Raw genomic sequence first — 72,089 nt, forward strand, 5'->3', positions numbered from 1 at the left:
AAGAAGAACCATAGCATTATGTGGCTGAATTCTCTTGATGACACTGAACAAGCCAAGTTAATTAACTTGGCTACTGATTTACGCCAGCCAGTAGGCAGAGAATACAGGTATCATACACAACAAGTAGCACAGGAAAGACAACAAAGAATGGTGAAGGTCCATGTGAAGCAGGAGGCTATGAAAGTGAAAATACAGAAGGAGAGTGACCACCTCGCAAAGGAACATCTCGTCTCAACTGCTAAAGAACTTCAAGATTTAATTTATGAGATAGAAGAAAGTGACATTTCTACTTCCAAAAAGAAGGCACAGAAGCTATCTCTTTTAAGACGTCAAGTAAACATACGCAAGAAGGTTCTTGGACAAAAGATAAACATAGTGTTCACTTGATCAGGAAGGCAGCGATCTATAAATGATCTAGAAAAGGAACTAGCAGAAGCTATTGACCAGGACAGCTCAAACAATTCTGAGTATGTCAAACAGCCTAGCACATTGATCGGAAGGCAGATATCCCACAGATTTAAAGTGGGAGAATCTGAATATAAATGGTACAGGGGAATCGTCCTTGAGTATGATTGTATGGCTAAAATGCACCTTGTTGAATATGATGATGATGAGGAACCGTCCCTTTTTGATCTAAACATAGACTTACTCAGTGGTGATTTAGAAATATTGGACTAATAGCTACAAGGGATTTGTCTTTTTAACAGTATACTTGTCTTTTACTATAGAGTAAACTTAGTTATATCTTGACTATTTGTCTTTTAACTGTATTTATTTTCAGTAAAGGTTATACGTTATTAATTACTAATGAATGATTAAAAACTGTTCTGTACTCCAATAGAGTTTTGCAGTGAATTGCAGTCTTTATACCCTGGCTGATTGATTGCATTCATACCAGAGCTGTATGTATGTGCTATGAGTATAGGGCTGAATGTGCCAGCCCTAAACTATGATGGAGTCATCTAAATGGTAGATATTTGGATAATCTTAAACATTACATTTAAGGCTGCATAAGTTTAATTCATAGATTAGCATTATAATGTACTTATTTCAGCAAGATGATTTATATTTGAGTACTTGACAAAAGTTCCGTTATTCTATGCATTGTATGACGTGCAGAATCGATTTCTTTACACGTCGCTTCAACTTCCTTCTTAAGTTCATTGACTTCTCCTCGTAACTGCTGTATCTGTTCTGTGCAATGCTTTACTTCCAACTTCAAGGAATTGAATTCGTGCTTTGAGAAAGTATACTGTGCCTTACAACCTGAAAAGTAATACATTATTTTGTGCTATGTAAAAACTATGCGATACCTGTCTCAGCCATGTAGATAGTTAAACAATGCTGGAAATCAGAGCTATGTGTACATGTTAAAAATAATATAAAAACATGATTGGCAGATCCCTGTTTCCTCTACACTTGTTTGTTAACATGATTCATGATTTATTATGAGCAAGCTCATATATTATGTACACCACATGCATTGAATAGCACTACACAAGTTAGCATATAAGCTACCTGACTAACATACCCCAATTACTAATTATGGGCAAGTGAAATGGTCATTTCATTTTAGTTCCAACTACTGTAATTTCTGCCTGTTACACAGTTTTCCATATGGAGAACAGTATACAAAGTGCAACCTAGCTTATTTCAACTGTAAGAGGCATGAAAAATTAAGGACGCATTATTAACGTGTTTTGATTAAGGTGTTGCTTGTGAATCAACACCTTTGCGCTAGAGCAGAAAATAGATGAGACACAAATAAAGATGAAAAGGGTCCATACAATTTTGCTTGTTTAAGGTAACAGTTAGTCAATCAGTCAGTAAACACCCCCAATTCTATATAAAAAGTTAAAGGAAGCATTTCATGTCACTTCGAAGGAATGTGTGGTGTGGGCTTATAGTACTCAACCATTGCTGCCAAGCTACAATTACAGGGGTGGATCTAGGATTTTGCTAAGAGGGACAAACTGGTAAAAGTCACTACACAGTGTGTAAAGCACACACTGTGAAATGCGAAGCATGAGCCTTAGGGGGTCCAGGAAATTTGCTTATTGAGATTGAATTTGGTAGCAATTTTGACTGCAAAGTAACATTGCAAGTTGTAAATGTCATGCAGACTGTTTCACTCAGACTTTACTCTGAAATCAATAGCTCATGACAAATATGTGCTAGCTAGTAGGCACAAACACTTAGCCTTGGCAATGCTGGCTAAAGTATCTGAAAACAATTAATCACAGTGGAACCTCAGTTATCCGAACCCCTGGGGACCACCTAGTGTTCAGATAACTGAAAAGTCCATAACTCTGAAGTTATGTGCAAAATCACCTTAAAACAATGTATTTAACATTTTTGCAAACAATAAAATTTTTATGAATTTTTCGACTACTCTAATAGAACACTCACTACTCTAATAGAACGATCATTCTCGGCATTCGGCTAATCGAGAATTCGGATAACTGGGGTTCCACTGTACACCTTTCTGTTGTGTCTCTAGCAGAAGTTTATAAATAGCTTTTTCAATATGAAGTAGCGTGACACAATGATTGCGAGACACTTCAGGTAATTTATTGTCCCATTAGTTATTGATGAAGTCAGAAACTCTGTCTAGAATAAGATTTATATAGTTGTAATGTAACACTCTCAGCTCCTCTGCATTTGAGTATAGCTATTGAACTATGACTGCGTATGTGACTGCTTCATTAGACTATCTCGATCTTTAAAAGTGGAAAATCTAAGTCATTTCAGGCTTTGAAATAAAGTAGAGGTCCCTCCCGTTCCTTGTGCTATTATTTGTTTATAAATGTATTTGGATATATTGTGTATAATGTACACCTGTTTGGATGCTGTTCAATGTGTCTATGGAATAATAAGCAGCACTATCTGAATGGGGCCTCATCCTAAATCCGTTCCTGTATTATGTAACAAAGAAACTAGTATATTATAAGGATGTAAATCAGAGGAATGACAACCACTTGTGTAATCACCAGACTTTTAAATGAAGTGGTTAGCAATATATCCTTAAAGCACCATCGATACACAATATTGCCTATAGCTAGACTTGAGCCAATTATGACGCTTTTGAGCAATCAAGCCTATACACAAAATTATGCTTGATTATGCTCGAGAGGTGACTTTTTGATAAGAATGCATCAGCACTTTTAGAGTCAAGTGACTGCTCTATTAGAGTATTTGAAACAAAAAATCGACTCTTGACTGAAATTCTACCGGGAGATCCATCGTGGTATCCACTTTACCAATAGTGCTTGTCCCTTTAACCTACTAGAAACGCCTTGTTTAACTTCTGACTTCGATTTTGACATGATTGGAGTTCAGGAGTGTCATTGTTTAATTACCATACCACGCACACAACACTTGTTAACAAAATACCCTTTAAGCACTGTTGGACATACACAAAATAGACTGTGTACACAACTCATACATCCATGACAACTATATTCTACCACAACTCACCAAGATTGCTTGAGACACATGGACACGATTAGGCGCTGGCGCTTCATAATACTTTTCATGCGCTCTCTACGATTCCATCTCGACAGTAAACGAAGACAGTTATGTTTCACTATTGTCGTGGTAGTTTTACAGTGATATTTCTACGTTGGCGAGGTAACAATCACGGTGAAAATCATGTCATTTTTGGTAAATTGAGGCTCACCCAGATGGTTAACAAGTTTCAAAGTTAAACATACTTCGTATGTGAGTTCTTTGTTGATAGATGGTTACTACTGTGGTGTGAGGAAGTTTTGGCTATCATTCGTTTAGTCTCCGTGGACGAAAACCCGATTTTGGAGCAAGAAAACTTGTGTAAATGATGCAGCAGCGGGAAACCTGCTTCGCCAATCAAACTATCAATCTTTTTAGGTGAAGATTTACTCACAGAGGAAGGTTTAACTCCAGTATTAGAAGAAAAGATGAAGGCTACCGAGAGATATCGCTCGTAGTCTCGTGATTTGCAGATATTTCGATCGATTTGTACCCCAAGAAGGCAACAGAATTAGCCGCTACTGCAGCTGTATTCAAGTGAGAGTTAGTCGAACATGTAACAGCAGGTAGCATATAATTTTGAAGATGTTGATTTTTTACATTGGTAACCCTACATGGCCATTCAATGGCACCAATCTCCCACTCGTGGCTTTGACAGGGTCGGGAGAAAGCTGCCACAGAAACCAGACTTGCCAGTCCTGAAGGAAGTACAGTGTGGAATATGATAGTGTATTACGCCAGCAATCCATTTCTGGTAAAAACGTAAGTTTGATTTTGTGTGTGTGGAAGCCTTGTTATGTGAAATCCGGTCACATATATCCTTGCATAATTATATATCAGGTCAAAGCGTGAATATTGGTCGTGCCTTCAATAAAGGCTGGCCTATACTGTCACGTCGAGCAGAGCTTACCATTAGACTTCACATTTTAGCCTGCTTGCGGGTCACATGCTTCCGATCACCGGACGTTGTTTCAAACCGCAACCATCGTATTGTCTGAAGACTTTTATCATTTCAGACACAAACTTCTCCACCGTTTTCTCTACTACCACACGGTTCTTAGTGCCTCCGCAGCCATTGTTAGCAGTATCTTCACTGAATCTACTTTGTCTGGACAATTGTCTGGATAAATAGAAACTTATTCAGACATTCCATGTATTGTCTGGATAATGTCCGGTTGTCGAACGTTATTTCGAGCACTGTAAGGCCAGTGGCCACATACTGCAGGACCATACTGGTACAATATTCCCTTAACAAAGGGAACAGCTAAACAGACAGTCAACATATCACTGCAATAGTTGCTGCTTCTGAGTACCTGCCAAAAGCTATGCCAATAGTTTTAGCAATGTGCTTCATGTTTTTAGCAGCCATTATGCCTCAAGTAATGAATAATCCTATCTGTACATTATGATGAAACCTGTAGTATACAAATATAGCTGTTACAGCAGCTATAACCGGCTGCCCCCCCCCCCCCCCTTCCCTGTCAGCGGCACGCTACACAAACAGGTAAGAGGTGTACAAGTGACCAAGCAACCCTGTACAACGTGAACCTATCAAGACTGGGATAACAATCCTGAATTTGCAGATATCTACCTATATAGTAGCGGCACTTCTGAAGTTCAGTTCAGAAGTAATTCTTTGGCATCCATATGTTGCGGAAAAAAGGGTTGATATGGAAAATCAATGCCTCAATATGGTTTCGTTGGATAAAGAAGACAAGTAGCCTGATTCAAGATAAAGGAAAAGAGAAGGGTCAGAGGGCCTACACTCATCAGAACCCCAAAAGGCACAGCCTTGCATCCATAATCAGGCAGAAATTTTGGGTGTTGGGATTTGGTATGTGATTTTCTGTAACTGTTTTATTGTATGCACTTAAACTGTTCTCTACGATAAAAAATGCTTGCACTTAGTTTTCCACACACTACTATGTACATTTGATTCTCTTTCAGCAACCTCTGTAGCAGTGTATCCTAGGAAAATATACACAGTGAATTATTGTAGTTGTATCAGTGTATCCAGACTTAATCGGCAATCAGGAAGCATGTATGTGAGACAACACAATACGTGGGCAACACAATACAAAGAGTCTTGCTTTATGTAGACAATAAGTACAAATAATTATATTGACTATGTACTAGATATCATCTGTCATATTTTCATCTGAATCAACTAGTGCATGCAACTTCTGGATGTTTGTTTGTTATTCTCGCATCCAGATTGAACAATGGTAGTCTTCAAACAATCATCAAATGGTTTACTAATATATTTGCCCATTATTTTGCTGATTTCTTTAACTATCCACCAAGAATTTAAGGGGGATAGTCTCAGAGCTTTAATGGAAGCCCATTGATTTCCCTCTGGATAACAAAGAAGAAATGACTAGCCAGTTTTTTATTTAGCGGGTCACACATAACTTGTATAAAAACATTAGACAATCCTGTACAGTTTCTAGAAAGTGCATTAATTGGAATCCCACACGCACAACAGGTGACCAGAAAAAATAGGGCACAATAAGAGCCAACATTTATAAATACCATAACTGAAATACGTGCTTACTTGCTAATCGTTCATCGCTGAATACTTCACTTAGTGTATAAGATAAACTTCGATGGAAGCTTTTTCATTCTTATTGGTCTTTGGAATTCCAACGGTGCTTTAATGACATTAGCAAATTCCTTCGGATCTTTGCTAATCTCAATATCCATCTCCATTACAGTAGGCCACATGGTGGTGAACAAAAACTACGAAATGTGGTTTCACTGTAATGCAATTTCCGTAGAAGATGATACCAAAGTGGCGATGCCCTATTTTATTAAAGCAGCTAGTATACCATGGAGAGGAAAATACCAATGGTATTACTATGATATTTCTACAGCAATTCCACAAAGTACACTATCTAGATGGCGTCGACATAGTAAGTGAATGAATATGCATATCTGTTAGTGTAGTCCCTTTTCCTGTGCACTGCCTCATCTGTTTTTTCTCAGTTATGTATTCCGTATTCTATTATGATTTATTCTGTATTCTTTTATTGCTCTCTGGTTATTCTTGCACATTACAAAGCTCAGAAATTTTGTAAAAATGTCAGCTCACTTGTTTAAGTGACATAACTAAATCTTAATTAAGTTTTGCAGTTGGTAAGAAGGATGTAGAAGCTTATAACTTAAGCATGATTTCTATGGTGATGTGCTGCTAACAAAAATAATGGTTTGATTAAGTACTATGGTCTAAACATGTAGTAAAATAGAAGATTCATTGATAATGGAACAATTAAAACATGGAATAATTAGCAAAGCAAATAATGCCTCGTTCACACGAGCACGCTTACCTGGTTCGGCTTGGATCGGTTCGTTAAAAATTGGCGTGTGAACAGGGGAAATACCAAACCGTTCCAAACCAAACTAGCCTGGCTACACAAACCAGGCTACTCGCTTTCGCACGGTTCGGTTTGGTTCGTTCAGTGCTGTATGAACAGCGAACCGTGCCACAGAGGGTTCAAGACACCAGCTGTTTCACACGTGCGCGAGTATTCTTCTTTGTTAATGCACTTTGATTTAGCGACTGCCACTGCTGATGGCATACTGGAGCAAAGAGGAGACCTTCAAGCTGATTAGCATATGGAGCGAAGAAAACATACAGGCCCAGTTAGAAGGATGCAAAAGAAACCGTCAAGTTTATACCAAAATATCGCGTGAGCTATCTGCAGCTGGCTACAATCGCACTTATGAACAGTGCCGGGAGAAATTAAAGAAACTTAAGGCAGAACACAAGAAAATCAGTGACAAGAGAAAGCAGACAGGGGAGGGAAGGTATCCTGAATGGGATTACTTCAATTCCATGGACACTGTGCTAGGGCACAAGCCATCTACACAGCCTGCTGTAGTGGTTGACACTCTAGAGGATTCTCAAGTGCAGGATACTCAAGATGACGAGCAGACGCAACCAGAAATGGGAGCCACTCCTACTAATCTGGATAGTTCCGACAACACTGTTCCCAGTCCAACCAGCACCGATGTCACTGATGCTAGTGGTGATGTAGCAACCACTTCTCAGGAGCAAACAAAAGGGAGTGATGGAACGGCGATTGAGAAAGCAACAAGCAGAAAACGAAAGAAGGGAAAGGTAGATAAGGCAGGAGAAATGATGGATAAATTTATTGGAATGCAAGAAAAGAGTGATAAGATGTTTATGGAGCTTGAGATTAAGAGAGCCAGGCTGGAAGAGAAACAGATAGAGATGGATGCGCAATTGAGAAGGGAGGAGAGAGTTTCAGCTCCAAATGATGAACATGTTGACTCGCAACAGTCGTGGTATGTTGCCACCTGTTGCTCCATCATACCCCATGTATTCTACTTATGGGTATGATGGCTATGATCCAGATGCCACTCAAGATGGCTTGTAGGTGAACATACCAAACAGTAGTGATGACTTTGTTAGGTATCATGATTCATAATATTTGTACATGCACATGTTGGTGAGTGTTGACAACAAATATATATGTGTATGTGCAACGCTAGTTACTTTGGAAATAACTAACTAGCGCATTTCTTATGATATGTGGTGACCCAGCTGAGGTGTCTCTGGTTGTCGCAGTTGGAGGTTGGTCATACTCACCTTCGCTAACGTGGAGCCAAGCATCATTGAAGTGCTCATGGTGAACCTCACATATATTGTGGAGTACACATGTCGCAGCAATTACGTGGGGAATATTATCCGTGTTCATGTCATTCCTCTTTAGTACACGGCGCCATCGTGCTTTGAGGCGTCCAAATGCATTTTCAACCACTATTCTGGCTCTGCATATCCTGTAATTATAGTTCCGCTGGTGTGCAGTCAAGTGAGAATTGTGTGCAAATGGTTTCATTAGCCATGACTTCATAGGATATGCAGAATCCCCTATCATGTACAGTGGAACATTCACTCCAGAAATAAGTACTGATTTATTTGGAATTAAGTTTTCATGTGTAATTTTTTGGTATAAATTAGAATGTGCAAAAACTCTAGCATCATGGACGCTTCCAGGCCAGCCTATGCAGATATCCCGAAAGCGATAGTTAGCATCAACAAGTCCCTGAACAATCATTGAATACCAGCCTTTCCGGTTATAATAGTCAGTGTGTTGTTCACTTGGAGCACAAATTGGGATGTGGCATCCATCAACAGTGCCAAAGCATTGTGGTACTCCCCATTTAGTTTTAAAATCATCCACCACATGATCCAAGTCATCACCAGATGGGAACTTTATGTACTCCTTCATAAGCACCTTCACAATAGCTCTGCATGTTTCGTGTACAATTTCACAAACAGTTGATCGACCAATGCCAAACAAAAGAGCTATGGTACGATATTCTATTGGAGTAGCCAGACACCACAGACAGACCGCCACTCTCCTTTGTACTGTCAGTGATCTCCGCATAACTGTGTCACTTCTCTCCAACTCTGTTGATAAGCGGTCACAAATATAAAGAAATGTTTCTTTACACATTCTGAAATTTTGTAGCCAGTCTTGGTGAGTAAAAGATCTCATTACCACATTATTCCACCATGTGTCAGACCTAGCCATATTATGTATGTAAATTTATATAATTATATATTGTGAACAGTGTTGGTGTACAATCTCTTTGAAACAAAATTACACACTGGGCACACATACAGAAAATAATTATTACTTCTTCACACATATCATCAAAAATCAAGTTTCAAGTTGGTGACATTGCATTACTGTAGTACCTTGTAGGAACAACCCAGTACCGTCATTCCACTGGTGGTGAAGACTGCAGGGTGATAGCGAGTGCTATTAGAGCACTGCGTTTCTTCGCTCGCTTGCGAAGAGCATCGATTCGTCTTCACGCTTCTTGAAGACGACGACGCCTTGTTTTCATTGCCTGTCGTCTTGCAGACAATGTTCTGAGCCAACACAGGAACGGGTCCATTGTAACGTGATGCACAATGATTTTTGCAAATGTTTTATAATACGCGCTTATAATTTCCAAACCGAACTGAACTATAGTAAGTCGTGTGAACCTGGCGCTTTTTGGGACCATTCCGAGCCGAGTCGAACCAAACCAAGTAAGCGTGCTCGTGTAAACACAGTGTAAAATTGCTTACAGCAGTTAACAACACATAGCTAGCTACTGTTAGCTAATGACGTTACAAGCTCTACTTCTGACGTTACCAGTAGATAGTGCGTATAAGTGATTACCTCTAATCTCTTGATCTGATTGTTAACACAGAAGGTACATATCTTGAGTGATGCAAACATGATCTCCAAGTGGATTAACTTCGCTGCCCATGTAAGGCCAAAAAATAATAATGGCTTTTCCGACACTTAAATGTCTGCCTTTAATGACACATTTTAATATCACATAGTTGAAAATTAAACACTCTATGACAGTTTACAGTTTCAGGTAATCATCATAAAAGATCAGAAATATTACAAAACTTATTGGGATAACATCTAGATGCTAAAATAAAGATGTGCCTTGTCATTACCCTCAGTTGTCCATAACAACCTAAACCCAACATTTTTAATAGTATTAAAAAACTGTCTTAGGGAATTTTTATGTATTCTCCATTTGTACCAGTGGGTTAACTGATTAATTTTCGAGTGTTGATAAGGTGCAACCTTGTGTATTACAAATGGATTGTTGCTTTCATATGATCGTGTAATGATCTTGAATGGCAGCCTACAAGTATTGGGAACTACGTATGCTAAGTGGGCGGAAGAACTTTGGCACCGTAGCTTTAATTACAAAATCGAAGAGGCTGCAGCCACCCTAGACGACAACTTTATTCCGCCATACAAACCGGATGTGGAGGATTGCCATCTTTTCCAGGGAGTTTAATGTCCCATGCAATTGCACTCTGCTGGACATTAAGACGATTTTACGAACCAAGAGCTACAGAATTAGGCCCAACTGGGGATATTTCTTTCTAAAGGGTCATTCCGTGTCAAATCAACACAGAATTTGGGGTCACCTCTCGGATTTTGACGAAACTTGGTGTGATCATAGTACCTGTCGTGCTTACCACCTGTAAAAAAATTTAGCCCCATACACTGCATAGTTTCTGAATTATAACCACAAATATTTTGAATATTTCATAAAGAATCAATCTGCTTTGAGTTACAAAATTGGCTATAACCCTTTACTACATTAATATTTTCAAGCAAATTTTTCACAAATGAAAGAATATTGACCGATCTTTAAAATTATCAAACAATTATGGGATATCTAATTAATTAAGGTTAAGTGGTGCTTTGTTTAATACTTTAATATTCAATATTTCAAAAAATGCTGCTTAAAATTCTTTGAATTTTTTCTGAGATAACAATTAGGTCATGGTCCATGTTTGATGAAATTTTGGTTGTGGGACCATGAGGGACTCAAGAGTTATAATTAAATATGTTGGGGTATGTAGTGGAATTTTGTAGCCTATAACTGCTGTATGGAGACTTATACCACCAATACTCAGATCTAACAAGACCACAGATTTGTTTTTATGCAGTGGAGGTATCTAGGTAAAGTATGACCTTTAATAGTGACCACCTGTATAGAAAGACCATACATTGAGTACTTACGTATGTTTTAGAATAATTCTCTAATGCAGTATATTTCTTGTTTGAGTCCTAGGGCCAACGTTAATATGAGTCATTTTGTTATGCTATGTCAAATTACAAAGCTTCCATAATACTGTATATTATTTACAAAATATTGTGCTGATTAAGCAAAAAGTACGTACAATGTATTTTCTTAGGTTAAAATTATTCTCTGTAACTTCTCCGAAGCAGTTTTGCTTTCCTTTTGTGTGATTGTGTAAACTCTGCCTGTGGTTGTCCTAGGATCAACTATAGTCAGAACATCACTGGTAGTTACCCGAAGAATGTCTGGTATGCAAGGATACCTGAAAGAGTGTGCTGGCCCATTAGGGTGAAGAAAACTTACTTTAACTTCTAGGTCTTCTGTGTCAGTCTCAAGCACACAAGCCAACCACCATTTCTGATCATAGACACAAGTAACAAACCCTCGTATTTGATCTAAAGATAAGACAGCATCACCTGCAGTCACTTTCTGAACTTTAAATTCAGTTGATGTGGAATATTGCCTTGTTTCAACCGTGTCTGTGGACTGTGGAATAAATGAATGCATTTTTCGTTTGCCAGGAATTGTTCGAGTTTGCTCAAATCTTTGTCGTAGAGCAACCAGTTCTGTTTCATACTCTTCTGTTGTGCAATATCCAAAGAAAGTTGCCTTTATGTTTTCAGAAGCCCAGTCATATAATTGACAAGGTGTCATTATCTGCTGGTCATAGGGTCTTTGCAAACTAGCTTTTGCTGCCAGTCTTTTCACTGTTCCACCAACTCCATCACAAGCACCTTTACCATGTGATGTTGCAAAAAAGTGCCACTCAGCTGGTATTCCAAAATCTATTTCATGATGGCATAAATTAATAAAATTCTTGCGGTTTTTGTATTGAGCGGCTGCACCGTCAGAAAAGTAGGTCACCTTTTTGAGAGAAGAGGGAAGTTTTTCCATCAAAAATGTAATAAAGCTTTTCTGAAAGAGGTGGAATGCTACAGTGTCATGGTGCATACAATCAGATATGACTACATAGCTGAGATGGCATAATTTGTCTGAATTAGTATAGTATACGACAAATGGATGAACAGTAGCTTGAGCATTGTTCCAATGGAACCCTTGAGCTGCATCCTGAAGAACAAAAGCATAGTTTTCAGCAAAATCAACAGTGACAAGCACTTCTCCAGTTTTCATACAAGATTTACAATCTTTATAGAATACAGCCTGCTGTGTTGCAATAAATGAATGAGAGAGTAATAGATTAAGCTTTTCACAAAATGATTCCACAAAATCATCAGATGAATTGCAAATCGATTCAAGGGTAGACCTGTCAACTGATACCCACTGCTTGTATACAATCTCATCAATCATGTTTTCTTCTAGGAGTATCTGGAGATGGTTCTTAAGCTTGCTGATACCAGGACAATACTGGCAGCAACCCAAGTAGCATCTAGGTAATGCCGGGTTACATATGATTTGGGCCAAGCAACTGTGATATGTATCCAACAGTATCTCACTATCTTTAGAGAGACCACGTAAACTTGCACCATTTATCATTAACTTCACATTTTGATGAATAGTGCAAACACAAACAGAGTGTGTCCCACTTGCTCCAGCCAGAACACAGTGTTTGGGCCTAAGTTCTGCAAATTTAGAGAAACCTACTTTTTCAGTAGGGAAGTTGTCTTTGAAGAGTCGGTATAATTCTTTTAGATTGCTCAAAATTAAGCGCTTTTGTTCTTGAACTCTTTGTTCGCCTTGCTTCACAGAAACAAAATCCTTTTTGCCAGGCATTAATCTACTAATTTCATCACTTTCGTAAAACTGGAAAACCTGTAATGCAGTTTGGTGGTCAATGTGGTGGCCTAACTTAGGATTGGGGGTAGCCAGAATTCCTGATTCTTTAACAAGGTGTTTTGCTTTTCTGGCCATGTAATATGTAGCTCCAAATTCAGTGTGGATCTGCTGAATAGTCCAACTCTTTGGAAGTACCGTAAGAATTTGCATCTTTTTGCTTCGCTGGTTGGTTGAGTGAAACTCATCCTTCAACTGACCAATTATTTTACTTTCATCATCAGAGTATCTAACCTCTCTGTCCTTAAATACCGTTCTTTTAATAGAAGCACTGATCTTTTGAAGCTTATGCTTTGGATATTTTTGCTGGCTAAGTTTTTCCTTTACAATGGGAGTTTCTCCAATCTCTTCTAAACACTGATTGATGGATGAAAGTTCTAGTGGCTCTGGCAAGTCACATTCAGGTTCAGTGGAATCATAATCAGAGACCTGATATTCTAATTGTGTACTAGGATAAGGTACCTTGTAAAGCTGCTTTCTACAGTTATCACAGATCATTAATCCAACTGAAATTGATGGAATTTTTTCACACATCCATTTTGTCACACATCTCAGATTATCTTTTTAGTTGACCAGCCATGATCATCTTTTTGAAAAGGATTGCAGCACTGTTTCTTCCACGGCATGGTACAATTGCACTAGCAGCATATACTTTAAACTATGCTATATGCTACTACTGTATACCAAGTAGTTTCACGAAGTCTACCTCAGTGACAAGTCTTGAGAAACAAGCACTTACTCTACTCTATCACACAGTAAAACTGATAAAACACTCAACATGGACTTGTTTAAGTAGATAACAACAGCCAATATTTTTATTGTAAAAACTTTACACTAGTATATAAAAGATTCTGGAGACACAGCAAGGTGTTTCCTTATGTTTGTGCTGTACAAACATCAACATAAACACTGGGATGACTCATCCCAGTGTTTATGTTGATGTGTATTTTGGGTGGTGCAAACTTAAGTACTGTTTACAAAGTGCTTGCCATTTGATACCTTTCATGAACCCTTGAAGTAATGTACCAAAGGCTCATGAAATTATAACTTACTACATGTTGTGTTGCAATAGACCAAAGTGTCCTGCTATGGGATATGACAAATGCCTGGAAATGATGAAGTGGTCACATGCTTTTGTTATTGACCATAAGCATTCCACCATATTTCCATTTTAAGCACGTATGAATAATGTGTAATACCACAAAGAAACATAGTACAGACAGACAGAGTTGGGGTCGTTACACTAAAAATGTAACTAGTTACATATTACTCGTTACTTTTACGCGATGTAGTGCGCTACAGTTACATATTACTTACTGAAAAAAGTAACGAGTTACATATTACTGGCTACTCTACTCTGACGGCTGTAACTAGTAATAATATTACATATTACATTTGTTCATTACAAACTATAAAGTAAGTCCAACCTTCTTAATATAAGCTACCAGCCTACAACTACAAGTGACATGAGCGAGTTCATCTACAAATACATACTTTGTTGTTGTATCTTGGCCTCAAGGGCACTCCCCATACACTATCATTCTTTGTCCATGTCTATAACGTTATCTCCAGTCTTGTCTGGACCCAAACTGCAATAAATCATGTGCCTGGATACAATGCACCTTAAAAGGAAGTAATGCGTACATTCGTTACAATATCCGGATGTAATATCCGTTACATGTTACTCGCTACTTTGTCATGTAACGAGTTATATTACTCGTTACTGTAAAAGTAATATTATTACATAACACGTTACATTTGTAACGCGTTACCCCCAACTCTGAGTACAGACCATGTTTAACACGGTATTTAGATAGCTTCATTAAACTTGCTCAAGTAAACAGTGTAAAATAACTGCAACATGGTCTTTCTATACAGGTGGTCACTATTACAGGTCATACTTTACCTAGATACCTCCACTGCATAAAAACAAATCTGTGGTCTTGTTAGATCCGAGTATTGGTGGTATAGGTCTCCATACAGCAGTTATAGGCTACAAAATTCCACTACATACCCCAACATATTTAATTATAACTCTTGAGTCCCTCATGGTCCCACAGCCAAAATTTTATCAAACATGGACCGTGACCTAATTGTTATCTCAGAAAAAATTCAAAGAATTTTAAGCAGCATTTTTTGAAATATTGAATATTAAAGTATTAAACAAAGCACCACTTAACCTTAATTAATTAGATATCCCATAATTGTTTGATAATTTTAAAGATCGGTCAATATTCTTTCATTTGTGAAAAATTTGCTTAAAAATATTAATGTAGTAAACGGTTATAGCCAATTTTGTAACTCAAAGCAGATTGATTTTTTATGAAATATGCAAAATATTTGTGGTCATAATTCAGAAACTATGCAGGTATGGGGCTAAAATTTTGTACAGGTGGTAAGCATCACAGGTACTATGATCACACCAAGTTTCGTCAAAATCCGAGAGGTGACCCCAAATTCCGTGTTGATTTGACACGGAATGACCCTAAATTGGTTCCCAGAAATAAATGCAGTTGTCAAAGATGAAGTGATCTACGATGATGTAACTGTTCCAACCTAAGTAATGGTATATATAGATTATAATAGCTAGCTTGTTATATCCGCACGTATGCAATAATTATAAAAGTGATTGTCTCAATCAGTTATAGCTGTAACTATTATCAATTACAATAGATAGGCAGCACAGCTGGTTTGGATACAAAGTCACACAAAGTATAGTGACTAAGGTATGCAGTACATATAGCTACATTATCAGACCTCTCAACCGGGAAGCAGACCTGGTCGTGAGAAAGCCAGCCACCCATACCCCATGCAGCTGTGAAGTCTACTATCTTTGTGATGGGGCTCATGCACATACATTTGTTTTAACAAACAAAAACACAACTAGCTAGCTATGTGGGTGCAATACAGTAGACCCTTAGTTATCCGACCCTTATTTATCCGTATCCTTGTTTATCCGAAATCGGAATTGACTGCTGAATTAGAGTATTTTGCGTATAGGTGTACGTTTTATTAGAGTATTTCTATAGAGCTCTGTATATAAATGTATGGGATTCAGTTATCCGAACAATTCACTTGTCTGAACACTTTTATCATTGCCTGAGAACAAAGGGGTTTGGATAACCGAGGGTCCACTGTACTGCTGTTTACTGCAGCTTATATATCTCTATGCTACAGTGTAGCCTACTAGCTATATGACAAGAACTGCTCCATCATTGAATCACATGATATCAGTCTTTCAACTCAGTTGATGTAGTACTGGTTCACCAGTGATTCATATTTGAAATCACCTCCCATTTCTTGAGTAATCAGTATCCAGCAGTGGATTTAGTGTTCAGTACAGAAAACTACAGATTTTTTGCACAAGTACACCTCACAACAACTGAAATTTAGCAATAAATATTTGTATTAACATAACTGGTAAGATTTCACCTTATTCTTCACCTTCCATGTGTGCTGAGTCTTTTCTCAAAGGATTTCACCTTCAAATAATACTCAGTTCATTGCATTTGACAGCATAGTGACTTGTGAATACAGAAAACCACCAAAATTTCCAGCTCAGAATAAGAGGCGCCCCACTTTTCTAATTAACTGATCACATGATACCTGCTACAAAGATGTTTTGGGACTTAAAATCAAGTAGATTTAGTGCGCCTTAGGAAATTTTATTGAAAATCATGAGAAACTGTGAGAATAGTAAGCGGTTGTGATATGAAGGCTGAAATCGTGTGTCTCTCAACCAAATCGTGATAGTTGAGAGGTCTGTATTATGAATACACATATATGCAATAGTACACAATTGGTTTCATTGGACATCTTATTTAAAAAAATGGGACCCTGTCATTATATAATTTTGAGCTCATCAAGTTCCTTTGCTGGGATAGGATGGTACTCCTTGGTACCTAGAATGGTGCACGCTGCCATAATGTCTTTCCAAAAAATATGCTTCTTGTGCAAGCTTTCTTGCAATTTTATCTTCTTTCAATAACAAGCAAGGGTATTTTGCTTTAACATCATCAGGATGAATCAATTTCTCTTTGTTGATGGGAGGTAGAACACCTTTGGACTGTGACAGATGACAGTTCAAAAGTGGTCTGGCCATGCAAGACTACACAAGAATTATTGGCTGATTTGCATTTATAATTCTAATTGATAAGGGCTGTGCGTCTTAAATAATCGTCATATAGGTGTCCATTATTTAAGACACATAGTATTTACTGTCACATCTGTACATGTGAATACAAAGACTATTGCATTCTGCAGCAGTATATACACTGTATTCTGCCTTATGATTTGTACTCAGTACAGGGAGCAGCTTGGCATCTAACTACAGTGTATCTTTGAGAGTATTTCCTGACACACTGTCAGTACTGCACACCGTCAATGTGCCACATACCACCATTGGTTTCCTGGATTTATTAAGGCATGTTTATTGCATGTTCACTACTTGACTGGTTTAAGATTGCAAGGTTTACAGGAAAGTTCAAGCATAATAGCATGTAAAGTAGGTGCTTAATTTGAAAGCACATGGAATACTGTTAATTTAATAATCCTGAACTAGTTGTGTGCTAGTATTTTTCAACTGTAAAAATATAAAATCCAATCAATCCACCAAGATGGAGTTTCTGTAAGTATACAGAAATGGTTGGTCAAATGCCAGTTTCCACAGAACGTAAAAGTCCAGTAGTAGCATCTTTAAAGACCCTATTTTCGCAGGTATGGTCACAAATTTACATACTTTTCAACATTTATATATCCTGTACTAGCACTGCATGCCTCTGCAAGTTATGGTTAGTGTGGTGCTCGCTCAAGCTCGCCCCAATGAAAAAAGCTGACTGTATTGAAATTGATACTCATATCACTCTTGCATATCTATATTGGACTATCAAAGCAAATTTTTTGATCTCACCTTTCCTTTATTTTCATTAAGAATTCTTTTTTAATTTCATCTATCTAAAAAATAATGGTTGTGTGTGGCCAGGCAGCATTAGATGGTGCAACGCCTGCCTGGCTTTCTCGGTCTGATGGCCAAATACAAATCTAACTCTGCTTATTTCTTTATATTTGAGTGTATTATCTGGCCATATACCAAAAACAAGGTATTTAGCTCAGTTAGTGTGTAGGTTTTGAGTAGCTGAGCGATGTACAAATTAGAATGTTTGATGTTAGGTGTTGACGGCCTCAAGTAGCTGACCTGAATAGTCTTTTGGTCAATTTTGTGATCATTAAGCTCCAGGCTTTTGGTAGCTGATTCTGCCTTAACAAATTCAACAAAAGCATATCCTAAACTAAATCAATGGTCTTATCACAGATTATCTTGCAACTGTTCACTTGGCCGTAATTAGAGAACATTAATTCCAGGTTAAAAAGCCTGAGCTCATGAAAGGTAACAAATCAGACTATAGTATAATTGAAGTAGTGAAAATGAGCCTGTTCTCCTTGCGAGGGCCAGGATATGAAACATATTCTGCTGTCCATAAGCTTACCAAGAGCCACACCTACTGACTGATCATTACCTGCTTCACTCGATGCGCTATAGTGAAGTGCTCAAAATGTAACTCTTGGCATGTCTTGATTTTATTAATCCAGGTCAAATCTGGTTCGTGGGTCATAGTAGTGTCTGAGTTTCAGTGCTAATACAGGCACACAATGGCCATACATTGCTTTGTCCATGTACATAGACATGATAAATCTCAGAAACTAGTGGGATAAAGAATTGTAAATTTAAACAAGGGATCAAAGAAGTGAATGTCAAAATGTGACCGGATCTGCGAAAACCCAACATAATGGCGCATTTTTCAAAATCCCTTATTGAATATTTACACTCTACTTAGCAAGTGTATGCTTGGCCAAGTTTCAGCCTTGTATGCCAAAAACTTTTGGAGTTACAGCCCTACAAATTAGCAGTAACAGAAAGATTGATTTGTACAGCAAGTATTGGCAAAATATATTACAGGTGCTTACAAAAATGACTGTAATTTACAAACACAATGCAGTACAGAGTTGCAACTTGCACCATCGTATTCACCATGAATATGGGAGTCCAATACATGGTAGGTTTTTTTCTCCTACTATCTTTCTTCACTACAAACAGAGACGAAATCAGTGAAGAAAAATCAATCACGTATGATCGCTTTGACGTGACGTTAACAAACGCCCAGAACTCAAGCATCCTTTAGGGCTACTGCTTCCAAACAAAGATCTTCAAACTCCCCTTGAGTAGGCGAATAAGATGATATTCATGTTTTTATCATTACACCCATTCTTCACTATGAACATAAGGGTTTAAAAATTTTATGGTTTTTTTTTTCTTTTACGTAAATACTTTACCCATTGCAATCAATAGCCTATACTGAAAATTTAGGCTTGCGCCATTATGTCGGGTTTTTGCAGATCCAGTCACAAATAGAAGTCTTAAATTCAATGTGCACAAATCAAGCTGCTTGACTTGTTGCATTGAGCTGTATTGTGAATTAACATCCCTATTTACACAGTTTTATTCAAACCACACCTTTGATTCCTATTCTACTAGTAGGGTAGCTTAGCTGGTGGAAGTGGACACTCTGGACAAAAGCATCAATATTTTTTTACATACTACCCAGGTCGATAGCTTTCAGTTTTCGATAGGAACCAATTCATCCAATCACCTTGAGGCGGTTGCTAAAGCATTTTAAGATGGCTGCCATAGTTAGTATAGTGGATTTGTTAATATTTGGCATCAAATTATAGGGCTTACTTTGTGAAACAGTTTGCTTTTTATTTGAAGTCAATATCTTGTTCCATTGCAAAGTTGTGATCATTTATATAAACCATCAAATCACTCCCGCCCCACGCATTTAATTACAAATGCTAATAGGTTTGCTTTTGATGCCTAATACCATGTATAATAATCGAAACCTAAACAATTATCTGTTACCATATAAAACTACCCAAAATGGGGCTAAAAAAGAAACAATTTCAATAGTCTTGTAATCCTTCACGTATCATTATTATATAATATTGCACAAGTTATAAGCTCTTTATTCATTATAATTACGATAGCTAATGGTACATTTTCATAACGAAAAAATAGAACATTAGGAATTACGGAATGGGGGGTTGCGCATTTATTAGACAGTTTTTGTTGGAGTGCTATTACTTGTCACGGAGTGATTTAAAGCGATGGAGCTATGAGAGGAGGACATTCCTGGTGCTTCATTGCGTGGTTGGGAGCCTAACGAATTGAAAATCCCAGAATTGAAGCGTTGGTTGGGTGTAGAGACGCTCCATTGAAATGCAAGAAGGCGGATTTAGTAGCCAGGTTTATAATCTATTATACCTACCTTATTACGAAGTAGTTAGCAATTGATTACCTTGTTGTTTACCTTGTTATGAAGTAGTGTGCGATCGTTTTTCATGTTGCTACTTAATTCTGCAGTCAAACAATATATGTTGTGTATATATGTGTGTGTGTCCATATATACTTGTCCATATATTTTATAGGGTGAAAGCATATATACAGTATGGTTGGGCAGACACCCTAGTGGATCCGGACAATGTTTCTGCTACTAGTGATGAAAGCTATGGAGCACCAGATACTAGTGATTGAGTCGACATCAAACAATTTTATACTTCACCAGACACTGTTCCCAATTTTACCAATGCACAGATTGTCAGTTACTTTGTAACACGGCAAGTTTGTGATACACGCCTTTGTGGTGATTTTAAGGCTATCAACAAATCAGCTATGAATCTTTTCCGTTGTGGCCACCTTCAGCAAGTGGAAGTATTCAACACCCATGATACATTGTGGCTGCGAGCATACTGTCTTCCAGAGATGAAGAAAGATATAACCTATAAGGTTGAATTGTCTATTTTGAATGGTAAATGGGAAATTTCTGGTGCTATATGTAGATGTCCAGCTGGGAAAGGACCTGCTGCTACATGTAAACATATTGGTGCCCTTTGTTATTTGTTTCAAAGCTTCTGTGAAAATGGGACAATGCCAGAATTTTTTACATGTACTCAACGTCTACAAGAATATGCTAGGCCAGTAACTGATCTGAAGGAGCACAAAATTAAAATAAATGCAGTCAATTTAAATCGGCGAGAGAGCCCTCGTACTCCTTCTAATTTTGATCCAAGACCTCTGCATTTACATTCTGCCAGTACCAAAGCCCTTGATATCCATAGAGCAAATTTGCTCAGTTTCAACCAGCCTTCAGCATTTAATAGTATACTTGTTCCTTGCCCCGAGAGAGCTCTACGTGATCATTCCTATAGCAGAAAGCCAGAGGGAGACACTCCTGATTCTGCAACAGAAGCTGCACAGCAACCTCCTACACCAGCAATTTGCCTTCTCAGTGCCAGTGAAATGAGAGAGAGATGTGTCGTTGTGAAAGAAGGGCTGCAAGTTAGCAGTAGTGTAAGACAGCAGATTGAAGAGGCTACCCGTTTGCAGTCACAATGCTATCTATGGTAAGAAGTAAGACAGAAAAGAACTACAGGATATAAGTGTGGACAGATTTTGAGGCAGAAGACAAGAACCCCTGCACTACTGAAGTCAGTGTTGTACAGTAAGCCACTTATTCCCCTTCCTGTACCAATAAAATGGGGACAAGAACATGAAGCTGTGGCACGTGAAGCATACGTAAAAACTATGCAACTAAGTGGCCATACACCACAATAGCAGTAAAGCTGGCAGGTTTTATTATTCACCCACGAGAGGGATGGTTTGGTTCATCTTCAGATGGAGTTGTTATTGACAGTGTAGACAGTACTTACAAGGGACTCCTTGAAGTCAAATGCCCGTATACGAAGAGGGATGTATCTCCAACAAAAGCATGCAAAGATCCTAACTTCTACTGTTACATAGCTGATGATGGGAAATTCACTTTGAAAAGGTGTCACCATTTCAAAGTGAATTACTCAGTACAGTACTACATTCTCAGGTTTCATTCTCAGGTTTCAGTACTACATTCTACATTCTTTGCTCAGTACTACATTCTTCATCACTTACAATCTCTTCATCACTACGTGATTCACTCTCGAGCTCATCGCTTTCTTGGGGATTTTCGCTTAACTGGCACAGTTTTTGACGTAGGAAGTATCGGGAGATTAAGTGTTGGGAATTCATCCTTTCGTAGCCATCGTCCTACCGAGTTCACGAAGTGGTCACTACAAACCCTGGTGTTTCTGTTGAGTGGTAGGTTTTTCCGACCTATCTTGTGTATCCATACCTTCATCAACTTCTTTCTTTTCAATGGGAGTCGGTGATACGACATACCAGGCTTCTTCACGGAATCGTTACTGCAGCCTGGAACACAACAAGAATGAACCATTGTAAAAATTATTTCTAATACACGCGCAACCCCCCATTCCGTAATTCCTAATGTTCTATTTTTTCATTATGAAAATGTGCCATTAAGTATATATCAGAAAACAGTTGATTATACCTGTACTAGTTAGAAAACAGTATGCAATGAATCAAAATCCAATAAATACATATAATCAAGAATGATAATTTACTAAATTTTACTGTATATAAAAACCTTGGTAGTCTACCAAGTGTCATCACTCTCAGTATTAGGCTCAATCTAAGCAGTGACAGTTATAGAGCTCTGTGCACCTCCAACCAGCTTTCTGCATGAACACCTGCCATTTGGTTACTGAAATTTAAAAAATGACAGAATGCTATTAACAGAATTATGAATTTTTTGCATGTTCAGATCACTGTGATCAGCTGGCAAGAATGTTCTATGACTAGCTACATGATAAAGATACTTGAAACTGTATAAAAAAACATAAAGCAAGATCCAATGTGTTGCTTGTTTGACCTCTTTCATAATTCTTTACTCTGGCAACAGATAAGCATCCCTGAAATATATTCATAAAATGATGTCAATTGTGTGTGAAGCAGTTGATTTGATCATTTAATGACTGTAGAGGACAGCTGCCGGTAATGCAACTAATTGTATTAAGGTTTCCAGCCTTGTCTGCTTGTCTCCATCATGATCACTTCTTACCACTGAATTGTAATTGAATGCCTGTAATTTGCTGTACCGCCATGCTGGAAAATTTCAGCGAGTACTTGACAATTTCCGCCTTGTTTAAATTATTGATCACTTAATACTTCTGGAAGAAGGGTCCATATAAGGAAGTAGTGTTGCAAGCTCTCAGATTGGAGTTTTGATCCACTGATATCATAGGTATCGCCTGTACCTTTTGTAGCTCTAGTATCACTGATATCATAGGTGTGTGAGGTTCCCCAGGGCAGGGCTGGAGGAAGCAATTTCACTTTGGTCAGGCAGAGTGGCAGCAAGAGGTGAACATAAGGTTGCACTGTGTTCGCATGCAGGCTTCTAGGGGGTCTGGGGGCATTGCCCCCCCCCCCCCCAGGAAATTAAAAAAAAAGGCCCTCTGAGGTTGAATCTGGTGCAAAATTGAGCTACCGTCAGTCCAAAAATTGATGAACACTTTTATCTGTTGTGCATGCTCTTTTTAATAATTGTCATGCTATTTACAGATTATGAAATGCAGTTAAATGATCATGGATTTCTTTTGTAACCATGCATCTACTTTATCATCTGTGCTGTGCAGGCGCAAAGCTGTATGAAGTTGCTTTCTGAATCATTCTTACTTCCCCTTAACGCCAATCCCTGGCGAGCTAGAAACTTTAAACTTTCCAATATCTGTATGAACATCTTCCTGTTATTCTTCTTTTCTTCTTGATGGCCCTGGTCACACATCTCACCAATATCACCTTGTAGCTGTGAAGGCAACAACACGAGATTCAACAGCCTCTCGATTAGGGCTGAGCGATACTGCCATTTTAGTATCACGATCGATACTAAAGACACTATTCACGATACTGAATAGTTCACGATACTTACAAATAAGTCAATCATAGCTGGTGCTACATAGCATATTGCTCAGCATTCCTGCAGGAAGTCCTTATAGGTGATCACAAACTAGCCACTATCATCATTGTTTACAGTAACAGTTATTGTAACACATGCTTTGAGGTTGTTATGGTGTTCACCAGAGCCAATTATAACGGTCGGACATCGGCCAAATTACCGCCAAGTTGGAAGGATGGCCGCCTGAAAACAATACTAGCAGACAAAAGGGCCGGCCAAAATAAATCAGTACTAAATTAGCTAATTCACTGGGTGTTTACCAGACCGGTTGGAGCTATTTATAACTAGAACTCTTCAGCTCTGCGGAAACGGTAGTTAAAACGAAAAACGTGTTAACTTGAATGTGGCATCTCTCAGTGGCATCAGTTTCCCCGTTTCATTACACGCTTGTTTGAGTTAAACACCACACTCGCTCAACCAGTCTATAACTGGCACGTGTCTTGTTAGAAAAAAAAACATGGCGACAGAAAGTGGAGCGGACTCTTCATGTAGTACAAGTAGTTTAAGTACCAGTGGTGGTAGGAGTAGTAGTAAGAAGGAAAGACGACAAGTTACAAGAGCCACTTTTGAGAAGTGGCAGCGTGAGTTTGAAAAGGAACATCAGTCTATGTCATGGTTGCGTTGTGAAGTTGAAAAGACGGACAAGAACATTGTCAGCAAGTTATTTTGTCTTGTATGCCAGAAATATGAAGATAGGATTCAATCTGTGAAACATTTTTTGGCTGCATGGATTACAGGATCAGCGAATCAGAAGACAAGCAATATAATAGACCACGCGAAAAGTGAGCAACACAAACAAGCTATGTCACGTTTGAGAACTGACCAGGCACGAGCTAGTATTGAATCCATCACCAGCTATTCTACAATCACTCGCTGTCTTTCTGTCATTGATGAACAAACAAAGTTAAAACTTAATAGGAAATTTGAGCTTTGTTATGTGATGGCAAGAGAGAGTATACCGTTTATGAAATATCCATCATTACACCAACTGGAAATTCATCATGGAGTGGAATTAGGCACTGCGTATAGCACTGCAGATTCAGCAAAGACCTTTACTGATTACATAGCTGAAAGTCAGCGACAGGCATTTATCGAATATTTTGGGAAGCACAACCACTTCTTTAGCTTTCTGATAGATGGGTCTGTGGATGCAGGTAATGTGGAGGATGAACTAGTAGTAATCCAGTATTGTAAAAAAGATGATGTGTGTGAAGAAATAAGATCGGTAACTCGTTATTTTGCTGTATGTAATCCAACACAAGGTGATGCAGATGGACTATTAAATTGTTTAGGAGTGACATTAGGTCGCCTTGGAATTGAAGACATCCAAGACAAGAGCAATGTGCTTGGAGTTCGTGAGTTACCAATTCTGATTGGTGGTACAACTGATGGGGCTTCTGTCAACATTGGCCAGCATAATGGCTTGAGAGCCAAGTTAATTGCTGCCTTACCATGGCTTTTCTGGTCATGGTGTTTTTCTCATAGACTTGAGCTGGCTTGCAAAGACTCTTTTGTTAGTCCATTGTATGAAAGTGTTTCAGATATGCTATTGAGATTGTATGTCCTTTACAAAAAGTCTCCCAAAAAGTCACGGGAATTGAGTACTATTGTTGATGATATCAAAGTAATCTTTGATTTGTCTGTGAGTGGAGACCTTCCAATAAGATCATCCGGTACCCGATGGATTGATCACAAGCGTAAAGCTATGCAGCGTGTGTTAGACAGATTCGGTGTATATATTACTCATTTAGAGAAGCTTAGTGAAGACGTCACACTGAGGAGTGAAGACAGAGCTCGTCTAAAGGGATATCTCAAGTTGTGGAGACATTCCAAGATCTTGATAGGTTGTGCCATGTTTATAGAAGCTGTACGTCCAGCTGCCGTGCTTAGCTTAAGTTTACAGGAGTTGAACACTGACATAGTTCTTTGTATTGAATACACCTTAAAATCTTTAAGGTCTTTAACTACTTTACAAACACAGGACCCATTGCAATGGCCCACTGTGAAGCTTGCTAGAGAGAGGATTAAAACTGTTGGCAATAAAAGTGAATACCAAGGTGCAACACTGAAGTGTTACAATGTTTCTACTCTAGAATTTTGTAAACAAAATGTTCTGGCTGATCTCAAAAGATTAATTACCAAAACAAAAGAGCGACTCATGTGGTCAGACCCTGGATTACTCCGATCTATTTTAGCATTTATTGACACAAAAAAATGGATTTACAAAGACGATGGTGTTGGTGGGGATTATACAATGTTTGAGGTCAGAGAATCAGTGGAATGTATAGTAACAAAATTCCGAGATCCACTTGAGGCAAAAGAAGCCTCTCTCTCTTCAGTTCAAGATGAGGTGGAAGAGATAATTGAGTACTCCCGAAAATTCTTGCCTATCAGCACCAGCAGCTATAGAGAAATATGGTACAAACTACACACATGTCATGATTCTAACAGGTGGCCAACCTTACTTTTACTAAGTGAGTTGGTATTCAGTCTACCTTTCAGCAATAGCCGTGTAGAGCAAATATTCTCATCCCTAGGATCCATTAAAACAAAATGCAGAACAAATCTTTCCACTACCACACTTCATAACTTACTTGAAATTTTCATTGAAGGCCCGCCTCTGTCAAAATTTTCACCTGATTCAGCTGTAAACCTGTGGTGGAAAGAATGTAATACCAGTCAAAGGGTTCATCAGAAACCTCGTAAACCTTATAGACTGAGAAAAAAAGTAGCAACAGAAACAGATGATGATGAAAGCAGTAGCTCAGAAGATGAACTTACTCTCATGCAGTGGGACAAGTGGTTTAAACCTGTGAACAGTGATGATGAATTTGGTGATCAGATGACTTAATGTGAAATACTTATATTTACTCACTTTGAGATTTACACTGTACCATTACTTAAGTTTATTGTTATTTTACCTGTAAGTTTTCAGTTTTCATCATTATGACCACAGTTCTATAGCAAGGTTAACTATGTAAATATGTTTAGCATGCATGGTCTATGAGAGAAGCTGAGCCCCTCAAATAATCACCAGTTATGTCACGAGTGTATCACATGATTAAATATCATTCCAAATGTGAAATACACACATCAATTGATCATGTATTGGAAGGATTGTGTTTAGTGTATGTCTTTCCTGAAAGACTCCAGTTTAATTTTTTTGCAGAAAAAGTGCCACCAGGTTCAATCTCATAGCAAATATTTTCCTGGGGGGGCATGCCCCCAGACCCAGCATGCTCTAAATGCGCTTCGCGCACTGTGTGTATACCCACAAGTAGCTATGCTCTGCCCCTCATTTTTTCATACCTTCCACCACTAGCCAATGTCAGGCAAAGTTTTACTTTACCTGACATTTTATCAGCCATAAGAAAAAATTATAATTGTCTGATCTGGTGTTCACACCTCTCTGCAGGGGAAACCAGATGGGTGGACTTAATCATTTACAAGCATTCTTAGCCTAGTACTGCATAACAAATGGATTTTTAATGACAGTAATGTACAGGCATGGTATCGCGATAGTTAATAACAAAATATCGCGATATCGATACTTTCAAAATATCGTGATATATCGCTAAAACGGTAGTATCGCTCAGCCCTACTCTCGATGAGTGACACTGAGTTGGTGTTTTTCAAATGCAGTTGTGGCCTCCTTCCAGTAAGTGTATCCAGTGGAAAAGAAAGCTGGCTCACGTTTCCGGCTAGCTAAAAACTTCATCTCATGCTCAGCTTGCATACATAAGTAACAAAATGCGGCATCCTTGTCAACATCATAATGAAGCCACTTGTAGGTCTGGCACCACTCTGCTCGAAATGATCGTTTCTGTCCATTCTTACCAAACGTGCGTTTCAGAAATTTAAACAGTCGTGACAGATGAAATTGGCTGCACAGACTGAGAGGTTCTTGCCTAGAAGTAGCTGAAGACGAGGCTGAAGATGAACTCATCTTAGACCTGGACGTCACCACAACGGTTCACGTGGCATCATTCAAATTGGATCATCATGTCTTGTAGATCCACAGCTGGAAGATCGGATGTAGAGTCATCAGGTTCAGGACCACCATCATGTCTGGAGTATGCCCGTCTTGAGGCTGCACTGTTGTCATTTGAGGACTTTGCTCTCTTCCGCTGCAGTCTAGCATTTTCAGTAGCCTTTCTATGACGATCAGCTTCTGCTGCCTTTGCAGCTGTTAATGAATAGGTTTTGAGTGATCTTCTCCCATGCTATAGGACCCCACATTGGTCCATCATTGTTTCGCAAGCCAGCACCAGCACAGCGACCTGTCCATGACCCTCTTTGACTGCGATTAATTTGTTTCCCACCATCAAACTTTGCACATATGTGCTTCCAGGACTCTGCTAAGTTGGTTGTAAAGTTTCCTACATAAAGATCTCATAAAGCATGCAGAGCTATGTAAGTTATACTTACCAATCAACTGAGGAGCTTTTTCAGCTAGTCTAGCAACCACTCGTTGTATATCACAAATCATTGCTTCATCTAAGGTGGTTAGTGGTTTGTCAGAAATGTGTCTTACTTCATCTAAATCTTTATCATTTGTACAGTCATACCAGTCCTCCTGAAGTTGTGACATGATGCTGTCTACTTCACCTGGATCATCATTTGCATCAGGTAAGCTGTGAAATGCCATTTCTCTCAATGATTGTATGTTGGTATATTTCAGTGATGGTGTGCTACTGTGAGGTAGTGATGGTGTGCTACTGTGAGGTAGTGATGGTGTGCTACTGTGAGGCAGTGATGGTGTGCTACTGTGAGGAAGTGATGACATGTTAGATGAAGATGGGTGACTATTTTGTTTGACTTTACGAAAATCTGTACTGCATTTTGTGTGGTAGCCAAAACAGTGAAGTGGACCATTGATGAGGTCTTTCCGTAATTTGACAACTGCCATTCGTTTATCATTCTCCTGGCTTCTCATGACAATGGCACATCGTGCAGCTCGGGCAAGTCTCTTTCTCATTGCCTCGGTTAGTTTTCCTCTCCCTTTATAGGTGGGGTTTTCCTGTACTATTTTCTCAAGATGTGTTTGATAACATTTGACTGAATGGTTTGCACACTCTATCTTCGTAATGGCATACCCTCATGGTATGTTAGATATTAGAGTGGGGTATACTGAACTATCTCCATCTCCTATAAAGGATATGTACCTCACACCATGTTGTTGTTCACATATTCTGAATCCTTCCAAGATGATATTGGCTTCCATTTCTGATGATGAGCCACTCCACTTCATGAAACATTGGTGTTCTGGAGGAGGAGTGCAGTTGAGGTTATTTGCTCTACTACAAATGTAACAAAATTTATTTCGAACACCTATGAATAGAATTTTGCCTGTTTGTTTCCAATGATTATACCAACCCCTGATTTGGCGTTGTAAGTGTGTCTATGTGTGCGTTTGCACCATCCGCCATCTACTATTACTGTTATTGCAGGCACACCTTGATGGTAACTGTTGTTGGCTATGGCTAGAGCTCTCTCTTCTTCACCTGCTATCTTCATGGATTCCTGCAACAGTTCCCACCACCAGCTGCCAATACGCTGTTCAGCAGAAATAAATGCTGCCTTGGTCATTGTTGATATGCCCATCACTGACATTGAGTCTGATAAAGGCGCATATCCATTACCAGTGACCATTTGACCCCACACAGCTGCTAAATTGCATGTCCAATATTGACCTCCACTTGTACCAGTTGTTTTGGTAGATGTAGGAAACTTAAACTGTTTATTGCATCCTGTACAAATGCTAACAAGTGTAGATGCTAATCCAGCCTTGTTTGTTTCTCCAGTTAGAACTATTCTTTTTTCTTCAGGGATTGTGCAGGGGGACTGACAGGTGGCAGCATGCTCACTGATAGTAGTAAGGTGGTGTTTCAAGTTTCCCAAGTTGATGATTCTATTGCTATTCAGGTTCAAGCTGGTGAGTACCTTATGTTTTTTGGTGTACTTGCTCTTTTTGAAGTTTTTAGATTTCTTGGAAATCTCCCATTGCACCTGTGAGAGCCTTTGATGGTCCTATTGCTTGCCATGCTATGATAATCTAATCAAAAACAGCCAAGCTGTAAAAAAAGGTGCGGCCCCCATAAAGGCCATGGTGAAAAAAGATGTGAAATCCAAGGTGGCGGCCAAGAAATGGCTGTGATGGTAGGTTAATGGTTACATTTTAATAACAACAATTCAGGTGAATTTGGTGCCAAGACCAAGCGGCACAAAATTCACCTGAATTGCTGTTATTAAAATGTAACCATTAACCTACCATCACAGCCATTTCTTGGCCGCCACCTTGGATTTCACATCTTTTTTCACTATGGCCTTTATGGGGGCCGCACCTTTTTTTACAGCTTGGCTGTTTTTGATTAGATATCACTTCTTTTTGTATTTGTATACTGCAAAGCCGGCCTATGGCTGGCTTTGGGGCTTTTTTAACCCATGTGTTTGTTTTTTTTTTACCACAGGAAGAAGAAAAGAACTTAAAGAAGAATTTTAGTACTTCAATTATTTTTGATTTTATTAGTAATTATACAAATTATATACATATATTTATTACATGTTCATTATTCCCCACAGGATTTTTTTTGCAGCTGATCTCTCTACTGGATGACTTGAAATGTAGCTGAACTATATACAGGATGGTTTCTTTGTAGCTGAACTCTCTGTAACAGGTGATTTGTTTGCAGCTAAACTCTCTACATGGTGGTGTCTTTATAGCCGAACTCTCTACATGATGGTTTCTTTGTAGCTGAACTCTCTATAAGGTGACTTCGTCTAGCTGAACTCTCTACAGGGTGATTTTTTTGTAGCTGAACTCTCTGCAGGGTGATTTGTTTGCAGCTGAACTCTCTACATGATGGTTTCTTTGTAGCTGAACTCTCTACAAGGTGACTTCGTCCAGTTGATCTCTCTACGGGGTGATTTGTTTCTAGCTGAACTCTCTACAGGTGAATTGTTTGCAGCTAAACTCTCTACATGGTGGTTTCTTTGTAGCTGAACTCTCTACAAGGTAACTTCTTCTCTACAGGGTGATTTGTTGTAGTTGAATTCTCTACAAGGTGGTTTGTATGAGGCTGAACTCTCTACATGGCGGTTTCTTTGTAGCTGAACTCTCTACAGAGTGATTTGTTTGCAGCTGAACTCTCTACATGATGGTTTCTTTGTAACTGAACACTCTACAAGGCGACTTCTTCTAGCTAATCTTTCTACAGGGTGAATTGTTGTAGCTGAACTATCTACAAGGTAACTTCTTCTAGCTGATCTCTATACAGGGTGATTTGTTTGTAGTTGAATTCTGTACAGGTGGTTTCTTTGTAGATGAACTCTGTACATGATGGTTTCTTTGTAGCTGAACTCTCTACAAGGTGACTTCGTCCAGTTGATCTCTCTACGGGGTGATTTGTTTCTAGCTGAACTCTCTACAGGTGAATTGTTTGCAGCTAAACTCTCTATATGGTGGTTTCTTTGTAGCTGAACTCTCTACAAGGTAACTTCTTCTCTACAGGGTGATTTGTTGTAGTTGAATTCTCTACAAGGTGGTTTGTATGAGGCTGAACTCTCTACATGGCGGTTTCTTTGTAGCTGAACTCTCTACAGAGTGATTTGTTTGCAGCTGAACTCTCTACATGATGGTTTCTTTGTAACTGAACACTCTACAAGGCGACTTCTTCTAGCTAATCTTTCTACAGGGTGAATTCTGTACAGGTGGTTTCTTTGTAGATGAACTCTGTACATGATGGTTTCTTTGTAGCTAAACTCTTTACAAGGTGACTTCTTCTAGCTGAACTCTCTACGGGGTAATTTCTTTGTAGCTGAACTCTCTATATGATGGTTTCTTTGTAAATGAACGCTCTACAAGGTGAATTCTTCTACCTGATCTCTCTACAGGGTGATTTGTTTGTAACTGAACTCTGTACAAGTGCGTTTTTGTGGGTGATCTCACTGCAGGTTGATTTGTTTGTAGCTGAACTCACTAAAGGGTGATTTTGCTTGTAGCTGAACTCCTTGCATTGTATCTAGTTTCAAGCTGATCTCTCTACAGGGTGATTTGTTTGTAGCTGATCTCTCTACAAGTTGATTTGTGTGTAGCTGATCTCTCTGCAGGTTGATTAATTTGCAGCCGATCTCTCTACAAGGTAATTTGTTTGTAGCTGAACTGTCTATAAAGTGATTTATTTGTAGCTGATCTCTCTGCAGGTTGATTTGTTTTAGCTGAACTCTCTACAGGGTGATTTACTTGTAGCTGAACTCCTTACATTGTGACTAGTTTCTAGCCGATCTCTCTACAGGGTGATTTGTTTGTAGCTGATCTCTCTACAAGTTGATTTGTGTGTAGCTGATCTTTCTACTGGTTGATTTGTTTGTAGCCGATCTCTCTACAGGGTAATTTGTTTGTAGCTGAACTCTGTACAAGGTGCTTTTTTGTAGGTGATCTCGCTGCAGGTTGATTTGTTTGTAGCTGAACTCACTAAAGGGTGATTTGCTTGTAGCTGAACTCCTTACATTGTGTCCAGTTTTTAGCTGATCTCTCTACAGAGTGATTTGTTTGTAGCTGAACTCTCTATAAGGTGATTTATGTGTAGCTGAACTCCTTACATTGTGTGTAGTTTCTAGTTGATCTCTCTACAGGGTGATTTGTTTGTAATTGATCTCTCTACAAGTTGATTTGTGTGTAGCTGATCTCTCTGCAGGTTGATTTGTTTGTAACCGATCTCTCTATAGGGTAATTTGTTTGTAGCTGAACTCTCTATAAGGTGATTTGTTTGTAGTTGATCTCTCTGCAGGTTGATTTGTTTTAGCTGAACTCTCTACAGGCTGATTTGTTTGTAGCCGATCTCTCTACAGGGTAATTTGTTTGTAGCTGAACTCTCTACAAGTTGATTTGTGTGTAGCTGATCTCTCTGCAGGTTGATTTGTTTGTAGCCGATCTCTCTACAGGGCAATTTGTTTGTAGCTGATCTCTCTACAGGGTGATTTTTTTGTAGCTGACCTCTCTTCAGGGTGATTTGTTTCTAGCTGATCTATCTACAGGGTGATTTTTTGTAGCTGACCTCTCTTCAGGGTGATTTGTTTCTAGCTGATTGGCTGAACTCCTTACTTTGTGTCTAGTTTGTAGCTGATCTCTCTACAGGGTGATTTGTTTGTAGCTGAACTCCTTACATTGTGTGTAGTTTCTAGCTGATCTCTCTACAGGGTGATTTGTTTGTAGCTGATCTCTCTACAAGTTGATTTGTGTGTATATAGCTGATCTCTCTGCAGGTTGATTTGTTTGTAGCTGATCTCTCTGCAGGTTGATTTGTTTTAGCTGAACTCTCTACAGGGTGTTTGCTTGTAGCTGAACTCCTTACATTGTGTCTAGTTTCTAGCTGATGTCTCTACAGGGTGATTTTTTGTAGCTGAACTCTCTTCAGGGTGATTTGTTTCTAGCTGATCTCTCTACAGGTAGATTTGTGTTGATTTGTTCATTGCTGATCGCTCTAAAGGTAATTGATTTGTTGCAGTTGAACACCCTGCAAAGTGTTTTGTTTGTAGCTGATTACTCTAAAGGGTAATTTGTTTGTAGCTGAACTCTCTCCACAGTGACTTGTGTGTAGCTGAATTCTGCGTAACTGAATTCTCTAGAGAGTGACTTAATTGTAGCTGAATTCTCTACACAGTGCATGACTTGTTTATAGCTGAACTTTCTTCAGTGTGACGTTCTGAATCTCTATAGTGGTGTATTTGCTTAACTCTCCACATGGTGACTGTCTTCTTGCTGAACTGTCTATAAGATTAACTGTTTGCAGCTGAACTCCCTACACAATAACTTGTGATGTAATAAAATTCTATAATGGAGTAAATAAATTAGCCAAATGCTCTATTAGGGTGACTGTTCTATTAGAGTATCTCGAATTTGCTACACGGAGTTGGCTTTCGAATCATAACTCAGTGGTTTGTAATCCGATTCTTCTGTACTACTGCAAGGACTTTCTATGAAGATTATTCCAGCTATACACCGATTTTCAGCTTATTGCTCTAAGCGGTTTGCCTAGTAGGCGTGAAAACTAATACTTTTTTATTCATAAAAATCGATCGCGTAATTGTGACACAGGTTGGGTTTTGTGTCATATCTCCGTGGTCTTTATCTCGATTCCTTTCAAACCACCAAAAGGCACTCCTACAATGGTTACTCCATCTACATACCAATTTTCAACTCATTCCATGAAGCGGTTTACCCTGTAGGCGTGACAACAAATCGATCTTGTTTTACGCGAATAATCGGTCATAACTCCTGAACCATTCATCGGATTTGTACCAAATTTGATGCTAGGATTCGCCTTTGGACTCCCTTTCTGTGTGTCAAATTTCAAGGCGATCGGAGTACGCGTTTGCTTGTTATAGCAATTTTTGCAAGTGTGCGAAAAGACGAAGAAGTAGAAAAAAAAAACGAAGAAAAAAAAACGAAACTTTGGCAGCTCGTATCTCGGAAATGGCTGGAGCGATTTCCTTCAAATTTGGAATGTAGACTCCCTTGGCTGGCGGGCAACTGTGTAGCAAATTTGGTTCCAATCAGATAAGTGATCACCGAGATACAAAGGTGTGAATATTACGTTTTCGTTCTTCCTGTCAATATACTCACGGTGTGGCGCGCTGGCTTCTTGGGCCGCACGACACACTACCGTGTGTCTTGATTATATACACAACATTGTTTTATTTGTTTGTAACACTTCATTCAATACATTACCTGTTTTTGTGTAGAAAGTTGTTGCTGACAAATTGGACTAATTACCTGTCGCGTAGCACCAGCTGGTTGCTAATTTATAATGCACCGCGGAATGCTGTGCGCATGTCAGAGATAGTGTACCCTACGGATATAATGGCGAAGCTTTAGTGATGGATTCGACCTCTAAAATGCGCCGCATTTTTTCTGAACAGTTGCCTATTTCTAGTTCACCTTGTTAGTTGTGGCGTGTAGAATAATAAAATTTTCAGGTCCTGTGGAAGCATTTTTCTTGAAATTCTTTCCCTGGACGCCGCTATTCTTGATAGAAGTTGGTTTATGGTGTCCGTTTAGGGTGTTTTGTTACAAACAATCGTTCGTAATGCGTAAACAAACAAAAACGCTTCCACAGGATCTAGATATTTTTATTGTTAATCTATTGATTCAAAAATTAGTAAAGTACACAAATCAGTTAGTCTCAATTTTGGCGGCGGAGTTTCCATCTTCTCTCGTCTCCACTGCTTTATCCTCCAAGTTATGTGCCTTTGTTTGTCCCTAAATAAAATGTAGTAATGAAGTTTATAGTAATGCACTAGTTGTTTACTCCTAATACTAAGTGGCTTAGATGTACAAAGCACATTTACTTTTTATTTCGCCCACGCATTAACCCTTTGTTACCTAAAAGCCATTAAAGTGGCACGCATACCCCGTTACCTGAATTATTTTTACTGAAATTTTGTATATTACACAGGTGTGAACTCACCACTGTAACTCTTTAACTAAGGATCCTCCGTGACTGAAAAGCGGCCTGAATACTGTCCATTAACTGCTCTACAAGGTGAGGTGTTGTTTAAATAATAATTGTAACATCATCGCTATTTTTTTTTAGAATACGCGTGCATCTTTTGTTCGCGATGGCCACAACTTCGTCATGGAAACAGTCGGCACTGCCAAATTTGGAAGAAATACTGTATATCTAAAAAAAAACGATCTCTAGCAAAGGCATCAGTAATCACTAAATTTTCCCCATAAATACGTTCTTGGGACCAATAATCACGAACCCGGGGTAGCCTAACTATTCCCATCATGATCCATACCCCTAAGAAGGCCTTTAGTTCATCTACAGTTAGAGGCCACCTCCATTTAGAACCCTTTTGAGAGGCATACAAGTTGGTCTCATCTACAATGTGCCTAAAAAGATCGTCATCAAAACTCTGCCCAAAAAAATCCATTGCTGTAGCTGTTGGTGTCAGGGGTGTTGTAGGACCCACAGGCTCAACAAATGGACCCCCCCTGAGAGGAATAGAGGCACTAGCAGTTGTAGTAGAAGGTGGAGGAATGGGACAAGTTAAATTTGACAAATCAATAGAAACACCTAACCTATTTGGTACTCTGCTTAAATTAGAAATGTTAATAGAGATTTCTAGGGAGCCACTTTCACTAGAAGTGCTGTTGCTACTGCCCCCTCCACTCACGCCTGCAATCTCATTCCCTCCAGTACTTTCGGTCAGTGCAGAAACATCTTCTTCAGCCTAAAAGGAATACATTATCAACAAGACAAACTGTTCAGTGACATACCAGTATTCTCCCAGTACCACTCTCCAACACTCGACCACTTCCAGTCGAGCGTTCTTCTTGTACCTATAAATACAATTACAGTGAATAGTTGACAATGGAAGAAAGTGTGACATACATCATCATCAGTAGCTTTCACAGTCTCCTGATCATCCACTTCAGTGAGGCTACCTTTGGGTGGTGGAATCTGTCCAATGTTGTTGTCGTCATCATCCAATGGTGGAGGTTCCCAGTCTTGGAGACCTAACCAGTACTAAAAATAGCTGCCATATAAATATTCCCTTGCCAAAGAAGTACAAATAACCTTAGAGGAAACTAATACAACCATTGTTATGGGTAAATAGCATTTGCATTGTGAATTATAAAAAAAGAACAAAAAGAAATCATTGTTTATAAGCACAAAGGCGAAAGAATACCTGATACTCCTCAATATAGTCTAGAAAACCTTCTAGGCCTTCGTGTTCTTCTTCACCACCGTCGTAATCGTCACTAGCCTCACGCTTTTCATCTCGTTCGGCTTCTTCATCCGAATCATTCCAGTCACTATCGTCGTCCAGCATAGCAGCGACTTCTTTCGCTCGTAACTTCGCCATACTTCGTCCAGTTTTCACGCTTTAAAGACGATTAGAATCGTGAAACCATGGCGAGCAGCTGGGCAGTAAGAGTTCATCAATCGGATATTCTCCGTAGACGTTATGCCTCTTTAAACGCGCATGTATATTTGCGCCACTAAAATGGCTTTTAGGTAACAGCGGTTTTACGCATTACGTATTTAATTGGGATAACAAAGGGTTAATCACTATCCCGTAACCTTAAGCTGTTTGTTTATGGTTTGTGGCTGCAAGCTTTACCTCAAGCCAAAACAGTGATGTTTGAACACCAGCCTACTTGTACTTGTCAGCTATATATGAATGTGCAAAATGTATTTAAAAAAACCATGTTATCCAGTGTTACCTTTGACTTGTGGGATGCATGAAGTTTCATAAAACACTGTTGTACTGGACTTGTTGTACTGGACTAGAAACAGTGTGTTACATTAATTTTTGACATGGTTACATTACTTTAGGCATGACTACATTACTTTTGGCATACACTGGGTACCAGTACATTTTAATGTTTTGACAGGACAAAATGTGTGTTGTACTGGCAGTTTGACAGTACACTCAAGGAAATTACTGGGAGCCCTGCTGTTGGAACAGTTACTTTATAAAAGTAACTAGTTACATATTACCCCCATAAAATGAAGTAACTATAATAATGTTACAGATTATATTACTTTGCGTCCACAGCCTTAAGCTGTCACGTGTGAAACTACCACCTTATCACGTGACATGATTGCATTGTTGGACAATGTGCAAATCTTGGTTATAAGTAATAAGCTAGTGAATAAGCTTCATTCAGTAGGCCTCGTTACTTCGTTGTGGCTAGGTGTTACTCAGAGGATAACTAATGAGATTAGTAACTTCGTTATTTGTAGTGATAATTGCTCAGTACAATTTGTATGAGCTCACATGAGTGTATCATACCTCCACTGAATAGTGATGTCTCCAACTGCCCATGTACTCAATCATGCAATTGCAAGAACATCATATAATCGGGCAAGTGGGTGGTAATATTTACCAGGCCATTGCAAGTGTACAGTACTTCGTGTACGAATAACAGGTAATAAGTGCAATTGGTTTGGTTGGAGTTAAAAGGAAAAACTTAACAGTGCCACGTAAAGCAATTTATTAGAAGGAAAAAAAAATGGTGATTCTAATTTCTGTTGAGAGCTATGCCTTAAACAGAGTTGTGAGCAGTGATACTGTACCTTTTTAGTTATGCTAAAATGTAGAATCTTTAAATCATCTCTTTGTATTTTTCCAGACAGTAATATTGCCTGTTGTTCAGCAAAGTTGCTGACAGGTGCCCATGGCCTGGATCACTTGTAATGGTGTAACGTTGTGGAGAAGTTTTCTACTGTTACCATGCATGTGAAGGTTTAACTCATTCTCAAAGTAGCTTTTTACATTTCGTACATGTAGGTGATGTTGGCCTACAGTATTCCAAGAAGACACATGTAGGTGAGTTTGTAAAAATGCCTCCCACCAAAGTGATAATTGTATGTTCTCTTTCTCTCTTAGAATGGTGATCTTCATTTCTCAAAAGGCCTGCAGCATCAATTATTATGGTGGCATTAAGAGAAAAGGTAGAGCCACATACAACGAAAAATGTTTTGCACTTCTCATCTTTATCTAACTCACTAGATATGGGACTTATATTAAAAAGGAATAAGTCATGTACCACATGAGGTAGGTTCTCTATGCGGATATAGCTTGTATAGGGCTAACGTATGTATATGTTAAAACATAGCCGCGAGTGCTATATGAAAAATAAAGTACGAGGCGCGCGGCCGAGATGCTAATAAAGCACGAGGTGAAGCCGAGTACTTTATTAGCATTGAGGCCAAGCGCCGAGTACTTTATTTTTGATATAGCACGAGCAAGGCTATGCTTACAAGAATTGCACGAAACTATTAGCAGCCTGAACGCACACAAACTAGTTTAACAAAGTAACTCGCACGTATTTCACCATAGTTTGGCATAGTAGACGTTCATCGCGTCTTTTGGCAGGTTTTGCTCGCAACCCACAATCGATTCTATTGTGAGTCACATGGTGAAGTATTTCCGTGATATCTCCAGGACTTGTCCGTTTACATTAACAAATATAACAGCAATGTTACTTTCTCCCACCCATCATCGAAGCATTTAGGTATGTCTATAAAAGCAATCCAGTGGTAGAACTCGTATTGGCTGGGGTGATTGATCACTCAGCGCGGCAAGGCTGTCAGCCTTCACTGGCTTGGGTGATTTGATTTTCAATCAAAACTTGAGAGTGAGCATCATAGTGCTGAGCATCATAGTGCTGAACACTCAGACGATTTCTTGATATGAGAATGCATGTGCAAAGAGTAGGGTCATACCATTTGCAGAATACCATAGTCCATGTGACATTGCTATACAGTAGACTGGACTACTAAACTGGCGCAATTTTGGTTTTTACACTTGCTGTGGTTAGATTTGATCATTACATGTACATTGTAAGTCTTGTTGGCTAACGGTCATCGAGAATACTTTACCACACTCTTACCTATGTAGTGTATTTTCTGTGTTGACATCTACTTTCTCATCCATGTGGACAGCAACTGGAAGTATTGTGGCTTAGGCACTTACATTTGCAGCCATAACGTCCGTTGGCATTAGCTTACAGTGTTGTTATTTGGCTTAAAATATTCACCATGGATCAGCCAATCACACAACGCATGGTTTTAGCCCTGCAGGTTAATGTGGTTTTTCCAAGACCCATGCTTGTGTGAACAAGGCAGCTTTTGCCAAGATGTCACAAAATTTGAAGTTTAGGCAACGTTAATATTATGTGTGTGTGCACGAGTGCGTGCACGTGTAATCACTTTATACACCATCTGGTGTTTTTGAAACATTGAATCACAGAATTATGACTTCTTATGTTATATTGCTATAGGTCAATGATGATTCTAGCAGTAAATTAGAAGAATATCTTCAGGAAGAATGAAGCAGTTTAACTAAGGGTGCTGAAATGTTCAGCTACAATGGAGTTTTAACCATGTAGTCACTTGTACATACAACTGTTTACTTTTAAAACTTAGCATACACTGCATATTAAGTAAATAATTTATCACATATAACACACAAACTGTAGTACTGGGGTTGCAAAATCAAACCGAAGATACAGTAACTGACTGGAGCTCAGCCTGAGTATTGGTATGATTACAACTTGTGTACACTGTATGCATTATTCCTGTGTGATTACTAAATATGCTGTAATCAGCTTGCCAACACAGTGACACAGCTAGGGAATATCTATTATTTCAGCTGAAATATCTGGACCCTCTTTGAATGCATGTATGCAAATGGTGTTAACAATGGATTTTGTAGGGGGATAAAATATTCCAGAAGGGTCCAAATATATCATTACACCATCAGATGTGTTGATGTGCACGTGTTGATACCACTGAATAGCTTGGTTGACTTCATACCAATAGATATCATCCATAACTCGGTTTACTTGATATGCCATCAGATTTCTTGGTTGATTTAATACCATTAGCCTGGATGCCGTTGAATGATTTAGTTGACTTGATGCTGACCATCAGGTGTCTTGATATACTTGGTTGCCTCAAAGCCATTAGATAAATTGATACATGTGTTGATGCTTCATATGCCTAGTTGATACCTGTAGATCTCTTTGAAATGTCACATGACATGGCTGACTTGATGTATGCTACTTGACACTACAGTTTGTACATACTACATGTATATACACTCAATAGTCTTGCATAATTATAAGGCGTCTTAATACCATTGTACCATCACATGTATGACTTGGCTGACTTGCATTGACTCCAGCAGATGGATTGGGTGTTTGCATGGTACTATCACATGACTTAATTGACTTGATGCCATCAGATGTCTTGATGCCATTAAGGTGGCGCTAAAGTAATAACGCGCATTCTTGACAACAATCTGCTGTGTCTCAACATGGTCTCAATTTAAGACATATTGAAAGCTAGTACTTAATTTTGCATACAAATAAACTATGCATACAGGAATCTATCATTCGTAGAGAGTATAAAGCGTAGAACTGCTCTCAAACCAAGAAATCGGTGGTACTTAGTGGACCACAGAAGACGCGTTATCTCTCAATAACCTCAAGTTTTAGCTCCAATACTTCACATGATGAAAGCATACTATTACAAGAATCATCCTACGTATCAATAAGTGGAAGCGATTTACAAGTCGAAATATATGGCGTTTAAAAGCAGATGATAGCCTTGTTTCACTGTTCGCACCAAGCGAAGAAGCCATAGAATGGACATATGATATACCGATACGTAGAATTATTCAGACACTATTGCTTACCATTCATACGAGGTTTCGTGGTTGTTCAACCCGTGTCTACAGAGAAAAGATAATGTTTGTAACAGGCTGTAAGGTGAGTCGAAACAAATAATAATTATTAGTAGCGCTTGTTTTCACGTTGTCAAGGTTGTCAATTTGTTGTAAAGGTGAGTTACATTCCACCTGAAATGTGTAACAGCAGCTGCTTGTTGTTTTTGCTAACAACTCACCTGTTATTCGTGGCTGTTTTTGTGCTTGGTAAGTTTATTATGGTTCTGCACCGAATTAGCCCCGCCTGATTTACCACAAATTGCGTAGTATATGATATGTTACGTCATATGTATTTGCTATGGCTTCTTGTGCGCGTCATTGCTTTATCGCCACCTTAATGTCATAAGATGATCAGATATCTTTATACTGTATCTACTGTACCTTCACATGTATAAAATGACTATAGCTATAATTAGATGAGTAATCAGTGTTTTTTGATCACATCAGATGTTTTGATACCATAGATGACTAGGTTGACTTGATGACATTAAATGTGACGTGTACGTGTTGATTCCATTGAATAAATTGGTTGATATATATAATATAATGTCATCAGATATCTTGATGTACATGTGTTGATACCATAGTATTATATTGAATAACTCTGTTGACTTGGTGCCAACAGATAATAAAATCTTGATGATATCAGATGTACATTATTTGTTTATGCATGCCATTGAATAACTTTAATTGGTTGACTTAATGCCATCAGATATGAGACTGGAACAGGGCACGTAAACACAAACTACATCAACTAGTCATACCTCAGTACTGGAATAGAATATTTGTGACCGGAGCTGCTTAAAAAGGTGTCTCATAACCTTTACAAATTTCCAAGTTTGACAAGTCATAACTCATCATGTGTTTAACCTACTGTATTATCTTAAAATTACATCCAGAAATAGTGCTCCATTAGGAGTGTACTGTAGCTGGTACATACTCACAAGTCACATTATGGATTTCCAAGTACTTGCAATTAGAAAGGCTATAAGACCCTTTCTCGCAGATCTAGTTTCATTTACATTTTGTAACATACTGTATACTATGTGACCAGGTCTGCAAAAATAGGGCATGTGGGCAAAACTCACTCTTTCACACAATGGGTCATATCTCAGTATTGGAATGCCCCTTGCATTTTAATGCTGATTAAATGAGAAATAAGTGTTGAAAAGTTCATGGCCATATTGTAGCGTAATGATATCAAAAGTTATGAGCCATGAAAGGTCGACAAATTAGGCTAATTTTATGTGCGCACATGCCCTATTTTCGCACGCCCAGTCATATTATAATTTTATCATAAAGCCAATTAAATATTTAATATACAGAGTAGTCTGAAAATTGCATGGCCATAGCATGATGGTTACAAAAAGGTATAAACTTGAAAATTTGAAAAGTTGGCAGATTTTATGTGCCCACATACACAAGTGCCCTGTTTATGCAGATACCTTGATGTGCATGTGTTGATGCTATCGAATAACTTGGTCGATTTGATGCCAACAGATATCTTGATGACATCAGACAGGGGTTGATATAAGGAGGGTGTCAGTAGTGAGTCTTAATGGAAGGAGTAAATTTCAGGTTTATATGTTAAGTCATAGTCTCCTAAGTTTAGAGAATTGGATGTGTGTGGAAAACCCCTTTTGCAAATCCGGTCACAATTTGGCCTGATACCACCAGCTGCAGCTGTCTTGGTGTACTTGTATACAATCCAACATACATAGATTTCTGTAACTATCATATTGTTATTATACCTTCAGATGTAACTACAGTATCAGAAATCCAGTTACTGATCATAAGGTATAGTTTGTTTACATTTATGCCCTCCTCTGAAGGGTATTAGCAATTGTTAGGTCAGTACAATTGATGCATGAAATCTTTTTTTTTTGTGTAAAGACAAGAAAGCCACCTGCTACAAAAAAAAAGTCAAAAATGGGGAAAAATTGACACAAGGGGATGGAGTACTACTAGAATAAGAGTAGTTCAAGTGGGGACAAAATAGCTCAACCACCCTTAGCAGACCTACGTACGCTGTAGCTCACAAAGCTTTAATTATGTTTTGTTGTACAGTATTACGTTATTGTCTTTATGGTTTTGTTTTATAAGTTAACTACTTAATCTTCCTGTGCTGCTGTGCATGATGTAGCTATGTTGTAAGGGGAGCCCACACATTTCCAGGCATCGCCTTTGACTTTTGATAATCTAATTAAACTTCAGAACTGACTATAGCCATTACCATTAATAACATCCATTGGCTGCAAGAGCTTAGAAGGATGGCTCTTTATTATAATCTGCAAGACACTGGGTTTTTCTATTGAAATATGATGTTTGTGTGGTCACTTTTTAATGCCCGAACACTTGCTCGAGCTTGTTCTGTGTTGTGTGTTGAAAACAACAGTACGGTCACTGTTTGAACAGGCTGTTCATATTGCCGTCTCCTGCTCATATAGAAGTTTTAATTCTGGTGCTTCCCCTGATCTCCTAAGTTATCAGAACTTTGTATAATGCATGCATTTTTGCTACAGGTTTAGCTAGCTACAGGTATATAGCTCCTGCACTGATCAATCAGTGTATAGTATGCCTTGTATAGTATGCCTGAGTCTAAGCCCCCGTTTGTAAGTCTGGTTAGCCGCAAGCACCAGGTGTTGGAGCGGCCGCCCCTTCAAATAAAGAGGAAGTGTACCATTTATGCGAAGGGGAGGCCGCCCAAGACTAGTGTGTAAACTGTCACCTCGGTAACGTGGATGTTGTGCAAGTCTGAAGATCTGTCATCATGACCGAAACGGGGAATGCTCTTAGTAAGAAAGGTAGAATGTAAATGTGTGTTTGTTATTTTTATTGTACTTTGAGGGATGCATTGCCACCATGGCCATCCGAGTAGAGCACTCAAGCATGTGAGCATGTACTCCTGGTAGAAAATAGCGGTTTTGCCACAGCTTTAATGTCTAAATCTATGGTAATAATAATGGAAGTGGGACTGATTCTGCTATATGTAGCGCGGAAATAAAGCCAAACCAAATTGATTCAGCAAACTCTGGCTGATGCGGGCTGGCGGTCATTACTTATTCATTATGGCCGAAACCTTGAGCAAAAACACTAAAACAAACCCCCTAATACAATAATTGTGAATATTTGAAAATCCATGAGATGAGAAAAGCCATGCAATAAACATTTTCTGGGACTTGCACTAAAGCATGCAGGTGGAAATGGGAATCTTGGAATCAACTTAGTTTAGCTTTACTAATGCATGCTCTCATGCCATGCAAATGTTAGATTTCTCATGCTGTGCAAATGTTAAGAGGATTGATGCTAATTTGCATAACTATATGTTTTGGTTTGTTTCACCTACAGATGACTATGTTCTAGTTAGATTTGTAGACTGCGGAAGGACATCTGTGTGCCCAGCACATATGATAATGGAATCAGACAATGTTCCATATGATGGGCCATGTACCATACTTTGGCCAGAGGATGGGGTGGAATATCCTAGTATTCTGATTTTTGCTGGTAAGTAGGTTTTTTTTCACCAGGGAGTCCACATACATTATGTTATTCACATTTGAGAAATAGAGTCCTTTGTTTTATCAACACCTAATAAACATAAATGTATTGATATGATCAAAAGATAGGTTGGCTTCATTTCCTGTATGCTTTTATTTAAACTTAGTGTGTTATATGTTTGTCCCACCATGAGTAGGGATAGGTTATCTTTACTGAGAGGAGAGTAAAGTAAAGGCTGAGGTGCTGATAACCTAACAGTGTGTAGTTTCTATCCTCTAGCCACCTTTAAAACATTTCTGACAGGATCATAATTATGAACTATGAAATTATAAACAACCTAGAAAATTGGCAAAAGGATTTTGACAGTTTAAAACATTGTTAGCTAAGCTTATTTCGCTTGCAAAACTTGGTAACCGCAAACCTTTACACCCTCCCTTTTGTGTGTGGTTTATTTCAATTTTTGTTGTGCTAAGTAGTACCCAGTGTATGCGTACATAAGAGTGATGTCGACCTGGGCTTTAACTTGTGTTCATCCAAATCCCCTACATTGTTATAATCATATAAGTGGCGAGTTGTAATAGTACATACGTATATGTGCCATGCCACTACCCTGTTTATGCACAAGTTGGCTTAATTAGTATCATTATACATGTGCATAATTCTTATAGAATTATTTGGTAGAGAAGGCACCAAGGATACCTTTCTATACTAATTGCATGAATTTTCAATAGGGAACTAATAACTAATGAAATAACCTTGGGACGTGTCACACTCATGATCACATTCAAGCAGTTATGACTAGTGGAAGAAACTGTAGCAGCCAATATGCCTAATAAAAGTGGTAAATAATGCAATCAAAAATCAAAAAAACACCAGTCCAGTTTAGTATTCCAGTACAATGTTTGTACTGTACCTTCCCATTAGACACTCTCCCCCCACAAATATTATGAACTCTTAATACATAATTCACTGCCTCTTGCAGGTTGAGGATTGTAGTAATAGTGATGAGAGTCGTGAATTTGAGGAAGAAGAAAATGAAGAAGTATGAATTGCATAATCCATGATTGCATTGTGTGTAATGTACAATTTACAACTTTAGGTTGTTAAAAAACCCATCCATGTGATCATAAATGATCAGCCACCAAGACGTGATGCAAAAATCATTCACCAGTTTCCAAATGAGGTGTGTGATGGTCCGATTAATATTATAGTATCAAATCAATAGCTGACATTATTGCCATAGCTGAATTTGTCTTAACACTTAAACTAAGAATACTGTAGAACTATAAGTAATTTCACAAAACTATAGGAATTATGTCTTACTGCATATAGATTTTATTGAAGCAAACATGTGTATAATTACAGCAAGAAAAGCAACTATGAAACACTGAATCAAGCAAGCATCATCATGACCTCATGGGCTATTTTACTGATCACTTACACTGTGATTGCTGTCTTTGTATCAGCCAAACTTCCAGCCCTTGTCTACAAAATTAGGGCATACCTGTTGTTTTAGCCATTATTTATGCTACATGAAGAGGTATATATGGTTACTTGTGCTAGTGGTTAGGTATGCATAAAATCCAGTTAACAGGATGATGATCTTTGAGTAGTTGTGTTTTTTAAAACTTGTCTTGTAAGCAGCCTTTGAGTATAGAAACAAAAACTCTAGTACTTACATGCATACTGGTCCAAGTGTAAAAAAACAGCCTTCAGCCATATCATAGTGGCCACGTTTTTACTTTGTGACCCCATAAAATTAACAACTCATGTGTTATGTCTTCTTGATTACTGGGACATAAACAACAACCCATACTATCACTCAGTGTTGCATTTACAGCTTGGTAAGTGCTTGCTTCCCTCACAATAAATTGATCCCTAGTGTATATTTTGGAGGCTCATACAGTGTATAATTGGTGACGTTACAGTCCCACTTTCTGAGCTTGTAGCTGTGAGTGGAGGATACTTGACCCCTTCAATTGCAATCTGAATTCAGTGTGTAGCTTTTAGGGTCTGCTTCCTTGAACTAAAGTGTGTTGTGTAAGTTATAAAATTCCAATGGCTTTCCCACTGTTTCATGTTAATTTGTTAATTTAATAGCTACAAGTACTAAAATATAACAGATCTGTATGACTGTACTAACACAAGTTGTCTTTAATATTTGGACCAGAAAGACACTAACTGGCCACAATATTTTCTAAATCTTCAATCAACGTGAGGTATTTTCCTTGGTTGTAAATACTGGTGACAACACAGAGTGACTACAAAAGAGGTTACTAATGTGTTGCATTCATTTCAAATGTTAATATCTCTGTAGTCTCTGTACAAAACTTACAAACCAATAATTTGCATACCAATGCAATTGGCCACATACAGTATCAATCCAAATATACTTTTGTTACAGTAGAGTAATTGTAAACCCAGTACATAAATGTAATCGGAATCTATTCAAAGCTTCGTATCAGAAAGACAAAAAAATAATGTTTATGCACTGTAGATAAATAATTTCAAGCTATTAATATGTTTACTTTCTTTTACATTCCATGAGCTTTTGATCTTGTAACTTTTAATCCAAAACAAATAACATTGTCTGTTTTAGTCTTTTATCCATGCATGATGTTGACCTATTATTGAATGTCCTTACAGCAAGAAGATTTGAAGGCTACAATTGTGGCAAAGCTCAAAGAGCAGGTAAAGAACAGTGATTTGTTCATGGTATGTATTTCACTACAATACATTGCAGAAAACTTGGATGGCGGGGCAATTTAAAGACGTTTCAACCCAAATGGCAAAGCAACTGCACACCATCATGGTTTCAGGTGTGGCTAAAGCATTGGTACCATCAGGTGCTACAAATGCTACACCTGGAAGCCATGTGAATTCCACACATTTGTATCAAAATGTGACAGATTGTAAGTGTCTCTTCCTAGGTAGCTAAAGCATTTTCAGTTGTTTTGTATTTACTGCAGCCTTTGACATCGCCACTAGTATTGCAGCCACTGCTACAGCCCCTGATGATGTTATCACTGCCCCTGGCAGTGTTATCACAGTCACTACTACTACAGCCAGTGACAGTGTTGTTAACACAAGCGTAACGAATGCGGAAGCAACCAACAATGATGAAGTGAGATATACTATATTATAGCGGTTACATGTAATCATTGAATCAATTCTAGCACGATACTGAAATTGAGAGAACAGAACGTATTCAAGACATCGAATACCTTGGTGCAGATGAAATGCTCACAATATTCATTAAACTCAAAACAGATGGTCGCTCGGTAGGTCGCATTAAAACTATTTGATGAAGACACTCTCATTAATTCCAATGTTAACGGATCAACTGTTGACGGAGAAAAAAAGCTGGCCTTAGATCCACTAAGGGTGGCATTTATAAAGCAAAAATGTTTCAGTACCACAGCACAGATGGAGACAGAAAGGACAAATGGGTAAGATACGTGCGGGCTATCAATGATCGATCCCGACAACTCAAGAGACAAAGAAAAGTGAAAGAAACATTATCCCAACAGAAAGCAAGCACTGCCAACACATAAAGCAAGTAACAATATAGGGGTGTACTTTTGGCAATAATTAATAATTAACATTGTAAATAGATACTGTTGTATTATATTGTTTCAATTAATAGCCACTTGCCTCTCCATTTACTGCGACAATCTTGGGGACCACCTTCTTCAGGTGCTATATGTATTTTCGACATACATCAGGTGTCAAAGTGTTCCGAAACATTTGTATGCCATTCTTTAATTCAGTAATGTTCTTTGGTTTGTAAGATTGACGCAAATACTGTTTAAGTGATCCCCAGATCAGCTCTATTGGGTTGAGGTCTGGGGATTCAGGTGGTGTAGGCCACCATTTTACATGATTTCTGGAGAAAAACTTCTCAATATGACCACTGGCATGTTTAGGGTCATTATCGTGATATAGACGATGACCATCAGGAAATTTATCTCTAATAAATGGCAATAGGCCAGCTTCAAGAATCTGGCTAAGTCTCTCAGCATTCATGATGCCTGTGAACATAATAATTTTTGTGGCACCGCGACAAGAAATGCCACCCCAAATATGTAGCTTAACAGGAAGTTTAGCTCTTGGCTTCAGCTTCCTTGGTTGTTTATGTTTTCGAAAACATAACTTTGCATGTGTCTCTAGTTGAATGTTACTTTCATCAGTGAAAATAACATTCTGGAAATCTTCTCTGCGGCGCAATTCTTGCTGGCACCACAGCATTCTCTTTTTCTTGTTAAGCTACAGAGTTTAAAGAAAAAGCTATAATAAAAATGTACTATAATAGCTATATCTTTAGCATTTTTGGTATAATGGGGTTACAGGTTAACTATATGAACAGCTCTGTTAAAAACACATGTGATATAAAAAAACAAGAAACTTACTTGGCGAATAATCTGGCAATAGTGGGGCCTGGTACATACCCATCCCATGTCCTTCCGGGTTCGTTTTATTGTGGAGAGTGATATTCCACGTAGACGTAAGTCTGGCCACGATGATAGTAACCGGTCCCGAAGTTTCGGAGCAGTAAGTTCGTCATCCTTTTTCAGGGCTTCTTCGATAAATCTTTTCATTTCATCCGTGTTTACCTCTTGATTACTTGATTTTGATCCCAGTTGCAAACGGTTCTACAGGACTATTGGCTGTGATACCCCTTGATGCGGTGCATGATGTAGCTGATAATGAAGTCATGGATCAGAGTTGTGATGGGACCCGCCGATTATGCTCATAATTTTACCTATTATGCTATGCTGTACTGCTCAAAAATTTACCTATTATGCTTAAATTTATGCTCATTACTTACCCATTATGTTCAAATTATGCCCATAATAATTTCCAATTTATGGATAAATAATAAGTGGCTGAAGCACAAACTTGTCAAAATGCATATCACAGAAAAGATCAATATACTCTAATAGAACAGTCAGCTATATGATTGTTATAATTATTAGAGTTACTGACTGTTCTATTAGAGTATATCGATCTTTCTGTGATAGCTATTTTCATAAGCAAGAATTCATACTATAACACAAATATTCTACCTATTATGCTAGCATTATGCTCAATTCTTTCAGACACCTATTATGCTCATAATTATGCCTGCATAATCGGCGGGTCCCTAATTATACATCGATCTGCCACTTATAAATAGTATTATTAATTTCGTACCTACTACAGAATAGTTTTTTTTTGTAGCCAGTTACACATATCAAACTGACACTGGGATACGCACCTGTGCGGCACTCGGGTGCTAAGAGTCAACACTGACAAATCCAGGTGAAGGAGGCTGCATGTAGAGTACAAGACTCACAGGTAAAGGTGTGCATACCTGATGTCCCATCGTGATCACCCACTTTGTGAGACATGGCAATTGCATACCCAGTTTACGATACACCATGTGCCCATATTTGAATCAGATCTTTTACACTACTTCCTCAGTTGACACCATGCAGGTATAGCACACACACACACACCATATGCATGCACACACCTTACTTGTTATTAAAACAAAATGCTATCTAGTTTAATTGTTATTGCAAAATTAACAGGTTCAACAGGGTACATGTGTTAGTAGTGCAGGCTATACTGGGAACACATCTTACAGCACAGGCTATACTCGGAACGGTGTGTTAGTACAGGTTATACTGGGGATATGTGTTAGTACAGGCTAATGAGGCTATACTGGAGATATGTGAAGGGTGCATGAGTTGCTACCTATTATAATTGTCAGAGTCAGTGGGTGGGATTAAGTAGGAACTTTGTTTAACTGAAAATACGGTAACTGTTTAACTGAGCATTCTCTCTATAATAACCAGCTATATATTTATAGTGCCTGTAGCTAGCTAATTATTAATGATCCATGTAGTGATGGTGTGGTAATACAGCTATGTTCGTATGTCATTTGTTTTAGGCGAACAGTGGTGGAAATTTTCTAAAAAAACAGCCCGTTAGCTTAATTGTTACCACAACACAATAATTAATGACAGTATTCAAAAAAACAGAAATGACAAAAAAAATCACAAAAAAAACAGCCCGTTAGTTTCACAGTATTCTTGCTGGTTGCTGCAATGTAGAATCCAGGAAGACAGTTTTTCTCCACTAAAAACGAGATTAAAAAAGCTCAGTAAATGTGTGTGGTTGTCTGGGTGTTGTCTGGGTGTTTGTGTGTGTGTGTGTGTGTGTGTGTGTGTGTGTGTGTGTGTGTGTGTGTGTGTGTGTGTGTGTGTGTGTGTGTGTGTGTGTGCATACAAGCATGCGTGCACACGCATGTGTAGTGTGTGCATGTACAAACAGTGCATAGGAACTCTATAGTATTAAGGTCATTCTAATAGTCAATTAGCCACTTGAGATAATCATGGGTAATCAAGTGAATGCAAATTATTGTGAGCATGACAGAACTTAACAGTGGATGCAGGTTAGTGCTATAGCCCATATAAAGCCCCACATACTAGAATTGGTCAATGGTTCATTTCAGGTGGTTGAGGTATTATAGAGTAAATATCATTACAATGATCACCCAAAAGATGCTGGTAGCCTGTGGAATTCTCTGGTGAGTGGTACATAACAGTTATACAATGTGCACTTATGCTCTGCCTTTTATAACTAACTCCCCTTTGGCCTGTGGCCCTCAGGCTTGTGCGTTTATATCAGGCATGTCCATAGTATAACTACCACTATGAACAGACCTCTCAACTTGGAACTGAAGTTAACCTTGAGACACCCCAAGTGCGTGGCCTCATGCAACAGTGGGGTTCACACGCACACACATTTTATTACTAAAGATTGTCAACAAGCATGAACTAGCTAAACTGCATGCATACTGCTGTTGTTTGCAGCTTATTTCTATGCTCTATGGTGTTAATTTTCACATAGAATCTAAGCAATCTGGAATTCCAAGCACGGTGTAGCATCACGTGAATCATAAGTCTGCTTATTCAGCTTTATGCCTATCTTTGTGATGATTGTAGGTATCACTAATCCTTTCACTAGGTGCGAATCTGGTCTCTGCTCTGGCACATGATATATTTCCTACCGTTTACCTTAGTAACCAGTTTATTATTGCTAGAAAAACTTATACAAAAACGAGAAGTCACCTTACCATGCTGTAATACAGCCTTGGGTTACAGGTTGGCTCCAGTCTTTTATAGGTTTGAGCACCATAAATTTTAAATATTTATCACGTGAGTACCATTTCTTATATTGAGTTGACGAAAAGTTTTCGATTGTGGGTTTGAATTTTATTTTTAGGCAAAAACCTTGAGAATTCTTGAGATCTGGAGCGTGACCTTGAGAAATTAGCACCTAACCGTGAGACCTTGAGAAGAGGCCCAAAAACTTGAGTCTCACGGTGAAACCGTGAGAGTTGAGAGGTCTGCTATGAACCAATCAGTCACATGTATTACTCTGGAGGCAGGGCAAGTACATGTACTTACATCAGTAATCATAAGTAAGAGGCATGTAGTGTCATTCCATCCAACACTTTATCATAATTCCATCCTGAGGCGTCACATAAATAAAAATACTGTAGGAGCTATGTAGTACTGTACCTTCAGATTTCAGGTGCCCTACCAGACTCCTGTTGTGCTTGGACTGTGCTGGTTCTTAAAACAACAACAAATAAACAAAAGAAAAAACAATCATACATACATAATTGGAAGGGTTTAAGGTAGACATTTTTGGACTTGACTATACCTAACTAATGCTGTCAAGCTGCCATAATATGTGGCAGATAAGGAGGCTATACTGGGGACAGCAGTGTGGTTGTACAGGTTATATTGGAGACATGTGATAGTACAGGCTATACTGGGGACAGCTAGCCCAATACAAAATGTTACAATCTCACCAAACAAAATGCATTGTTCACATAACCATCATACTTCTTTGCATTGTCTCAATATGTTGAAGGAATGGGTTTTGACCAATTCTGGTGAGTAGTTTTGGAACTATAGCGCAAGACAGTAGGAAAATAAGGAAATGATTTGTACAGTAACTATACCGAAGGTACTGCCACATAGTGTCCCAGTAAGAACAGAGAGGATGTACCTAGGATCCCTGAATGACCAGGTAGCCCGGTACACCACTGTCTGGAATACTTAGTATCCTGGGATACTTGGTATGTACCTAGGATCCCTGAATGACCAGGTAGCCCTGTACACCACTGTCTTGTATAGTTAGTATCCTGGGATACTCAGTATGTACCTAGGATCCCTGAATGACCAGGTAGCCCGGTACACCACTGTCTTGAATACTTAGTATCCTGGGATACTCGGTATGTACCTAGGATCCCTAATCCATAAAATAAACAAACTGCATCAAAAAAATTTAAGCAAGGAATTGGGGTGGCAATGCCACTCTTTTTGAGTCGACTCAAAATAAAGGATGAGGTGATGATCACTGAGTCGAAAATAATTTACGTAATTGTACTAGAAATGTTTTAAAAATCAAAATGGATCACTGAAAAAGCAAGAGATTGCTGGAATGGTATTGCAAACCACAAATCTCTATCTGGCCATAAAGTTTCTTTGCATTTCCTCAACTGCACTATTTTTTTGTTTAACATGAGTGTCATGCCAGTGACAGAGATTACCCAAGTGATGCACTTTATGAATTAAATACAATATAATAAAATTAGGTTGCAAGTCTAACAGCTGCCACAATTTCAATTAACTTTATTGTAGATTATCTTACAGGTAAGCATGTCTACTCATTCTTAGATGTTTTCTTGAGTCTCCTATTGTGAAGATCAGAGATGTATAGAATGAAAAATAGAAAATGCTGCTTGTTCATGTAGCGGGTAATTCTGCCATATCTTGACAACCACGAAAATGTTTGTTCGCAAATTTCTGTGTCGACCTGCAGAAATAACAATAGCATACATCGTGAAGACTTGTAATGCTTTCATAGATATACTGTACCTCTTCTAGTTCTTTTACATCATAAGGGTTACAGTTAGAATGACACCATGAATCCGTGTGTCCCTTGAAATGTAACTTGTCTATCACTATGTTTAGTGAAGCTAACTTGCTAGCAGCCAGTGTCATCTGAGATCTAGTGCTGTTTCTTGCATAACGCCTCAAGTGGCAACCGTCATCATAGCACCGAATTTCTAAACAGCATAATGTTATCCATGCTGATTATTGAAATATGTGCTTATGTGTTTGGGTTCACTAGGTTGTGTTCATACAATATTATATGCACAAGTATGTATGAATATCAAATGTGTTAATTGTACTCAACTACTTCTCTATATTTCAGACTCAGTATTGGATTTAACTGACCAAACAGATGATAGCGAGATTCCGATTGAAAAAACAATAGAAACTGCTGCTTTTTGCCTCCTACTGCCAGGTGCCATGTTAGACTTAAGTTCACTGCTTGCAGCCAAGAGGTTTCGATACAAACATGGGAAAAAGGAGCACTCCTTGCAATGAAGCTGCTCCAGAGGGAGAACTTAGGAGAATTAATAGCAAAGAAAGCAAGTAGGGGAACTTCTACAGTAAGTGACAAGAGTATGAGCATGTTTAATATCCAAAGTGTGTTGTCAGAGTTAATACTGTACTACAGCATCAGCATAACTTTTAACGGAAGTGTGTCGTAATTTGTGTATGTACATGTACGTAGCTACTAAAATTACTATATAATTAATTTTACAGGTGTACAAGTTTAAACAACTACCAATGCCAGCTGACTCAGAATTGGAAGAACTTTCTACCAAATTATCTAAATTTAGCATATCACTTCAAGAATACGCACAGTCGTTTCAAGAAAGAAGCCATCAAAGTTCAAGGTGAATGTTACACAATAATCTAAAAGTGCCAGGTGTATCATATCTGCAGTACTATTGTACGGTATCTTAGGGATCATGGAGATTCATCTTATCCCTCCCTTGTGCCTTTTCCTTTTGCTGGTAGTATAAGGTGTTGATGGTACAATAGCACTCTCAAGGCTTCTCAATCATGTAATAAATTATCCTTATTTCTGTACTGACTGTATTGCAGTTTGCAGAGGAGCTTTTCATGATCTCCTTCATTAGGGGCACCCACTCAGACTAAACAGCACCATTCTTTTGAAGCGGTATGGGTTTAGGATTCATAATTAGCTCTGTTACAAAAAGCAGTAAACAAAAACTTGTAAACTTTAAAATCAATTTGGGATTAGATGTATACTAGTACCTTATTAAGGAAACCTTGGGGGGGATTTGGCGAATTGACAGCTAAATTGCATTTGGCAAATTAAGCTTTGGCAAATTTAACAGCTATAGAATGATAATCTCAAGTACTATGAGCTAATTGGCGGGTAAAACTTTGGCGATTTTGTAGCAATTCACCAAAGTTCCCTCTATACAGTATATTGAAGGTGTAGATGATCATCTTTGTTTATTTACTTCTTAGATCGATGTACGTACCATAATCTAAAAATTACATATTTTGCTTATACATACTTGTACATATTACCAAGAGTAGATACTACTCTTAATATTACGTATAAGACCAAGTAAATTCTTGAAGAAAATAAAATTTGATGCCCAGAAAAAATTATACCGTTTAGTTTGAAACTTTTAAGGGACAACTGAGGATATCTGCATCTCAAAGCTTTTATATTATAGACGTAAATTACAAACATACATGTCATGTATTTCCCAAGTTTTTCAAGTTTCTATTGATATATAACATCTCCCCATCACTTATAGTCCTTGATCTTACAATACTGGCAGTGCTATGAGGATAAATTGATTGAGATTATGTATACCTTTGCAGGATTGATCCTCCATGCCCTTCTGCTGATCTCTCCCCAAAAAGACCACGCATCGAAGATGATGAATAAGCATACTATAATCACTGCACCTGTTGCTGTATGCACCCTTTTAGATATTCTGAATATGAATGTAAACCTAATTAGTATACTTTATATTAGTCACTAACTACATAAGAGCATAGTGATCCTAGCTGTACATAGCTAGGATCGCCATGCTCTTGTGTAGTAGACCTGGTCATTCAGGGATCCTAGGTACATACTGAGTATCCCAGGATACTGAGTATTCAAGACAGTGGTGTACCGGGCTACCTGGTCATACATACCGAGTATCCCAGGATACTAAGTATTCAAGACAGTGGTATACAGGGCTACCTGGTCATTCAGGCATCCTAGGTACATACCGAGTATCCCAGGATACTGAGTATTCAAGACAGTGGTGTACCAGGCTACCTGGTCGTACATACCGAGTATCCCAGGATGCTAAGTATTCAAGACAGTGGTGTACAGGGCTACCTGGTCATTCAGGCATCCTAGGTACATACCGAGTATCCCAGGATACTAAGTATTCAAGACAGTGGTGTACCTGGTCATACATACCGAGTATCCCAGGATACTAAGTACTCAAGACAGTGGTGTACAGGGCTACCTGGTCATTCAGGCATCCTAGGTACATACCGAGTATCCCAGGATACTAAGTATTCAAGACAGTGGTGTACCGGTTTACCTGGTCATTCAGGGATCCTAGGTACATACTGAGTATCCCAGGATACTAAGTATTCCAGACAGTAGTGTACCGGGCTACCTGATCATTCAGGCATCCTAGGTACATACCGAGTATCCCAGGATACTAAGTATTCCAGACAGTGGTGTACCGGGCTACCTGGTCATTCAGGGATCCTAGGTACATACTGAGTATCCCAGGATACTAAGCATTCCACACAGTGGTGTACCGGGCTACCTGGTCATTCAGGGATCCTAGGTACATACTGAGTATCCCAGGATACTAAGTATTCAAGACAGTGGTGTACCGGGCTACCTGGTCATTCAGGGATGCTAGGTACATACTGAGTATCCCAGGATACTTCAGGGATCCTAGGTACATACTGAGGATACTTGCAAGTTTATAAATGACTAGGGTTCCCAGAGTCCTAGGTATCCCAAGAGCATACAGGATAATCTGTGTTGGAATAGGATGTCCTAAGATACATAGGATTATGTGTGTCAGTACTGGACAGGCATGCCGAAGTATACTACAGGGCAGCCATGAATTCCATTTATATTCAACTACAGCAATGAAATTTTCTTAAATAAAAATGACTACTGTTCACCAGTGATTGGCAAAAAACAACAACAACAACAAAAAACAATGTATAGTTTTAGCCTGTTTGCAGCCATCCAAATGGTTTCAGGGCAATAGTGAGAAGAATGCCCATGTTCTACAGGCCTATGTTTTGGTATGTATGCAAGAAATTGTTTTTGAAACCACTGTGCAAAAAGTTCACGGGTAATCCAACCCTTGGCTGAGAGCCCATAAAGCGTTCCCGGAACTTCCTCAGTTATCAAACCTTCATTAATGGTTTTCCTTTGGAATATTACAAAAGGTGGCATTGTTACTCCAGCGGCACTAACTCAAACTAAAACAGTGATTTGCTGCTTACTGTTACTAGTAATGCTACTGGGATTACTGCCAACACTAGCAATAACTCTTCGATTGGTAGCTCCTAGTGGCATACCAGTTTCATCACAGTTATATATTTGTGTAGGTTTTTGCAATACTCCATTTGCTGTAAGTGTGTCTAGGAGCATTCTGAAATATCGATCCAAGACATTAGAATCAGTTGCCATAGCTCTGGCAACTGATAAAGGCACTGCTGTACGAAGCCCAACGTTTCTATGACGCTGACTAAACCTTTGCCACCATCCTCTGGTCACTGTTTTCTTGATTTCCTTAGAATCAAGAATGTTCTGGACCAAAGTCAGAGCTTGCTCTAAGGTGTGGCCATATCCTATATCAGCACACTGTATCAAAAAACTGGCAAGCTCTTCTTCTTCCAGCATGGTTAAGTATGGCTTAGGTCCACGTGAGTCCCCACTTGTTTTACCTGACACTTGATCGTGCAAAGTTGAACGAGCCACCCCATAGATTTTCACAGCAGATCGAAAGCTTGCTCCTCTCTCTATAGCCTCCATGGCTTCTTGCATTTCTGGATTACTGGTTTTACTGTGTTTCACAGATGCTTTGATGGTAGTGTTTCTTGTTGTAAAAGATGCATCACAGATAGTCCTCTGTGCCAGTGAAACTTCGTTCATGTCTACAGTGAAAGATTCGTTAATAGCACTATATTAATATTTAGCCGAAAGACAAGGTTATTTTAGCTTATACATACATAGGTCAATGAAACTGGATTAGCAGGTTAGTGTCATTGGTTGCATGCATTGTATACACCCACATGAAATTTTCATTATTTGGCATTAGATCAAGATACATATCCTAAAAGAGCAATTGGTTATTTTCTAATAGAGAAATCAGCTATACTAGTAGCACCATCAAAGAAATACCATTACTCAAGGTTTGCATAACTTCGTCAAAGGCAACAGCCAACAAGTTGTCAAAGAAGTTTGTTTTATCAATACTTGTGAAGAGTTATTCATATAACCTGTTCGTTTTAGTATAGTAACAAGATTCTTGACAGGTCCCTGCAATAAGTATATGGCATTCCTATTTGGGATGTTCCACAATACTACTTGGCAAATAGATTTCTGTTGATTGCATTACAAGATGAGTCACTAAGAGAATAGCAAATAGCTAGCTGGGATAATACGGTACTTGGTGTATATATATTATATACTTAAAGCTGAGAATCACAAAACTTAGATCCACCACATTTGCAATGGAAACTTAAGAGCTCACTTGAGATTGCATATGTACAGTTCTATCATCAAATAATAACCAGTTGTGTCAATCTCTTTCAGATGATTTGCAGAGAAGTCTGAAGTTATAGCACCATCCAAGGAGTTTAACCTGGCTGTAATCATGGCCTTGATCAATACAATGGTGCATTCTGTGATGCCATTTGCATCCAGTATTACTCATAGAGAAATGTACAGTATGATTTAGATATTAATTGTGCATGAAACTACTCTACATCAAAATTTTCAGTCCTGAAACATATCAAATAGCTATAGCTGGTGGGGGACTGCGCCCCCAGCTCTATTCACCTACTACCCTGGTGCACCTTCCCTTGCCAAACCCTGGATCTGCCCCTGGAAGTATACTGTTAAATGTCCATGAATTTGCCATGAAAAGTTAAAATACCTATGAAATGTACCATGGAGTCCATGAGCTAGTTGATGAAAAGATACATCTGCATATGTCAATGACTGGAACTGCCCGCTTACATAAATTTTTCAACAGTGGGGAGTAAAGAAACTAGCAATCAAGTTTCATTAACCTAATGCTTGCTGCATAATCCAATGTGTGCATGCCAATTGGTAGGTAGTTAAAAAATTAATGCTAAATTATAAACCTAATCACGGAGCTGTAAAGACAGTGTATAATTATATAACTCTATAATGTATGTGTGTCTTACTGCAGAAGTGGGAAGATTCCCACAAGCAGATATCAGCTACAGGGATTCCACTATCTGAAATTTCAAATTCAGTCAGCAATCTTAAGTCACTGGTAGCCAGGTGAGTTGAGATAGTTTGGCACTCTAGGTGAGTATTGCAGAAAATCAACTATCCCACTGAAAAGAAATGATGTTACAATATTCTGTACACTGAACAGTAAACGTTAGACTCACCACAATAGATAAAAACAGTGCTAAACGATGTAAGACACTTCTTGCAATTCTTATAACTATAACTAGGTGCTCCAGAATATTAGCAACCGAATATTATAGTAGCCTGTGGTTGTGTCATGTATTATTTGTTTGTGAACATAGCATTATATTGTGCATTATTAACGTTTCATTCAGTTAAGTATATAGTAAGCACGATATACGCGTGACAGCTTTGCAGAAATCAATGATTTGATGTGTCCGGAAATAGTCGCGTCTGAAATGCCCCAAGTTTAACGCACTGTATCTGCCAATAGGAGCATAGTCAATACTCCAGATTTTTGTCAGAATACAGCCATAAACTGGTGTTACATGCCCTAAAGTTTGGCAGAAATCGGAGCTGTAGTTACTGAGTTTAGGGGCACTGTCCGGATTACTGATTGCTTTGTCCGGTTATTGGTTGTTTTTCCGGACAGATATATTAGCTTAGTATTCTTAACTGCTTCAATGGTTTGGGCTGATATTTTGTATTCAAAGTACTTTAGCCTAGACCTTTATGCGTTCCAAATTTCAGACTGATCGGTTAATGCGTTTGGCAACTACAGGTGTCCGGGAAAAGGATCGTCCGGTTATTGATGACTGACTCTAGTATCTTTACGGAATACTTTTGATTTTACAAATAAATTAATTCTTTCTGTAATTTATTTTAATTTTATTATTTTTATATCTCCCACCATATCACGGTCACCAGTCTCACAGTAATCTATACCCAGCACTGCATTCAGGTCTTCTTTGGGGACAGCATAGAGTTTTCTTTGTGGAGATTTCCAGAAAGACAAACCTAGCGTATAGAGTATAATACATGTCAACCCCTTGAGCATGCATGCACTGATTGGATGACGGTACCTTGCATTGCCGATGAATCCTCCAGTTTCAGACCGTCATTGGTGATGATTACGTATTCAGATCCCCACCTCTTCTGCACGATTGCTTCAACATATTCAAGATTTGCAGTAGAGTCTACGATCTCCAAAAATGTTTGCCCCAATATTTTAAAATTGGCGGCACGGCCGGTTGTGGTGATCATCGATGCTCTTATTATTTTGATATTGTAGGCTTTTTTGTGTGTAGCAGTAACTGATCTAAATGTAGGAGACGTTGAACTCAGACTGGAGCTTGGTCCATGTACACCACCAGTAGTTGTACACCTCGAACTGGTTGATGGCGCTGTATCCTCCGCGGTGGTTGACAAAATTGGTGGTCCCTCCACAATCAATGTGGTAAATGGTGATATGGCTTCTTCTTGTAGATTAAACTGGCCATTGTCATCTGGAAAATAGTGAGTATCATCAATTTCATCTCTCAGCCAAGCTTCATTGGGGTCCACCTATATAAAAGACATACTAGATAGGTATAGCTGTGCAGTTGTCTGCCAAACATTACCAACTCACCTTTCATTTGTTATCATTTTTACCTGCACCCACCATTTTCATTATTCCATTATAAAGTTGGCATCGTTTTCAAGCCATTATTTACCTGCATGGTCACAGCCTAGTAAATATTGCTCAAGTTTGTGCTTTAATACTTTAAGTTTACAGGAATAACACAAAGTAATAATGCAATGGCGGATCCAGGATGGGGCATTTGGGGCAAATGCCCACTCCCCCTCACCTTGTGGAGGAGCCAGCAGTGCTTCTGATCAAAATAGCTACTAAACTTTATGTCAGGCCAAGATCAATTCATCAACTCATGACAATATGTACATTTTACTACAAATTCACCTGAATCACAATCCAAAGGGAACGAAAGTCTAAACTAACTGTAAAATTGTGGAAGATTACCGAATAGTTAAACATTTTAGTGATGACAATAAACAGAAGTGGATGGTGGATGAGTTTTTTGGATGGTGAAGAACACACTGCAGGATGCAGAGCCTGTACAAGGTATTTACCAGTAGCAGACATTGGTATATGCTACAGGTATCTGCAGACATATCTTGTAGATGGGCTTAGTAGATCCAAGAGCAAGGTGGTTTTAGATAGACAGAGCTATCTATCTATCCTTGACATTGATATCCAACTGCATAACTATACTACAGGTTTTTGCAATTGAATTCATCGCCTTTGCGATTGAATCCGTTCCGTTTGTAATTGAATTTGTCGCGTTTACGTTATAATTCGTCATAAACAAAACGGCTCCAACTGTTCATTAAGAGATGAGTTATTGGGTCTTACAGGTATTGGTAAAACCGGGAGGGGAGCGGGAGATTTCTTGGTAAAACCGGGAGTTGGGAGATTACATGCACAATACTGCAAGCCATAGACGATTCTAAAGGTTTAAAAATCTTGGGTAAAGTTACGGTATAGATTGGCATTGTTTTTAGAAATTTTCATGTTTTTAACATCAATTTTAGGCTGTTTTCAAGCCTTCAAATTACAAAAATCCTACAGCTTCCCCACTGAAATTCTACTTTATAATACATCCATACAATAATAGTTATGCTGTTCCCTACTTGGCCCCCCTGTAGGTCAGGTCTAGAATTGCCACTGGGGCCCTTAGTGTTTATTTTGTACATAAATGACATTCCCAACTTCATGGACTCAAAGATTAAAATGTTTGCTGACGACATCAAAATTTATGCTCAGATAACAAGCTTTAGAGGTGCACTCCACCTTCAGAATGATTTGGAAAATCTTTGTAGCTGGTTGAAAGAATGGTTACTGCGCTTCAATGCCAGTTAGTGTAAACATTTGCAATATGGAAATGCTTCAACTTATGAATACTATATGGATAAAGAAGGATCAAGATCTAAGCTTACTATTGTATCGTCTGAAAAAGATCTAGGCTTGTGGGTAACATCAATATCTGATTTTAGTCTACAATGTGATAAAGCCTCTGCAAAAGCAATGCAGTCCCTCGGTCTAATTAAGAGAACCTTTAATCACTTGACCAGTGAGTCCTTCTTGCTTCTATACAAAACTTATATCCGCCCACATTTAGAGTACTGTGTGTCAATTTGGAGTCCGTATCTGGCCAGAGACATCGATAAATTGAAATAAATTCAACAAAGAGTGACCAAACTAGTCCCAGAAATAGCACACTTATGTTACGAGTTGTGATTACATCACCTTAACTTATATTCATTGTATTGTTGTAGACAGAGAGGTACACTAATTGATGTTTACAAGCTGGTTAACAAACTTAGCCGAGTCACACCACAATAATTTTTTGTTTTTACAAATAGCGTAACTAGAGGTCACAATCAATGAATTTTCAAACAGCAATGTAGACTCACATCCAGGGTCAACTTCTTTACCAACAGTGTGATTAATCAGTGGAACTCCCTACCTGATAATGTCATTGAGTCAATTAATCTCAACAACTTTAAGAATAATTTAGACCATTTCTGGTCAATAACAGGACATGGACAGACTAAAAGGCCTCTGGCCTACTAATAATTGTTTATTTTGTCTGTTTTGTATACATGTCCATAATTTAATACTAATACTACATATATATAGTAAGTGCATATATTTATCTAGTAAGAGTATACAGTATAAATAAGAATATGGTATTCCTACTGATAAGAATATTAATAAATATTTCTAAAATGTTGGGAAAGCACCAAGAATACAATGCTAAGGTGGAAAGTTGATTGATCATGCTGGTCACATAAGGTGCTTCATATATAATTGTCAGTCTTGCTTAGTAGCTGGCTAAAAAGCTGCTTGAAAGAAATAAACTCTTAGGCCAGAAACTGAGACTACAGTTCACATTACACAATTACAAGGAAATGCGTACTGATTATTCATTTAATTAGTTTTGAGGGGGTTACTTTGTATACAAGCATACCATGTACCCTCACACTGCCATCCTCATCACAACTTTCAGGGGTCATATAACAGTAGTCAATCTCTAACCACTTAATCATCTCCCTCTCCATTTTGATCATCTTCCTCTGTTGATACAGCTAAATAAATAATAATATTAGTACTGTTTGCTGTGTGCACAATCATTCATGTATATACATGCATTTTAACTTGTACGAAAATGTGTAAAATAGTTGAATCGGGATCGAAAGCGCATTTCAGTATAGTGTGAAAAGCCATGCTCTGGTAAAGTCTCAGACTGAATTTTTTTGTAGTTACAAAGTATTAACAACAGTAAGTTCAATTTTTATAGCAATAGACAAATTTCATAATAAGGCTTTATAGCATATAAAAATAACTGTTGCCCTAGCAACCTGAATTTCCCAGTTTTATTAGGTGACGATACCTAAAGTAACTTGTCCAAAATTTGAAAGGATAGCATATATGTCATAGCATATGACATTTTGAAATTTGTGGTTTTCCTATGGGAGAGGGCTACAACTTGTAATCACTAAAACAAGGCTAAATATAATATAATGTGCATACTCTCAGTGGACTTACTTTTGTTAGTAATATATACGAGCATGGTCAGTGAAACAAGGACAAGCAAGACGGAACAGGTTCTTGAAAGCACTCAATTCATTTACAGTGCCAGATGCAGCCATCAGCTGTTGATAAAAAGTAATGGAAAACATGAAGAAATGAGACCAGTTTCCACAAACCTAAATGACAGTAAATATAAATTGTATACTGGACACTCTCAGTGTACTTACTTATAGATGTTAGCAATAAGAAGAATCTCCTAGAACTGAGACGAAGTCTACCCTATTGAAAAGAAAATGAATAAAAACACAATCAGGCTTATTGCACTTACAACTGTAAGTAATTAGAAGATGAGGTAGAACAAAACTGTCCACTCTAGATTCTTCAAAGGAAGCAGCTGCCATTGAAGGGCAGATGTTGTACACTGACAACCTGTAGATCTAAGAGGTCCGACAAGAAACTGTACCTCTGAAGAGATAATATGCAAAATCATAAAAGCAGACCATGCATACTCTTACCGTTGATGGCTGATGAATTATGTCCACTTATCATCCACCATAAGCTGAGATAACAGGTTATAAAATATGTAATACGTACACAGCAACACCAAAGTTGAATCATTTGCAGGCCATTGTCATACAGTACACAATAAACAGTTTAATACGGCTAAACCTATCGTACAAGCTATCATTTTAGTCTAATACTTACTCATGTAGAGCTGTTTTTGATCACTGCCATCATAGGAATTATCCACCACACTGCCACTTCACCACTATAGCTAGCAAGCAGGGCCAGATGTACAGTTGTGGTCCATAACTATCATCATGCAGAGCATGGCTTATTGGACAATGGTGCTGATCGCACACACTCTTTCCGCGAGATACACCGTCATGATCACTCACATTTGCAACTTCTGATACAACAGTTTAATACAGCTAAACCTATCATACAAGCTATCATTTTAGTCTAATACTTACTCATGTAGAGCTGCTTTTGATCACTGCCATCATAGGAATTGTCCACCACACTGCCACTTCACCACTATAGTTAGCAAGCAGGGCCAGATATACAGTTGTGGTCCATAACTATCATCGTGCAGAGCATGGCTCATTGGATGATGGTGCTGATCGCGCACACTCTTTCCGTGAGATACACCGTCATGATCACTCACATTTGCAACTTCTGATACAATAGCGACAAAAATGGCAACTTAATTGCATCTGCTGTGCATGCACACACCACTGACCCCTTCAATTTTAAACAAGCATTACTAAGAATTTTGCAGGTGTGCTAACTGTGCAGAAAATCTGGATTTGTATGACTCTTAGAAGAATTGATTGAATAATTTTTTTTCTGGTATTATATGCTTTGCTGTATGAAAATGTGTACGTACGAAGAAGCTACTTATTATAAAATCATCATGACTTTGTTTAATACATGCAGTAAAAAAATCTTAAGCCACGTGCTGTCTGTATAAACAAAAGTCCACGAATAATGAGATGGTGAAACTAGAAAGTTCACATTTAGATAAGTAAACAAAGCCATACAAAGAATGTGTATTTAATTTGTTTTCCATAATATAGGATGGGGTTTATATTAAAGTATAAGATATTTAGTATAATGCAAGTCTATACTGAGATTATTTGTATAGTTTAAACCATTAGATATAACATCTTATATTCCTCTTTATTCACAGTGTAAACAGCAGGGAATGGTGCTTAGTACAATGGTTGTAATTTATGACTGCAACAATACACAAAGCTGAAATATGTGCCATCATGTTAACCATGTTTGGTAAGTTTTATCAGGAGTTCATAATAAAAATAGTGTAATATTTTTAATATGAACTCTTGGTTTTACCTTGTATCACTTCATCATATAAACAAAGATGAAATTAGTGAAGAAAGATTGATCCCACACTATTTTTCAACATAAATACCCATAATTGAAGTACCTGGTTGTCTGTAATGAAACAGATTTTAACACTTCTGATCCAGATTTACATTCAATTCAGCTTCGAATCAATGCACACATTGCAAAGTGAATAGGGCTGAGTGATTGTGATATTTTGTTACCTTCACGATTGTAGAATGCAAAACATCACAATTATGATAACAATCACAAAGTGAAATTGTGTACAACTGATCACACCAATTATAGTTCAATACAAACAGTATAGTGTCCTTAGAAATTCAACGGTTTGTAACAGGTAAGCTTTTCAGTAGTATGATTTATTCACACAAAGAGCAGTCTCAGAAGTGTAGGCTTGTTTTCCAGATCAAGCGTTTCCACCATAATACAGGCCTGTCAAGTCACATGCATTGCCCCACAATCGATTAGTTCATCATCCTTTATAAAAGGAGTTGTACACTTATTGCCAGAATTGGTAGCTCCTCCCACTCACCCTTGTCATTTATTACTGTTGCTAGCATATTCTGTATTGTGCGATTCAATCCCATCATTTTGGGTATGATATGGGTGTTGCTAATGTGCAGTAGTGTGCACATCTCTTTGATCAACTTTGACTCAAATTGTGCACCCATATCCGAGTGTAGTTGTTCTGGCAGAGAGAAACGACAGAACATATTGTTTACTAACTTATGGGCAAGTGTAATGGCCTCTTGATTTGGTATAGCATAAGCTTCTACCCATCTTGTGAAGTAGTCAGAAGCCACTAATATGTAGCGGTTACCAAATTTGCTTGGTGGTAATGGTCCCATGATGTCAGCTGCCACCATCTACATTGGATACCCAGTTCTAACACTGCAGAGCACCATACCTGGTTTTGGGTGGGTTCTTTCTTTTCACACATCTAGCACAAGTTCTGCACCATTGTCTGACCTGTTCTGCATAGTGTGGCCAGAAGAATTTCTCTCTAATACGGCCAATAGTTCTATCTTCTCCCAAGTGGCCCCCAAGACTTCCTGCATGAGACTCTTCAAGTACTGTGTCCCTTATGCTGTTGGGTACTACCAACTGTAAATGGTCTTGCTTTCCTTTAAAATATTCAAACTTCTGGTAGAGTACACTGTCTACTACCACTAGCTGATCCCAGAGCTGGACTGCTCTAGAGTGTCTCCTCAAAGGTTCTGCATCTGGTTAACAGTTTGCTCCTCTGGCCTCTAGGATGGGACCAGTAGTGTCATCCTCAAGCTGTTTATTATGTAATGCTACACTTGATAAATTAGTCACAACCATGGTAGCTGACACAGACTCTTGGTTGGGCTGCACTTCAGTTGCTTGATCCCAGTTAGAAGGTTTGGGAGTTTTGTAGCCGTTTTTCCCTACAGAACTCATCGGCAATCCGCTTTGTGCCAATTTAGTGGTGTTCACTTGATGTTCTAGTTTTTTGTGGAAAGCAATAAATCTATCCAAATCTCCATTTCTAATTGCTACCACTACAATGTGAGCACGAACTTTGCTTGTTTGATAGTAGATACAATCTGACTCACACTCAGAGTGTCCTTTGTAATTTTGTACAAAGCAGGGTTTGCTGGTGTTTGCACTATCAGATCTGGTAACCAGCCAAGCTTTCCCATTATTTACCGGTGCAACAGCAAAATTACTTTCTTGTTGAAGAAGTGTTACTGCTCGTTCCCATATTGTAGTAGCTATGTACTGTGGGATTGCAAGCACAGCTATGAAGTTTTCATTGTGTAGCTGGCTGTTCACAGCTGAATTCGGCAGGGTGACTAGAAAGCAAAGTTGATGTAGTTGGCTGTTCACAGCTGGACTTGGCAGGCTGACTAGTACGCAATGTCAACATTCCAGTATCCTCTTGCAAGAAGGTACTCAAAGTAGCAGACTGAAACTTCTTCAAAGCTCTCCGTCATTGGTCTTCAGTCATTGAAAACCAATTTGCTGTAGAATAACAAAACCTTTTGTAATCATCATGAACTTGATAATCTCCCATTCTGGCAACTGACGTATCAACTTCAACAAACTGGCTATCAACCAAATCTTTCCGTTTAGATATGAAGACTGTGAGTTCTTGCTTTTTGTAATCAGTTCGTAGTTTTAGCAAACTGTTGATTGACTCTACAGAATTTGTATAATAGGGAGAAGGTGGGTTCCCTAAACCAGTGGCCCTATGAACACTGTACAACATGGAACTTTTGATAGCATATGCCTGGTACTCTACAAACCAGTCATAAAAAACTAGTACACCTGTACAGTCAGCTCCTCATCTTCAGCATCTAGCAGACCACATTCCAGATTTGAGGGTGTACCAATAATGTTCAAAATAAATTGTTGTGCAATACCTTTAGGAAGGTGGAGATCGCGTATTAACTTGGTAATTAAGTTGTCTTTAAATGTAACCAGCATCTCAAATGAACAGCATTGGGAAATTGAGAGTAGCATGCTTGTACTAACGCTTGTTCGCCATCTGTGCCAAATGCATTAAGGTGATGTAAATCTGGAGTTTGATGGTTTCTCCGCAGGAAATGTACTGTATTCATTTGATTAACGTTTTCACTTTTATCTTTAATATTTGCCACACTCGAGTGGTCCCACAATCGATTGTGAAAATAATGGCTTAAACATCATTCACAAGTATTGAGTGTTGGTTGCCACATCGATTTATGGAAGTAAGGTAATAAACACCACAGAAAATTTTGTGTGGCCCACTAGTAGAAATGATATTGTTATTTCTTTATGCAAACCAACCATAACCCTCCACAACAAATAGGCCATCATGTAGCGGTTTTTAATTTGGCCACAACAATTATCTGCATGCAGGTGTAAATGAGTCTCTCAGAAGCTGTGATTTTCAAGAAAATGGTGAAGCATTGATATGATGGCATTGGAGTCTTTCCTTATGTTATATGCCTCGTCAATCAGATAGTTTACCTGGTGAGATTAAAAAATTAATGGTAACAACTTTTTATGTTCAGTTTTACTTACTTGTCTAGGTATTGACTCGCAGCAAATTCCAAATATGGCACATTTCCGAGGAGTCAGAAAGTATATCGGGCCAGGCTGCATAGGATCACTAGGGTAGTGCACCTGTTTGAAGATACAGTGAGCATTGTTTGTACATAACACTGCGCACACAATACCACACAGACAAGTGCACACACACAATACAGACACACTATGTCCACACATACACACTGCGCACACACACACACACACTATGCGTACTTACATACATCACCAAACACATGCACATGATGCTCTGGTAAACATCATTTATAATGCCCTTTCACAGGATCACCCTGGGGTTCTTAAGGAACAGAGAGCTTCTTATGATGATGGGTTGCGCCCTGGCGATGTTTTTCATCCTGGTTTCCAGCATGGTCGTCCAGCTTACTTCGATGTCTCCATACGCTGCACCACTCAGCCTGCTTTTATCTCCTCCTGTGCTTCATGTGCTGGGGTGGCTGCTGCTGCTGGAGAGGTTGCCAAGGATGAGAAGCATTTGGCAGCTGTGGAGAAGGTGGGGTCAGATTTCATTCCATTAGTTGTGGAAACATTTGGAGTTTGGACGCCTTTTGCTCTAAAAACTTTACAGAATATAGCTGACCGTACCACTCCTCGCAGTGGTGTCCCTCGGAAAGTTGCTAGAAAGAAATTGCTACAACAACTGTCTGTGCAACTGTGGTCCAACAATGCTAAGATGATCTTGAGGTACTGGGACCTTCAGGGCTCGGATGATGATGACAATCCCCTTTTCCCCTAGTAATAGTTTTCCCCCTGTAGCTAGCTGTAGTTTATGTAGTTGTAATAGTTGTTTGTAATTGTAATAAGTTATTGTTAACTTAAAAAAACAACAAAAAAAAAACACATGCACACACACACACACACCATGCGTACTTACATACACCACCAAACACATGCACACACACACAAAGCGCTATCACAGGAAATCGCAATCTGAAATACGCCTCGTTCAGTTGAATACCTGTTCAGTCTGATAAGTACCCATCTTCACTGGAATCTGGATCTGGCCAACCACATCCAACGGGGTTCCACTTGCTCCCACAGGTGCTGATTTGGCTTCTGTAATCTTACATCGGAACTCACTGGGAAGAGTGTCCAACCGTACCACTGACATCGCCGCACCCGAATCTAATAAGATAGTTACTGGTGAATGACCTAGCAGACCATTTATTCTTAGAATTGTATTAATGCTATAACACTATGCTATGGTAACATTATTATTGTTTATTATTGTCCTTGTTAGCAAAGAAATTGTGTTTGTAAACTAATTCTCAGTGAAACCCAAGCAGTCATATGGACTTTTCAAACTATAAGGTTGTGTTTCAATTTTCACATGCATTATTGCAAAAATCACATTAAATGACTCATGCAATAATCGCATGACACAAATTCAATATTGTCCAACCCTACATCGGACATAGTTACTAAGCTATAAAGTCTACATAGTTGTCCAGATGTAATGACTTGTAACAAGTCATTTATATTCTTAATTTCTTGTTCGATTTAGCTAATTAATTTTGTTTTGTTTTTCATATAGCTAAGATTTTTATCTTTTTCAGAACCAACATAATAAAACTACATATGCTAAACATGTACTATGCTGGCTACTATTAGTATTAACATTAATATATATTTACTTGGCCAGTGTTTCTCATAATGGATCTATACTAGCATTTTTTTGCTTTAGAACCTTCAAGGATTATTGGCTTAGAATCACCATAATTTGTATCACATGTACGGGTTTGTATTCTTAAACAAGCCACACTCAAAAATAATGTATATACGTTTTTTGTCTCACTTTTGTAACAACATTGATATTTGTTTCTTGCATCACCACTAGCACCTCTACCACTGTAAAATCACCTTAAATAAGATACTTCATAATTTTGATGTATAATGATTTGATTTTTATTATGTCTGGCCAGCACCATGCTTTCTTTATGTGCTGGTTCACCAGTCATAAATCATGTTACAAAAAAGTAAACAAACAGATGTAGGGAAAATTAGAAATTTCATGTATAGGTTTGGAACCTAGACCAAGGTTCTTTGTTATTTTAGAAGACTTGCTTCACCGTCTCGGTTTCTAACCAATGTAGTAAATGATGTTTATGCTACTGTAAGGAAACATTGTTAGTGAGACAATAATAATGGTATCTGTTAACAATAATAATGTGTTGTTTCATGACAGTCTGTTATTTTTCATCAATGTAAGCATGCAGCTTGCAGCACAGCTGTAGATTGTTATGGTATAATGCCATCTGTATTCTAGTAATACACTTTTTGTCTATAATTATTAGACAAAAATTGTAAAAAGAAATAAAGAAATAGTAGTTTAAAGAAATAAATTTTGAAATAAATTTTGTACATTTGAAAGATGAAAGCTGACGATCAAACAGATGTAACGGGAATTTACAGAATTCTACGAAAATCTAAACTTACAGATCTTGTAATTACTAAATTTTACGGATTTTTTTAATTTTGGAATTCCTGAATTTCACGGAGAAATATGAATTGAAATGTTCTTGAAAGATGAAATACAGGACCAGCGTCATCCATGTACGTCCAAATATAGCCTCACGCGAAAGCCCAGCGTCGTACATGTACGTCCAAGATGTTAAGTAGTAAACAACTTCGCAGTATTAGAAGCTATGGACTTTAAACAAAGACGATTTTGTTCGCCATTAGTAGAGTGAGAAACCATCATTATAATGATGAACAAATTAAACGTACATAAGTTAAATTGCATGTGAGGCCTCGGGCAACATGCGACCACAAAGTGAATTACCACAACAGAATCACACCGTGGGCATGGCAAGGCAAAAAAAAAGTAGCTATTACAATACAAAAATGAAGAATAAAAGAGCCTATCATTAGTTTGTGTACCACTCCTTACAGTTTCTTGCCAGAAATATCCTGTGAGAAGCAGAAATACTGGCAACTGTTCCGCAGCTTCAACAGGAGGTAATACATCACTGCCGAGCGAGTGGTGAAGCCAGGCTAATCTATCACGAAGGATCTCATCTAATTGTGACCAGCACAGCGAGGAGGCATGTTGCCCATGGCTAGGGAATTCGGCAGCCGTCATGAGTGATCACCTGGAAGCACCAGTAGAAGAAGTTTTGGTTTACACAGACCATAATCCTCTTGTGTTTATAAGCCGAATGAAGAACAAAAACCAACGTCTGATGAGGTGGAGTCTTGCCCTGCAGGAATATAGTTTGAAAATCTGTCATATAAAAGGAAAGGACAATGTTATGGCTGATGCATTATCTCGAGCTGTGTAAATTGACTTATAGAACCTGATTGTGTTTCTACCTAGTGTATTATAGTAGTGTATTCAGTTTCTTTTTGCATGCCTTATCTTCTTGTATACATCTCATTTGTTTGTTTTGTAACACTCCTAAGTATTAGTATGTATATGGGATTGCATTTTTGTAGGGGGGGGGTGTTATTAAGGCGTTATTTAGAGTTGTTTTTTTATAAATTTTTTTTCCCGGGGTGCCTGCACCCCTTGCCACCACCCCCAGCACCAGATGGTAAAAGTGCTGGACAAAAAGACTAAACTCAAAAAATCAATGAGATGGCATCACTTGGCC

General features: G+C 38.4%; 5 protein-coding genes, 4 long non-coding RNA genes and 1 pseudogene across 9 annotated transcripts in view; 7 read left to right on the forward strand and 3 right to left on the reverse strand.

The window, feature by feature from the left end:
- The window catches only part of LOC136245690 (centrosomal protein of 290 kDa-like), a 3,247-nt gene extending 2,444 nt beyond the window's left edge, over window positions 1–803 (forward strand). Inside the window, exon 2 of the mRNA XM_066037179.1 lies at window positions 1–803. This exon is cut by the window's left edge and continues 1,506 nt beyond it. The gene's annotated coding sequence lies outside the window, so the exon portion shown is untranslated.
- A 6,255-nt stretch (window positions 804–7,058) lies between these two features.
- Window positions 7,059–7,907, forward strand: LOC136245136 (uncharacterized; annotated as a pseudogene).
- Window positions 7,908–8,018: 111 nt separating this feature from the next.
- LOC136245137 (uncharacterized) lies at window positions 8,019–9,068 on the reverse strand. Its single transcript, XM_066036644.1, has one exon. The coding sequence runs from the start codon at window positions 9,066–9,068 to the stop codon at window positions 8,019–8,021; it is 1,050 nt and encodes a 349-aa protein (XP_065892716.1).
- Window positions 9,069–24,291: 15,223 nt separating this feature from the next.
- On the forward strand, window positions 24,292–26,685 carry LOC136245138 (uncharacterized). Its single transcript, XM_066036645.1, has one exon. It carries the CDS (start codon window positions 24,292–24,294, stop codon window positions 26,683–26,685), a length of 2,394 nt encoding a protein of 797 aa, XP_065892717.1.
- A 1,362-nt stretch (window positions 26,686–28,047) lies between these two features.
- LOC136245668 (uncharacterized) lies at window positions 28,048–28,623 on the forward strand. Its single transcript, XR_010696049.1, has 3 exons — window positions 28,048–28,336; window positions 28,397–28,463; window positions 28,516–28,623. It is a non-coding gene; the product is annotated as an uncharacterized lncRNA (long non-coding RNA).
- On the forward strand, window positions 28,620–29,761 carry LOC136245669 (uncharacterized). Its single transcript, XR_010696050.1, has 3 exons — window positions 28,620–28,795; window positions 28,844–28,937; window positions 28,991–29,761. It is a non-coding gene; the product is annotated as an uncharacterized lncRNA (long non-coding RNA).
- A 5,758-nt stretch (window positions 29,762–35,519) lies between these two features.
- On the reverse strand, window positions 35,520–36,894 carry LOC136245464 (uncharacterized; the record flags this gene model as incomplete). The annotated part of the gene is made up of 4 exons (XM_066037000.1): window positions 36,531–36,894; window positions 36,233–36,367; window positions 36,118–36,180; window positions 35,520–36,071 (listed from the first exon to the last, which is right to left on the reverse strand). Coding segments are annotated over exons 1-4 (927 nt in total), but the record flags the coding sequence as incomplete, so codon positions are not given.
- Window positions 36,755–48,219, forward strand: LOC136245139 (uncharacterized). Its single transcript, XM_066036646.1, has 7 exons — window positions 36,755–36,772; window positions 45,562–45,621; window positions 45,679–45,762; window positions 47,226–47,270; window positions 47,323–47,491; window positions 47,549–47,703; window positions 47,756–48,219. Exons 1-7 carry the CDS (start codon window positions 36,755–36,757, stop codon window positions 47,882–47,884), a joined length of 660 nt encoding a protein of 219 aa, XP_065892718.1. The 3' UTR covers window positions 47,885–48,219.
- Window positions 48,220–50,566: 2,347 nt separating this feature from the next.
- On the reverse strand, window positions 50,567–52,235 carry LOC136245395 (uncharacterized). The gene is made up of 3 exons (XR_010695831.1): window positions 52,151–52,235; window positions 52,037–52,100; window positions 50,567–50,702 (listed from the first exon to the last, which is right to left on the reverse strand). It is a non-coding gene; the product is annotated as an uncharacterized lncRNA (long non-coding RNA).
- Window positions 52,236–53,862: 1,627 nt separating this feature from the next.
- On the forward strand, window positions 53,863–55,932 carry LOC136245929 (uncharacterized). Its single transcript, XR_010696178.1, has 3 exons — window positions 53,863–54,099; window positions 54,257–54,390; window positions 55,361–55,932. It is a non-coding gene; the product is annotated as an uncharacterized lncRNA (long non-coding RNA).
- The last annotated feature ends 16,157 nt before the right edge of the window (window positions 55,933–72,089 follow it).

The sequence above is a fragment of the Dysidea avara genome, chromosome 15 (genome assembly GCF_963678975.1).
Source record: "Dysidea avara chromosome 15, odDysAvar1.4, whole genome shotgun sequence".
Taxonomy (NCBI): domain Eukaryota; kingdom Metazoa; phylum Porifera; class Demospongiae; order Dictyoceratida; family Dysideidae; genus Dysidea; species Dysidea avara.

Excerpts from the sequence above, each read along its gene's own strand:
- LOC136245137 (XM_066036644.1), bottom strand. The coding sequence starts at position 9,068 with ATGGCTAGGTCTGACACATGGTGGAATAATGTGGTAATGAGATCTTTT.
- LOC136245138 (XM_066036645.1), top strand. The coding sequence starts at position 24,292 with ATGGCGACAGAAAGTGGAGCGGACTCTTCATGTAGTACAAGTAGTTTA.
- LOC136245139 (XM_066036646.1), top strand. Across the intron at positions 45,763-47,225 it reads TTCACCAGTTTCCAAATGAG|CAAGAAGATTTGAAGGCTAC; the intron begins GTGTGTGATGGT and ends ATGTCCTTACAG. Across the intron at positions 47,704-47,755 it reads AAGCAACCAACAATGATGAA|CACGATACTGAAATTGAGAG; the intron begins GTGAGATATACT and ends AATCAATTCTAG.